At 37.9% G+C, this 72,089-nt stretch overlaps 3 protein-coding genes across 3 annotated transcripts; 2 read left to right on the top strand and 1 right to left on the bottom strand.

Moving 5' to 3' along the window:
• Positions 1 to 1,806: 1,806 nt before the first annotated feature.
• On the top strand, positions 1,807 to 12,220 carry LOC100888910 (GSK3B-interacting protein). Its single transcript, XM_003730457.3, has 2 exons — positions 1,807 to 2,019; positions 11,281 to 12,220. Exons 1-2 carry the CDS (start codon positions 1,807 to 1,809, stop codon positions 11,461 to 11,463), a joined length of 396 nt encoding a protein of 131 aa, XP_003730505.3. The 3' UTR covers positions 11,464 to 12,220.
• Positions 12,221 to 18,090: 5,870 nt separating this feature from the next.
• On the bottom strand, positions 18,091 to 29,186 carry LOC115918721. The gene is made up of 8 exons (XM_030987932.1): positions 29,121 to 29,186; positions 27,570 to 27,712; positions 26,697 to 26,862; positions 25,899 to 26,119; positions 25,066 to 25,176; positions 23,637 to 23,763; positions 21,910 to 22,018; positions 18,091 to 19,364 (listed from the first exon to the last, which is right to left on the bottom strand). The coding sequence occupies exons 2-8, from the start codon at positions 27,689 to 27,691 to the stop codon at positions 19,225 to 19,227; spliced, it is 996 nt and encodes a 331-aa protein (XP_030843792.1). The 5' UTR covers positions 27,692 to 27,712; positions 29,121 to 29,186; the 3' UTR covers positions 18,091 to 19,224.
• Positions 29,187 to 29,248: 62 nt separating this feature from the next.
• LOC575432 (glutamine-dependent NAD(+) synthetase) lies at positions 29,249 to 70,490 on the top strand. The gene is made up of 19 exons (XM_030987931.1): positions 29,249 to 29,449; positions 32,866 to 32,926; positions 33,868 to 33,984; positions 34,608 to 34,661; positions 39,833 to 39,974; positions 40,798 to 40,886; positions 41,686 to 41,803; positions 42,564 to 42,695; positions 45,623 to 45,697; positions 46,458 to 46,631; positions 48,709 to 48,811; positions 52,839 to 53,007; positions 55,144 to 55,279; positions 56,572 to 56,678; positions 57,832 to 57,963; positions 59,635 to 59,704; positions 61,033 to 61,161; positions 64,325 to 64,501; positions 69,966 to 70,490. The coding sequence occupies exons 1-19, from the start codon at positions 29,365 to 29,367 to the stop codon at positions 70,326 to 70,328; spliced, it is 2,433 nt and encodes an 810-aa protein (XP_030843791.1). The 5' UTR covers positions 29,249 to 29,364; the 3' UTR covers positions 70,329 to 70,490.
• The last annotated feature ends 1,599 nt before the right edge of the window (positions 70,491 to 72,089 follow it).

The following is a 72,089-nucleotide window of genomic DNA, read 5'->3' as shown; positions in this document are numbered from 1 at the left end:
TTTTTTCCTTCTCTTTTCTACTCTCTTTTTCTCCCTCTCTTTTTCTCCCTCTCTTTTTCTCCCTCTCTTTTTTTCCCTCTCTTTTTCTCCCTCTCTTTTTCCTTCTCTTTTTTCCCCACTCTTTTTCTCCCTCTCTTTTTCTCCCTCTCTTTTTCTCCCTCTCTTTTTTCCCTCTCTTTTTCTCCCTCTCTTTTTCTCCCTCTCTTTTTTTCCCTCTCTTTTTCTCCCTCTCTTTTTTTCCCTCTCTTTTTCTCCCTCTCTTTTCTCCCTCTCTTTTTCTCCCTCTCTTTTTTTCCCTCTCTTTTTTTCCCTCTCTTTTTTTCCCTCTCTTTTCTCCCTCTCTTTTTTCCCTCTCTTTTTTCCCTCTCTTTTTCTCCCTCTCTTTTTTCCTTCTCTTTTTTCCCACTCTTTTTCTCCCTCTCTTTTTCTCCCTCTCTTTTTCTCCCTCTCTTTTTCTCCCTCTCTTTTTTCCCTCTCTTTTTTTCCTTCTCTTTTTTCCCTCTCTTTTTCTCCCTCTCTTTTTCTCCCTCTCTTTTTCTCCCTCTCTTTTTCTCCCTCTCTTTTTCTCCCTCTCTTTTTCTCCCTCTCCTTTTTTCCCTCTCTTTTTCTCCCTCTCTTTTCTCCCTCTCTTTTCTCCCTCTCTTTTTCTCCCTCTCTTTTTTCCCTCTCTTTTTTTCCCTATCTTTTTTCCTTCTCTTTTTTTTTCCCACTCTTTTTCTCCCTCTCTTTTTTTCCCTCCCCCTTTTCCGACGGCAGCGCAATTTTACCGACAATATCCTGACACCCCCACACCCTTTGGCGACGCCCCTGGGTACATTTCAAAGCATTTTCTCACCAGCTTATCTCAGTTTTATCTGTGTTTTATGTTTTCTCTTCATTTTTTCATTTACCTCTTTTTAAATTGTTTATTCTTCTTGCATTTCCCTTCTTTTTTTGGGGTGGGGGGGGGGGGGGGGGGTGGGGTGGAACAGGGGCGGATCTAGCTTTTTGCTAAGGGGGGGGTTTGACCAAAATAATGACGATGCAGAGCATCGTCCACGAGCCGCGTAGCGGCGAGCCGATTTTTTTTGGGGTGTTTATTTGAACCCCGTAAGTGATGTTTTCCTGGCATCTATTAACACAATGGAGACCATAAAAAGCAGTGCATGATAACGTCTTTTTAAATCAAGTAACAGCTTAATACACAGTTATATCCAGCCTTTTTATCATGTGTTTGGTTAAGTTACCAGATGAGTTGAATATCTTCTCACAATATTTGCACTTGAAAGGGTTTCTCTCCAGCGTGCGTTCTTTTTTCTTTCTTTCTTTCTTTCTTTCTTTTTTTTTTTTGTTTTGTTTTGTTTTTGGGCCGCCCAAGGGGGGGGGGGGGGGTTTGAACCCCCTAAACCCCCCCCCCCCCCCCGTAGATCCGCGCCTGTGGAAGGGCGCATCGACTGCGCTTATCATTGCTTACTCGAGTATTGTTGTTGTTGTTTGGTATTATCGGCGTTTCATTCTTTTTAACAATATTTATGCCTTTCACTTTAAAAAAAAAATATTTGTAAATTCGTACTCTTCTAAAATCATAGTTTTAAAAAAATAATATTTGCTCGGTGTTTGTGTTTATACCTTCTGAATTTGCACAACGTGCATTCTATAGAAAATAAGCCCACGGTAATAGCTGACGATGTAGGGATCGATTAATATATCAATATGTGTATAATCAATGTTCATAAGTTTCCATTCTAAAAGACGCAGCTGCATGAGTCTAGCCTTTTATTTTGCACATGCCCTATTTGGCTTACCATAATGCATTAGTATTGCAAGATGGCATCTGACACGGACAGTAGTCTGCTTAATGAAAGTGATATAAAACTGATGAAAATTGAGGCTGATGCAGCCGTTCAGGAAGTAGCATTTGCCGTAAAACATGTGGAAATATCTTCCAAGTTACCTGCATCAGACGATGTCGTGTATCTCAACATAGTTACCAAGGAAAATGATACTTTTTGCATCGAACTCACAGTACAAGGCTTTCGGGTGAGTGGAATCGAGTGGTCGCGGGGTCGTAGCGGGGTAGTAAAAGGCAAGCATCTGTATACAGAGTTCTGCAGCAGTGCAGTGCACGGTGTGCAGGCCTACACTTTGTGTACGTGTGTTTCATGACTCATGATGATGATGTGTGTGTAAATGCGGTTGGATCAATGAATGGGAAACTTGGCAGTGAATCCTGATGTTCAAATTAGAAGAAAAAACTCCAGGAGAAATCTGAATCAAATGATTTGAATAAGTTTAAGGTCTAGACTCCTCCTAGACCCCTAGACCTCTAGATCTAGATCTAGATTCTATATAATTTATTAAATATTTGGCTGCCTAATTTCCATTTTCAATTTTAGTGGGGGGGGGGGGGCATGAAGAACTTTGTACATTGACCGCTGTACAGTGAGTTTATGCGCTCTCAATGGCCAATCCGCTCGAGTGGCTTCAAATTTAAGTGAGAGAGGACCTACTCAACTTGAGCGCAACTTATTAAAGGTCGATGGCAAAGTCAATACGTATAAGTTATAACGTCACACCACAGAGATTTTGACACGTCCTGCTTTAAACAGGTGATACATGTAAATGGCGCACGCACGGCATCGCAAACGCATGAAATAGAAAAATCAATGAACACCTCAGAATAAATTTCCAGTTTGTATATTACATTTAAATTATATGACGCAAAATGAGAATAATTCGAATTTAAAAAATAGTTAAGTAAAACTTAAACTTAAAGGGGTCGTTTAACAATGTTAAATCTGAGATGCATGGCCCTACGTGTGATCATTGTTTGTGATATGGTGTTATATTGTTGTTATTATTATCATTATTATTGTTATTATTATCAGTATTATTATTACTATAATTATTATTGTTAGTAGTATTATTATCATTATTATTCATTATTATTATTATTATTATTATTATTATTATAATTTATTTTAATTATTATTCTTGTTATTAATTACTATTACTATTATTATTATTACCTTCGCTATGGGATTCATGATTTCTTCATAGTTTTGAGCTGCCATGTCATTTGTTCTCCATGTTTATTTATTATGTTCAATATACCCAAAGCATCACATGGACATACGTCCATGTACACTGTACATGTAGCAGTCATTTCACCCTCATTTGATGGGGTGAGTAATGGTGATCTATGTGCTTGAGAATTGGTGATGACTAATACACTTGTAGTGATCAATGAGATCATTGTATAGAGTACCGAAGCTGTGACGTCATAAAAATCTGTTTTTAGAATTTCTCAATTTTTTCTTCATTTCCGAAAGAGCATCAAAAATAATGTCCAAATGTTGAAAACCACTTTAATATGTTAAGTATTGGCTGAGATATGACCATCTGAATAAATATATTCCCCATAGGAACTCGGTGTTATATATGCTCTGGCTCCTAACCATTATGAGCCAGAGCATAACACTGAGTTCCCATAGGACATATATTTATTCAGATGGTCATATCTCAGCCAATACTTAACATATTTAATTGGTTTTCGACAATTGTACATTATTTTTGATACCATTTCGGAAAATGAAGAAAAAATTGCGAAATTCTAAAATTAGATTTTTGATGACGTCACACTTCACCACTCTATTGGTTGACATTGTCATAGTCAGCCTGAGAAATGAGATCATGACACCACTAGACCGTCTGCTGGGAGCTAGAAGTACATTTCATGTACATGTACATCCCTTTTGCAGCCAACATCAAATTCTGTAGAACTGTGCAGGAATTATATGTCATGTACACTGTACATGTAAAGTATGTCCTACATGTACATTGCATAAGATCTGTGAAATTTAAATATTAGCAGTGTCCTACAGTGTATGACCGACTGACTTCTTTTTTCCTTTGGCAGTAACAAAAATGAGCTGTAACAGTACTGTACATGAGCATTTGTTCTAAGAAGTTCTAAGTTTAGTATTGTTTTTCAAATGCTGTTGGAATTGAACCTTTTCATTTTTTGGGCCTGCAAATGGGACATACTGTACATGTTAAGGGAAATCCAGCCCCAAAAGACAACTACTCTGAAAGAAAGTAGAAAAATCAGAGAAGCAAACTGATGAAATTTTCAATTAAATCTGACTAAATATAGTATGTCTTAACATGTATACAAAAGTTATGAATTTTTGAAAGTTGTAATTACATGTACATGTATGTACAGTGTATGGGCTCTTCACATTGGCTGAAGTGGTAATGTCAATGTGATGTAGTGCCGGACTACTTTCCCATCTGTTCCAACATATAAAATGACTAAAATTTACATTTTTCAAAAATTCATTGCTCAGGAGGGTACATTCTTTTGAGGACCTACATGTATCTATAATATATTTTGAGTAGTGCCCCAAGGGAGAAGAAAATTACAAGAAAAACAGAAATTAATGATATTTTTGTATACGGCAAATGAGAGAGTTATCCACAATCCACCGACCAAACTACCAATTTGAGATTCGAATATACATGTAGACTTTAATAGTGATCTCATATTTGAAACAATCATAACTTCCTTTCTATTGCTCCGATTCATTTCACATTTTTACTATTCTGTTTCTGTTATTTTTCTGTTTTCATACAAATCAACTTATTACAAGGGTTGGATTGCCCATGAATAAAGTAAAGTTCTGATCATGCGATTGCAGTGTGAAAGAAACGGTGTGGAATCGATCAGAAAGAGTTGATCATGTACACTGTATGTATTGGTGTGTACTGCAAGGTTCTGGAATCATCAAAATGATAAGAAATTTGGCCCAGTCTTAAAGGTAACAAGCACTGTACACAGAAAGATGTTCATGTATGGGCATACACAAACATGTGGCATAAAAATGAGGCCCACATAAAGCTGTTTTAATGTTACATCATAACATATGTCATATTTAGAATATGAAGGCATTTAAAGAGCCATGATTTTCAGGGAACATTTTTTCTCTGATCTTCCACATTTGCATATTATTTTTCACCTCTCCCCAGAACTCAGCCTTCTCTTTAACATTGCAAAGCTTTAGGAAGTTCTTTCTCTGATATTCGTTATGGTCTTTACAGAGGCCAATGATGTGGCTCTTTAAGTTTAGCATGATATAGTTCTACATGGAAACATGGAGAGTCTAATAAGATTTATAGAGACATATCACAAGCTATAACGCTCTCCTGCTACATAAATGTACCTATGGCAAAAGATGAAGTATGTAAAAAAGATAATCAATCAAGCGTTGGGTTTATAAATAAGGGACAGCAAACTCTTGTAGGGTTTCGGATTCCACTTTGACCTACTGAATAAAATTATATTCAATTCAATTCAATTCAATTATTTTTATTCATCCAAATTCACAAGAATACATGGAAATTTGTTTTGGTCACACATTGTACAAATACGTACCGGTACATACAGGATATCGTTGTGTTTATAATCATAGAAGAATCATCAAAATAAAAAATAAGACAAGATACAATGTAGAAATATTCTCATATTCTAGTACATGTAAATACACATTGGAAATGATGTAAAGGATAGAACATCAGTGTAAAGGAGAGAAGGAAGGAAAACTATGGCAAGCCAATACCTGGGCCCGGCCACACACATGCTCCTCACTCCATTTGAAACTACAAACGGAGTATGGAACATACTGTATGAAACCAAATACATGCTCTGACTTCGGTGTCACATGCATTTTCCACAGTCCTCAAAGTGAAAGTAGTACATCACGTTTATCATTGTCAATGGTTGCATGAGAAATTTAGTCACCGTATCGATGTTCATGTATAATGCATGCTATTTTGGTAGCCTAATTGAAAGGGCAGGCATCTCTGTAATTAAGTGGTAGATGGTAATGGTTGTTTTTAATGAGATCACCCATAGCAATCAAGAAATAAATCATTATCTCAGTAAGATACATACATGTACAACTGTACATGTACTTTCATACTGTACACTGAGGCAGACTTCGCTGAGAGGAGAAGGGGAGGGAAAGATGCAGGAAGACAGAGCTTTACGAGATAGAGAGGAGAAAGAATGAGAGAGAGAGAGAGAGAGAGAGAGAGAGAGAGAGGGGGAGAGAATGAGAGAGAGAGAGAGAAAGAGAGAGAGAGGGGGAGAGAATGAGAGAGAGAGAGAGAGAGAGAGAGGGGGGGGGGAGAGATGGAGAGAGAGAGAGAGAGGGGAGAGATGGAGAGAGAGAGAGAGAGAGAGAGAGAGGGGGAGAGATGGAGAGAGAGAGAGAGAGAGAGAGGGGGAGAGATGGAGAGAGAGAGAGAGAGCGGGAGGGGAGAGATGGAGAGAGAGAGAGAGAGGGGAGAGATGGAGAGAGAGAGAGAGAGAGAGAGAGGGAGAGATGAGAGAGAGAGAGAGAGAGAGAGAGAGAGGGGGAGAGAATGAGAGAGAGAGAGAGAGAGAGAGAGGGGGAGAGATGGAGAGAGAGAGAGAGAGAGAGAGAGAGGGGGAGAGATGGAGAGAGAGAGAGAGAGAGAGAGAGGGGGAGAGATGGAGAGAGAGAGAGAGAGAGAGAGAGAGCGGGAGGGGAGAGATGGAGAGAGAGAGAGAGAGAGAGGGGGAGAGATGGAGAGAGAGAGAGAGAGAGAGAGAGGGGGAGAGAGGGAGAGATGGAGAGAGAGAGAGAGAGAGAGAGAGGGGGGGGGGGGTTGGTGTGAGAATGAGAGGAGAAGGAGGAGGAAAAAAGATATGAAGTTGGACAATTTGAGAGGTGTATTCATATTGAATTTGTGCATGCAATGAAGAATATACAGTGTATTGGGATAAAGACAGGGAATATGCTATGTAATGTCAACAAATATAACAAAACTTTACAGAAGTTAAAAGTAACTACACTGTAGAAATTAGGTTAATGAAAACCTCAGTAAAACATTATTAAGAAATGTATGAAAAATGTATAACACACACAGTAATGACCAAGAGTTTTCTGTTTGGTTCACCTTCTAATATTCTTCACCTTTCGAAAAACCAACCACCCTTTGTATTATTGTAATTTAAAGTGAACCTTCCCTGTGAAGGGTTTTCACACAATTCAGTAATGAGTCACATGCTATCAAGCCTCCATTTAACATGCATCACATTTTTAATTGGAATAGTGCATTCCACTCATTCCGATAACTGACAACAATAGATGCCTATGCGTTCATGTAAATGTGTACTGTATGCATACAGTACATGTAATGTTGTTCTTGCTTGTACATTTTGTAACACCAAGATCATTCATATTTATATGAAGGGGGCACATGCTTCCTATCACTTAATGTCTGTATCTTATTAGTTATATTACTCTGCAGTTTGTATCTAAACATAAAGCACTCCCTGTCCAACTTTTGTATATTAAGAGGGCACATGACTCCAATCACTCGTCCCTATCTCATTATTAGATTCACACTGCAGTTTGAATCTATGAATAAAGTATAAAGCAATCCTTGTCCAACTTTTTATATGAAGAGGGCACACGCCTCCAATCATTCGTCACCTGTACATGTTCATCATGTATCTCGTTATTAAAGATAAAGACCAGTTCTGGTCATGGGATTGCATTGTGAAAGAAACGTTGTGGAATCGATCAGAAAAGGTTGATCATCCAGCATATAAGTATTGGTGTGTACTGCAAGGTTCTGGAATCATCAAAATGATAAGAAATTTGGCCCAGTTTTGGAAAAGTTACAAAGCACTGTACACAGAAAGATGTTTATGGAACTACGCGACACGTGCACGACACGTGCGTTATATCTATCAGGTCCAAATAGATATAATAATTTACCAAATATATCAATTAGTAGGCGGGTTTTCTGCAAAATTTGTATGCTCACGTATTAGTCAAAACATATTCTTTCACATGATTGGTAATGGTATTATAAGAGCTTCCATTTCATTTTTTGAGAGGGGGGCATTTCCAAAACTCAAATTCACCCTGCAGTTTGTATCAAAATATAAAGCGCCCTTTGATCAACTTTTTTATATGAAGAGGGCGATGACTCCAATCCCTCATCACCTGTATCTCGTTATTACTGTAGCTCCACACTGCAGTGTACATACCAAGCCTAGCTACACTGTGTCATGTGATATCTAAGGTAGATTGGAAACTACACACTGTACATGTTCACACTGGTTAGTAATGAAAGATGATCGGATGTCAAAAGAATTTAATGATTTCCTTTTCTCTGCCTTTCTTCATCTTGTAACATGAACAGCCATCCAGTTTATTGCCTGCACCATAATTTATCATCTAGAGTTACATTTTTAAAGTTGTACATATTTTTTATGGTTTTAAAGGTATAGACCAGTTTTGGAAATGCTCCCCCCCCCCCTCTCAAAAAAAGAAATGGAAGCTCTTATTTAATACCAATCATGTGAAAGAATATGTTCTGACTAATACGAAATGATACAAATTTTGCCGGGAAACCGTCTACTAATTGATATAATTGGTAAATTATTATACTGTATACACATGTACATGTACATGTACATCTTCCTGTGTACATTGCTTGTAACCTTACCAAGACCGGGTCAAATTTCTTATCATTTTGATGATTCCAGAACCTTGCAGTACACACCAATACTTATATGTACATGTACATGCTAGATGATCAACCTTTTCTGATCGATTCCACAACGTTTCTTTTACTATGCAATCGCATGACCAGAACTTGTCTACACCTTTATATACAAGCTTGTTTTTTTATTCACTCTAGTAGAAGTGTTGCAGTGATTTCTAAATTTATTTTTGCCACTAGATCTAATATCAGTTGTCCATTTTTTCAGAGCATTTTGGAGCGTTTTAAAGGTACAAGTCATTACTTGTAGATATGCCATGCGGATGCATTAAAATTTGAGGTTACCCCACCTTATATTAAAAATTAATGATTGCCCAGCTTGTAGTTTTAAACGTGGAATAAAATATGTACATGTAGTTATTTTGGTCCCGTACATGTATGAACTATGAACCCTTGTCATTGTCTGGGTAAAAATTGTTTATTTAACTTTGAGGTTTCAAAAGCTTTAATTTGATGATCCGGTGTAAACATAGCCATTGTATAAAGGTAATGTCTGTGAAAGCTATCTGTACTAGAACCCAAAATCACAAAATCCCCTCTAGCGCCAACTCAGGTCAGCTGTATGCAGTATGGTCCTGTAACTCGCTGTTTCCCTAGCTGCTCTGGTGGTTCTCGCATTAAGTCCGCTTTCTGCTAAGTAGAAATTAAGTATTTGGTATTAAAGCACTGTTCAAGTTGACCATGAGATAGCACTGTGCAATAAACAGTACGCTATGGGCCTAAAGTTCATCAGTACGGTATCGCTTTAAAGGTAAAGGCCAGTTTTGGAAACGCCCCCCTCTCAAAAAATGAAATGGAAGCTCAGATTTTGACTAATCATGTGAGAGAATATGTTTTGACTACCGTAATACGTCATGATAACAATTTTGCATTTGGTAAATTATCTATCCAGACCGGGTAGATATCGCGCACGTGTCGCGTAGTCCAATATACATCTTTCTGTGTACAGTGCTTGTAACTTTACCAAGACTGGGCCAAATTTCCTATTATTTTAATGATTCCAGAACCTTGCAGTTCACATAAATACTTGTATGCTAAATGATCAACCTTTTCTGATCGATTCCACAAGGTTTCTTTCGCAATGCAATCGCATGACCAGAATTGGTCTACTGGTATACCTTATAACATGAGTTATACTCTTGTCATAAGAGGGCACAGTGTCATACTATGACAATCATTTGAACACCATTCTTCAAATTCTATGTCAGCAGTATCGAATGACAGCTGACAAGGAGTTGACTGTACTGTAATGCACCCTAGAGACTAGATAGAAAGTTGGCAGTGAGAAAGAAAGAGAGAAAGAGATGAGAGAAAAACAGGTTTAGAAAGGAGAGAGATATAGCAAGTGAGAAGAGAGAAAGAGAGTGAGAGAGAGAGAGAGAGAGAGAGGGATATAGAAAGAGAGAAAGAGAGTGAGAGAGAAAGAGAGGGAGAAAGAGAGGGAGAGAGAGAGAGGGAGAGAGATAGATAGATAAGGAAGGGATATTGGGGTAATGTTAACATGAACCTTTTGCAGCTTGTTTAATGATGACCTTTTTCACGGCAAGAAACTTTCACAAGTTGCAAGAATTTAATTTGACAGTGTACATCAATTATATCACGGCATGAAGCTTGTGAATCTCACAAAATTGTTGAAAAGTTCATGCACACAAAAATTACTTGTTGTACATGTATATAATTCTGTATATATCTCTTCAAAATTGAATGTTTTTGGTAAGATGTTAATCCACATTTGCCTCTCCCCACCCAGGTGTTGATGGGTACCCATATAGTATGCTAGTGCACTACATTTTTGGCCGCTTGGCTAGGAGCACCAAGAGCATTGTGGAGTGATAGACACATGAGGGTTATAGAAGCCGTCATTACTATGTGCTTGTTGTTGATTAAAGACATCGTTTAACAATGTTAACCTTGAGATGCATGGCCCTACATGTTATCAGTGTCTGTGATATGGTGTTCTTTTGAAGCCCTAAAAAAATTGCGATTCAAAATGATCATGAAGTGTCTCAAAAAATCTTGAGTGAACGGTTTTTCCACACTCATTTTCTCCAATAGACCTTAGTGTTATAAAAACCGTGAGGAAAACAAAAAAAATGAAATTTCGATTTCCAATCAGAAATATCTTGATAATCAGACAGGCGATCGGCTTGTAAAAGTCATAAGATTCCTGACTGACCTAAAGGTTAATAATTGTGATTGTAAATCCAAGATTTTGTTTCAGAATCTGAGGCAATGTTTAATACAGAGTCATTCGATTGCATTGGGAAATAAATGTTGTGGAATCGATCAGAACACGTTGATCATCTACATGTACATGTAGCATATAAGTATTTGTGTGTACTGCAAGGTTCTGGAATCATCAAAATGATAAGAAATTTGGCCCAGTCTTGGTTTAGTTACAAGCTCTGTACACAGAAAGATGTATATGGGACTACGTGATATCTATCCAGTCCGGATAGATTATGATAATTTACCAATTATATCAGCTAGTAGGCAGTTTCCTGGCAACATTTTTATCATCACGTATTAGACAAAACATATTCTTTCACATGATTGGTAATAAGAGCTAGCTTCAATTTCATTTTTTGAGAGTGGGGCATTTCCAAAACTGGTCTTTACCTTTAATACAATCATATGATATCTGTTTTCCTCCTCCATATTGTTTTCTAACATTTTTTGTCTGATCTTCCCTTTCAGGTTATCGGACATGAATACGATACCATCACCAAGGACATCTCTACACCCTACTTCGAAACCATTTACTCCCTCCTTGATCATTACAGCCCTAAGTATAGGCTGACATTTGGCCAGGCTCTCGCTGATAAACTGCAGGAACTCCAAGAGACTGAGATAGGAAACAGCGAGGATGAGGAAAAGTAGGGGGGGAAAGTGCTCTACAACTCGCGAGACTGAAAAATAGCTTTACGTTTAGAACATGGAGAGCTGTAGGTGATAAGTAGAATCTGCACCCTTGAGGAAAAGGAACAGAATTAATTCCAGTGTCGGCCAGGCTCTCGCGGATAAACTGCAATTTACTCCAAGAGACGGAGATAAAAAAAACAGTGACAATGAGGAGAAGTAGGCGGGGAAGTGCTCTACAACTCTTGAGACTGAAAAATAGCTTTACACTTAGAACATGGGGAGATGTAGGTGATAAGTAGAATCTGCATCCTTGAGGAAAAGGAGCAGAGGCAGTTTCGTCGTCTCTTCATCAAGTTTCCCACCGAAGAGAAGAATACTGAAGAGAGAGGAGAGAGCGGATGAATGAAAGGCACATTCTGCAAACCCCAGCAAGGAATGAAAATAGCGAGATGGAAAAATAAGAGGGGAAGTTATCTTTCATTCTCCTGATTTCTATTGGAGAAGAGTCTTGAAAATTAGAAAGTGATTGTCAAACCCTGCAACCTTCAGGTGACAGAGGTAGCAAAAATTAGATGAGGATGAGGATTACTGGAGAGAGAAATGCCTGCTTCTTCAGCATCCGATTGAACAAAAGAATACTTAAAGGAATAATGAGACGGTTTTATAGGACTTTGGAACTTTCCATGATTGTGGCAAAATGTGATCGAGAAGTTATTGCTTGAGGAAAAGAGGAAGGGTGACAGACGGAAGATATTATGGAGAAGGAGGACAGTTGGAAGGAAAGGAAGGGAACGGGGGCGTTTCACAAAGCCTTTTTTCAATGACAAATAACAAAAATCAGTGACAAATCTGCTGAAAACCAATCAGAAGCAAGGATTTCAGTAGCTTATAACACAAATTGTCATTTGTCACTGATGACAAGTTTTGTGAAACGTCCCCCTGATTTGTCCTCGTCATCTGTGGATGCTGGAGGACCTAAAAATGAATATCCAGAGATGTGTTCTTCTCAAAATCAGTTTACCATGAGTCTGCCTTCCCAAGTACTATCAGTCTTTGTATTATGAAGTTAATAATCAGTTATTGCTGTGAGTACTGAAGATGAGAATGATGATGATGATGGATGATGGACGATGATGATGATGATGATGATGACGATGATGATGATGATGATGATGATGGATGATGGACGATGATGATGATGATGGATGATGGACGATGATGATGATGATGATGATGATGATGATGATGATGATGATGATGATGATGATGATGATGATGATGGTGATGATGATGATGATGATAATGGATGATGATAATGGATGTTGATGATGGCATTGATGTAACAATGAAAAAATAAATTTAATATCAGTTTTCACAAGTTTAAACTGATATATACTAACATTATAATGGTATAATTTACAAGTGGAGATGAAGGAAATTAAATCTACAACTGAACAAATGCTGTGGTGAATGAGGAGTAAGCGTGTTTTACCTACCTATAAATCTATTATAGTTGACATTCTACTAAGCCTTTAAATTAAAACGACTCGTCGTAATATTTCATGCAAGATCATGTCTTGAATTGTCTTCTGTAACTACATCTCTATGCTGCATTGATATTGAAACATTTCATAAAAGATTGTAGTGATTAATAATATTGATGTATTTATGTAGTCGGTTTTGTCTAAATGTATTGATCTTCCATGACTAGCAACACATACTCATTGAGTAATTGTACAAATTATGCAATTTCTTTTTCAGTATTGGCCAATTTATATACAAGAAATAGTTTGGTGGTCTACTGTTTGTGTATGATTTTGCTTCATATTAAAATTCTAGTGACATACATGTATGGGCTCGTGGTATAAAACTTACATTGATGGTATCAAACTCTGCCATCAATGGCAACTTCAATGGTAACAGGGCTCAACAGCCAATCAAAATCAAGGTTTCCATGGTAGTTACCATTGATAGCAAAGTTACCCTAAAATTTGTATTGTTTTTGTGCAACGGGGCCTGGTATTGAAAAGTGTATTTTGATTTTAGTTCACGTTTTAACAAACTTTTCAACCAAGCTTTCAGCATGTTCACAATGCTACTAAGCATTCATTCAAACTGTACTATACTATACTGGAAGAAGAAGAAGAAGAAAAAGAAACTCTTTCGATGGATTGAGACACTTTTGTACTTGTTTAAATAAGAATCATCCACATATAGTGAGAAGAAAAGAGAGAATTCCAGTTCATGAATTACCTTTTCATTAATTCAGATTTTTTTTTTTATTGTTTCAGAGAAATTTGAGGGGGATATTGTTGAATGTAAAAAGTAAGTAAATATTAACACGTTCTGCATTGTAAAGCTTGTTTTGAAGTGAGAATTGGGCTAGTTTTCTAAAAGGTGGTTCATATTACAGTACATAGTGAGGAGATCATATACAGAGAAAAAAATACACGGGGGCCCCGGGGCGAATTTGACCCCGAAATGCCCCAAAAAGCCCCCCAAAATCAGAAAAGAGCCACCGTAACTTTGCATAGAGTTCAATGCAAAACAAATTTTAGAGTGTCATTTTTATGCAGGCAAGCTTGAAAAGTAGCCCCTGAAAAATAATTATTAATTTTTCCCTGTGAATGTAAAACATGGTCACTTATGAGCAAAATCAGTTTTCTTGTGAATAGAGGTTATACAAGATCTTCCTAAAATTGTTGAATCTGTGAGTTACATACACATGGACATGGGGTCATGTACAGTGTATGTGGCTAAAGACATACATGTATAGGCTGAATATGCTTTTTTTCCTTTTCAAACCCATTTCTTGCCTGCAAACGTTGTTTTGGCCTTTTGGAAACAGAAAAAAAAAATGCTTTGGCAGTGCAAGGTACAGGATGTTTGTTTCAATTATTTATATTTTGCTAAATATATCTGTAGATTGTATTTACAATGTAGTTTGAAATGTATACTTTGTAGACAACAAATTTTCTATTTGTTGATTTTCTTCCTGTTTTTTTTCCTGAATTTTTGATTTTTTAAAAATAATTTTCAGCTTGTGTACATGCAAATATCAAAGGGAATGTACCGCACTGATAGGATTTAGGAGAAAGTACAGAACATCTATTTTTAAAGTGTACTAGAGAGGTATAGCAGTACAAGTAAAATATATAGGGGGTGTAGAAAGAGAGAGAAAGAGAGAGAGAGAGAGAGAGAGAGAGAGAGAGTAGAGGGAGGGAGAAAGAGAGATAGGGGAGGGGGTGTAGGAGTTAGAGGAGGGAGCGAGAGAGAGGGATGTATGAGGGAGAGAGAGAGAGAGAGAGGGAGAGAGAGGGGGGGGGGGGGGGAGGAAGGGAGGGGAGAAAGATGAAGAGTACTTATTCTAGATAGCAACCAGAATATGCTCTGGTTGGCAAGTGTCTTTATGATTCCACCTACCAGTATCTCAAAAGCATTGTAATAAAAAGTGTCAAATATTACTGTACTGTATCTTATTGTGAGACGATCAATAATATTTACTCTGGAGAGAAATCCATCTACATATACTTTAAGATTTCAAATAACCAATTTCTAAAGATGACAATTTCACTTTCTGACATGTGGACAAAATTACTCAAACAATCATGTGATATTCCATTTCAATTTAACATATCAATACATTAGTGTACACGTGTCAGCTGTGTCAGGTTAAGTTCAACACACACTATATGATCCTTCTGCAATTCATAATTAAATCAATTGCAGTGGAATTGGATTTGGAAATTTAAACATAAAATATCTTCCTGATTGGAGTTCCGATATGATAACCAACAATCAATGTTTTAGTCGCCGTAAAAATGCCAGATCGGCTTAAAACGTAGACACTCAAACGACTGAAATAATGTCCCTGCAATTCTGAGCCGACATGAATTTTACTTACCTCAAGGAAGCTTGTAGTCCCCTGCAATAATTATTTCATTATTCCTTTAAGAATTTTGAACCTCAATTATTAAATATGTCATGTTTGAATGTTCATGTCAAAAACTATTGCAAATTTGTACCAAGATTATCTTATTTTAATGTGATGGCAAAGGGATGAAAATGTAAAAGGACAGAAAAAATGGATGAAATGTGTCTTCTTTTGTCTTCATATCTTGTAAAAGAAAGCTCAGTACTCTGATGAACATATGAACAGGGAATATTATCATACATGCACTCGTTTTCACTTCCGGTACAGGAACATTCAATAAAAAAGTACTCTTTCAAGCAAAATTGACATTGGTCTACAAAATGCCTAATTTGTATAGGAGTGAATTACTGGTAGACTGAACGTGAGATGGAGAGAGAGAGAGAGAGAGACAGGGAGAGAGATAAGAGAGAGAGAGAGAGAGAGAAGGAAATAGAGAGAGGAGGGAGAGAGAGAGAGAAAAGAAGGAAAAAGAAGAAAATAGAGAGGGAGAGAGAGAGAGAGAGAGAAGAGAAGAGAGTGTGAGAGAAGAGAGTGAGAGAGAGAGAGATAGAAGGAAATAGAGAGAGAAGGAAGAACGAGAAGAGAGAGAGAGAGAGAAATAGAGAGAGAGAGAAAAGAAGGAAAAAGAAGAAAATAGAGAGAGAGAGAGAGAGAGAGAGAGAGAAGAGAAGAGAGTGTGAGAGAGAGTGAGAGAAGAGAAGAGAGTGAAAGAAAGAGAGAGAGAGAGAGAGAAGAGAGAGAGAAGAGAGAGAGATAGAAGGAAATAGAGAGAGAAGGAAGAACGAGAAGAGAGAGAGAGAGAAGGAAATAGACGGAAATAGAGAAAGAGAGAGGAAGAGAGAGAGAGGTAGAGATTGTATTCATATTGAAAACCGATTTTATAAATTGAATAATTTATGATTTGAAGCTTTTGCATTATAGTGACATGCATTGCACTCGGTTAACTCAAAAGCCGGATAATGAACTCCACAAGACTTCATTTTCTGATTGTGATTTAACCTGTGTGAAATGCACATTCACTTATGCACTTGATCGCAAACATGAATTATTTTTATAGTAAATAGTTAATACTTTCCCTATGAAATGTGAAAGAATACAGTACACTTGATAAAATGTCCTCTTTATACATACAGTATTTATTTTATTTCCTTTTGAAACGAACGAATATGCACTTAAAACTGTACATGTAATTGCATATTATAAGTATATACAATTCATTATTCATAAAATATTTTTACTTTACATTTTCCCTTTTCTTACAATGCATTTTAATCTATGTCAATTAAGACTATAAATAGTTATAATATATTTGTTGAGATAATTATGATTCACATGACAAAATAATTGCTTAAAATGGACTAAAATACGCAAAATAAAATAATCATTTTTTCTTGAATATATCCTAATTGGGCTATGTTGAAGTATATGGCAGTGGCCATGAATGTGATTCTGCGGACAGCACTCAATATTTTAACTATGTTCTTGAGTTCTGATATTGACCAGTGTTTATTATGAAGTAAAAATCATTAATAGAACCCAAAATAACTTTCCCATAATATTTCATGCCAAATAATGACAAATAGTGACTGCTGAGCATTATTAAACACTTTGTTTGCTTTCTGCGTCTCTCTACACGGTTTCTCGTTCGCCACATTGTTCGCACAAACATGTGCAACAACTGACAGAAGGATTGCTTCATGCAACACAATGGCCTTGAAAAATTATCCATTTCCTGTCTTGATCATTAAACTCCAAGGCTAATAATAATAATAGCTAGTTCTTATTATAGCGCTTTTCAGGACCGAAGGCCCTCTGAAAGCGCTTTACAGATAGTTATATTATTACCCCGGTCATAGGATTCAGGCTTACCCGCACACAATGTATGCACATTCTCCACTCCCTGGGGAGCATTCCAGCCAGGCTTCTTTTTTTACAAGCGCACACTTGCTAATCTAACCACATTAGCTTTCGCATCCTACCGGGTACCCAATTAACACCTGGGTGGAGAGTGGCAAATGTAGATCAATGTCTTGCCAAAGGACATTAGTGCCGCGGTGGGACTTGAACCGCGAACCTTGTGATCCACAGTCCGGTGACATATCCACTCGTCCACGACACCTCTCCAAGGCAACCCATTTACCACCGTTATAGAAACTGTTAAATCATCTTGAAGCCAATAGTGTATCTATCTCTTGATAAATACAATGTGGTAAAACAAAGTGGTACAGGGAGATTCCTCATGGTGCATAAAAGAGTTAAAAACATTTCCATGTAATCACGACACTGGGAAACATCCAACATTGGGAGAAGAAAATATTTGGAAAAACATGTGCATTCTGACTCACAAAAATACAGTGAAACCTGTCTATAAGGCATTAAAAAAAAGGTGTTGTATTGCCCTTTGTGACCAGCCCCAAAATTCTTGAATTCTACAGTCAGATTAAAAAAAAGATTTCTTTTTTAAAACAGTTTTTTTTCTAAAAAAAAAAGTTGAATTAATAACAAAATATGTATTAAAGCATTTAAAACTGAGAAATATCAGCCCAAAGAGGGAGGGGAAAAAAAAGAGAGTAAAAAAAAATAGAAGAAAAGATTTCTGACCGACCGACCGACCCATGTTTTGGCACCTAAAGGTCAATACAACATTTTTTTTAAAGGCCTAAAGACCACCCAAGGGATACAAGAAAAGTGGTCTTTATAGGTACAGTACAAGAAAAAAAATGTTGAATTAATAACAAAACATGTATTAAAGCATTCAAAACTGAGAAATATCAGCCCAAAGAGGGAAGGGATGACATGATTAACTTGCTAGTACAGCCTTTGTATTAAATAAACATGTCCTATTACTCAGTGGAAGATGTTGCAATGATGCTCTCATTTTGACATTGTTCTGAACAATATGAAACATGCACTACTTTTCTATGCAGAATCCCACTAAAGACATCATAAGGATTACGCACTTGTAACATTATCACGTACGGTAGACCCCATAGGACGGAAATGGACAGGTGGTTTTGGGCCGTTTAGTTGCTAAGGGGTTAAACTGATGTGAAGCTATCACTATTGCATAAATGTCAATCATGAGTTGCTGTATCAAACTGCTCTATTTCACAAGCACCAAATGAAAACATACCGGTACACACTGTTGGTGGTGGTGAGTTTTCATGAAACGTATTAAGCATACATGTAGTTTTTAATACCAAATTATACTTAAATGTTAACAAATTCATCATGTGTCAATTCAGATATCTGCTTTATAGACAGTGTCCTTTTGCTATCCTAATAATATGCACAGGGTCATATGAAATAAAAAAACAATAACAACAAATTATTTTAAAAATCTTACTATAAAGACCTATTTTGGGACTATATTTCAATTGTGACACCTAAACCCAGGTATTGGAACAATAATATATTAAACATCTTTAGTATTCAAACACATAAGATATATTACAACCCCTTCCAGCCAGTTAATATCTGTTATATTGGATAACCTTCATTACTCTTTGTTAAACAAAATATTTGTTAACTGCGATCTTATGCCTTGTTTTTTGCTTGAGCCGTCCAGCCTTCCACGTCAAATGCCCATTGCTAAGACAATGCAAACAACGTGCGCGTGGTACTATGGACACAGTTGTGTGGATACCGTGTGATGCAAAAATAAACTCTTTTGACAAGTAGTGAAAACACAGCCTTGGAAAAAATGACCGGGAGTGAAATATGTCAATTCTGATCTTCGCCATCTCTATCACGTGACAAGCTATGGACCAATCATATCTGTGTACCTTTTCTAAATATTGCATGACAAGTACAGGCCTAGATATTAAATACAAATTGAGATGGTGTCATTGAAGAAAGTCCACCACCTCATCCAGCTCTCTCCTCCTTGCCTCCTGGTGTGCCCATCTATCCTCAGCGACCTTTGGGGTGATGTTCCATTTGTCATGATAGATCCTCTTCTGGCACGATGGACACTTCTTGCCTCCTGTTTAATACGGACAAAAAGAGGGGAAAACATGATACAGTCAAACCTGTTTTAGCAACCACCTGTCTACAAAGACCACCTGTCTTCAAAGACCACCTGTCTACAAAGACCACCTGTCTTCAAAGACCACCTGTCTATGAAGACCACTTTTTTTTGTTTCCCCTGTTGAAAGACGTACTAAAGGAACCTGTCTGCAAAGACAACTTTTCTTGTCTCCCTTGGGTGGTCTTTATAGACAGGTTTCACTGTAATAATAATAATAAATAAACGTTTTGTGTATAGCGCATAACACATACCGTAATAAATTGCCCTGGTGTATGAACCACACCCTCCTTTTTCACCGGGGGAAAAAAACAAAACAAGGGAAACGCTCTCGGCGGTCTCGCCTGCATAACGCAATTCAATACGGTAAACCAGAACGTCAATGACGTAGCGCTCATCCGCATCTCGCAACAACAAATATCGTAAATTTTATGTGGTACACTTTTGAACTGGTCAAAAAATAAAAATTTGATGCCCTGGAAAGGACATAATTTCATTTCATTTGCATAAAGTACCATAAATAATCAATGGAGCAAAATCTCACAATTCTGTGTAGAAGTTTAGTGTTCCAAATTTAGCTCTACCAGATAAGGCAAACCAAATCAAAATCAGTCAAGAAATGAGGGAAAAGAAGCAATTTTTTTTATTTTTGGAATAAATTTGCATAAATTGCCATAATCAATTAATGGAGAACAATTTCAAAATTCTGTGTAAAAGTTTAGTGTACCCAAGTTAGCTCTACCATATAAAGCAAACCAAATCAAAATCGGTCGAGAAATGAAGGAGAAGAAGCCTTTTTTGTGATTTTGAATAAATTTGCATAAATTAGCATAGATAATGAATTTCACGATTTTGTGTAGAAATTTTAAATCCCCCTCCTAGCCCTATCATATGAAACAATCAGAATCAAAATCGGTTGAAAAATAACGAAGAAGAAGCATTTTGAAAATTTCGATGTTGATGCCACAACAAAGTCTAAGTTTTTTTACCTTAAATGACCTTTGACCTTAACTTAGTGACCTGAAATTCTACTCACATGATTGGGAAGACTTGATAACCCTATATTCCAAGTTTCATTGACTAAGAACTTATACATTCAAAATTATATCAAAAATTTAAAAACTTAACCTTAGGTTAAGTTTTCGATGATGATGCTACAACATAGTCCAAGTCTGTTGACCTGAAATGACCTTTGACCTTGACTTTGTGATCTGAAATTCTACTCACATGATTGGGAATACTTGATTACCCTATAGTCAAAGTTTCATTGACTAAGAACTTATCCTTTAAAAATTATATCAAAAATTCAAAACTTAACCTTAGGTTAAGTTTTTGATGTTGCCGTCGCCGTCGCCGCCGCCTCCGCCTCCGCCTCCGCCGTCGTCGCCGTCACCGGAAAAGCGGCGCCTATGTCTCGCTTTTTGCTATGCAGGCGAGGAAATTTTTTTTTAGAATTGTTGGCGTTCCAGGTTTTTATGACAAAAAGTATTAAAGCCAACGGAAAGAAAGAAATGAATGAAGAAAAAGAATACCGAATTCACCGGCATTTGAGGAAAAAAAAAGAGAAGGGAAATTCTAGATTAGTTCTTTCAAATGTTGTTGGAACTAAACCTTTTCATTTTTTGGGCCTGCAAATGGGACATAGTACCTAGGACAAGTCCACTTGGAAAATTACTTACTTTCAATAAAAGCAGAAAAATCAGACAAACCAATCAAAAAAAGTTTAACCAAAATCGGATAACTAATAAGAAAGTTATGAATTTTTGGAAAAGTATGTAAAACTATGGAACAATGAGAATCACAACACAAATTGCCAAGATGGTTATCAGTTTGTGACGTCATGTCCTCACTATTTATCAATTGCTCTACCGGTATATGGTTTAATCCCATTAATTCCCCTTTTTACTCCCCAAAACTTGAATTCCCCATGCCTTTGATTTGTATCATATTGCGTGCATGACATTTTACAAAATCTTTTATGAACTTTGAAGAATTATACTATTTTCTGAATATTGTATATTCATAATTATTGACTTTTATATTAAATAGTTTATCAAAATTCACATTTTTCATGATTTAACTGGAAAAAAATTACTCTATATAATAGTGAATCCACACAAAAACATATTACTTTTAATCTAACTTGGATGCTGGTGTGAAGAAATAAGATTCCTAAGGAGAAAATAGGAAATTTATATCATCAATTTAAAGAAAATAATTAGTGGATAGTGAGGACATGACGTCACAGACTCATGAGTGAGATGCCAATTTGTCTAGTGATTTTCAAAGTTTTTAATGTCATTAAAAATTCATAACTTTCTTTACAGTTGTCCAATTTTGCTCAGACTTTTTTTGATTGGTTAGTCTGATTTTTCTGCTTCTATTGAAAGTAAGTTATTTTTGGAGTGGACTTGGGCTTTAACGTCTAAATAGATAAATTTTTATCTGGGAGGGTGATCACCACGGAATACGTAGGCACATCTTCTTTTATTTTAAAACTTACCTGTAAAGGGCGGTGTTTTGAAGAATTCATCTAGACAACCTTTATGGAATAAATGTCCACAGTAGACCCACACTACGTATCGACCATGTGTATCATCTTTGACAGTGTGCTGTGAAAAGAAGAAGAAGAAGCATATGAAAACTAGATGGAATTTTGACTGCGCGCAGTCGAAAATGATGCCTCCGCCATAGAGCAATTTAAACAAGTTTGGAGTTTAAATCTCCAGTGGTTCTTGAGATATCATGATAACAATCTCAATGTATGGAATTTCATAAGTTGACCTCTGTGACCCTTGACCTTTGACCTACGTGCTCCAAAATCTAATCAGATTGTCTTCCTATGGTGATACACACTATCATTAAGTTTGAAGTTTAAATCTCCAGTGGTTCTTGAGATATTATGATATGGTAATACATACTATCATTAAGTTTGAAGTGAAAATTCTCCAGTGGTTCTTGAGATATCGCGATAACGATCTCAATGTATGGAATTTCATAAGTTGACCTCTGTGACCCTTGACCTTTGACCTACGTGCTCCAAAATCTAATCAGATTGTCTTCCTATGGTGATACACACTATCATTAAGTTTGAAGTTTAAATCTCCAGTGGTTCTTGAGATATTATGATAACAATCTCAATGTATGGAATTTCATATGTTGACCTCTGTGACCCTTGACCTTTGACCTACGTGCTCCAAAATCTAATCAGATCGTCTTCCTATGGTGATACATACTATCCTTAAGTTTGAAGTTTTTACATCTCCAGTGGTTCTTGAGATATCATGATAACAATCTCAATGTATGGAATTTCATAAGTTGACCTCTATGACTCTTGACCTTTGACCTACGTGCTCCAAAATGTAATCAGATTGTTTTCCTATAGTGATACACACTATCACTAAGTTTGAAGTTTAAATCTCCAGTGGTTCTTGAGATATCATGATAACAATCTCAATGTATGGAATTTCATAAGTTGACCTCTGTGACCCTTGACCTTTGACATACGTGTTCCAAAATCTAATCAGATCGTCTTCCTATGGTGATACATACTATCCTTAAGTTTGAAGTTTAAATCTCAAATGGTTCTTTAGATATCGCGCTAACAAACTCAATACAAGGAATTTCATAAGTTGACCTCTGTGACCTGTGACCTTTGACCTACGTACTCCAAAATCTAATCAGATCGTCTTCCTATGGTGATAAATACTATTCCCGAGTCTTAAGTTTAAATCTTAAATGGTTCTTGAGATATTGTGATAACGGTCAAACGGGACGGACGTACGGACGTACGGACGGACAACCTGAAAACATGATGCCTCCGGCACCACCTTCGGTGGCGGAGGCATAAAAAGTAAAAAGTCTAGAAGGTAAATAGGTTTCCTTGCATAATTTGAAAACTAGGACACTGCTTATATTTAAATTCCACAGGTAGGACATACAGTACATGACATATTCATAATTCCTGCAAAGTTCTACAGAATATGATGTTGGCTGCAAAAGGGACATAGTACCTTTTTATAAGAAATGGTTATCATTATTAAGTAGTAATATTGTTCCTATTATTCTTATTATTCTATTCTTGTTCTTGTTCTTCTTCTTATCATTATAATCACTATCATTATGTTTTATTATTGTTATTACTATTATTATCATTTAGTAGTAGTAGTAGTAGTAGTAGTAGTAGTAGTAGTAGTATTAGTGTTTGTAAAGAGGTATAAATCAACTAACTTCCGGATTAGGCGTGAAAGCTCTCTCTCTACAGACTGGACAGATCGATCCTGGGTAGTTGCGTAAACAATCTATCAGATAACTTGCTACTTTCTTCAGGGATGGAGCAGGCTCAAACGGAGGATCTCTGCAACGACAAAAATATAACACACATTATGAATCTTAGTGTCTTCAGGTTTCATGTGAAAAACAATAATGATAACTATATCAGGTATTACATTTTCACATATTCCACAATTACACAAATGTTTTTGGCCAGCCACACAGAATTGATGAGGAAATCCTGAACTACCATATCAGGGGGGTGTGCTGCTAGTATGAGTGAGTGAATGTTGGTGACTATAATATGAACAGTAGGGGCGCTGGTCCGAGAATGAGGATCATCGGCATAAACGAGGAGAGACGCATTCGAAAAAAGAAGGATCGTCTGTACTTTCATTGACTATTCCGATTTCTGATCCTTGTGTTGGCGATGCGAGTTGGCTCAGTCGGTAAAGCGTCTGCCTGTCGAACCAAAGATCCCGGGTTCGACTCCCATCCAGGCGGATGACTGAAGTCTGCGTTGTGTGTTAACGTGCCCCTTCCCTTGTTCATAGACGCAGGTTATGTCAAGTGGAAAACACTCCGTCCCTCGGATAGGACGTTAAATGGAGGCCCCGTGTACAGGAGAGTCACTACCTTTGCACGTTAAGAACCCACTGCACTATTCGTATAAGAGAAGGGGGAAACCCCGGTGTAATGATCCACCTGCACACCCCAATCTGGCCGAGTATACGGCATCTGCAAGAATCTTCAGTATTGAAGGAGGCAGATTATCTTGAAGAAGAAGAAGAGAAGTTGGATTTAAGTATGGCAGGCTGGTTGTTTACTATTTAAATCAGGTAAGTATCAGGCCCGATTCATGCCTGAGTGAATCTATAAATCATACTGGTTGGCATCTCTGCTCTATTGTTCAATATCTTCAATAATGATTATCTCATATGCAGAGATGCCAACTTCTTGACACAAAAAAACAGACTGAGTATCCTAAACAAAAAAAACACAAAAAAACAAAAAAAACAAAATCATATTTTGGAGAGAAAAATCAGATTTTCACGAAAACTTGACACTACCACACTGGCCCCACCCGTAAAATGTTTTACTGGTAAGTACGGTGAAGTAAAATGTTTGTTCTTCCATTAAAATTTAATGAGAAAATTGTAAAGCAAAGTTTTTTTTGGGGTTGTGGGGGGTTACTTGTATATGTTTCTATGTTTATATGGGTAAAAAAAAAAAAAAAAAAAAAAAAAAAAAAAAGTGTTTTTGTTTTTGTTGTTGTTGTTGAAAAAATTGTATTTTAAAAGGTGATATCGTATTATCGTATTTCACTCTTATTATCGAACTAAATACGATTTAATCATACTGGTTGGCATCTCTGAATATGTCTTACTTTGGTTTCTTTCTGAGTGGTGGTTGAACACATCGTCTGGCCATCTCTTCCGTCTGAGCCAAGAACATCTTGTGAAATAAATCAGGAAAGTTGTTTTCTACATTCTCTATCCTAGAAATCAAAATTATAATAAAGATTTACGGTAATAAGAAACCAATTACAAAGAAAAGAGAAAAAGGGGGCGAGCTGGGGGAAGACGATGGGGAGAAGAGAGAGGAAGAGGAAGGTTTAGTTGAGAAAAGGAACAAATACAAGAGTTGCATTCAATGTGCACATTTAAGTTGTCCAACAACAGCATAATTTATGTTAACAAGAGAGGAGGGATGCATCAAGCATTGTGCCAAGTTTCTGAGAATTGTTTGAGAATTGAGTCAACTTGCTTTTAAACTGTCCATACTGTTGTAAAATGTTTTGGTTATTCTTTGTGTTTTAAGTGTTTTATTTATTCATTTATTTATTTCGGTTTAAAAAGACATATAAATATACATGATTCAAAGGTCCAAGGACCAAAACTGTTCATGTTTACAAATTATACAATACAGTTATAAATACAGTAAATATACAATAGTGAGCCAAACGAAAGGTATGACAAGTACAATACGAAATAAAGATGACAAAAATAATACAATTCCATCAATACAATACCAAAATAAACTAAGAGAAAGTAGAGTCAAGATCATCAAATTACTAAACTGATATATGGTAATGGTAGCGTGTTGCACGTGGCACTATTATTGACTACTTGTATATGACTGAAAGGGGAATCAAAGTTGTATGATAAGAAAAGAGAAATATTTATTAATGTGAACAAAATAAAAAAAATATAAACTCACACTATTTGTTGCTCTGGATAGAGATCGGGGACCTTTAACCTGAATTTCATGAAGTATTCTGTTTCCCGTATCGTGATCACGATGACTCCTGACTTCTGCTTCATCTTAATCTCATCTTTCTCCGTGATCAGCTCACGTTTAATGAAAGACACCTCTTCACTGCATACACTGAATGGGTTGTCTGCCAAGAACTGCTGAACAAACTTTGCAATGTGAAGGATCTGTTTTTTTAATAGTGCAGAAAGAAAAAAAACATTATAAGTAGTGTAAGAGTTACAGTTAAATTCATTTCATACTTGTATTTTGCGCCATGATGACACTCCCTCCCTCCTCTCAGAAAATCCTTAATCGTGCACTTGCTTTTATAAACTCAATTTCAGGAGATAGCGTGTTTGGATATCTAGGTACAGGGTGTAAGGAAATTATTCATCCTCTTCCTATCAAACAGAAATACAGGGTGTCCAAGGAAAGCTCAACTTTCCACTCATTTGGGGAGAAATCTAGCATATTTTTTATTTTACTTGCTATTTGGCATAAGAGTATCAATTGAAAGAGAAATCATGAATTTTCATGTTTTCTTTTTTTTAAAGCAATTATGTCTACTTTTGTAATTACCCTAAAAACTCATTGCTTGAATATAGTCATGCATGAATTATGAATAATACTTGGGCATCAAATGAAAGAAGAGAAGCAGGAAATCCTCAAGGAAATTATTTGTTATGATAGAAAATTTCTGCCGTGATTTTGTTTCAGAATCTGATGCAATGTTACTGAGTTACTTTTTAACGTCCTGTTTACCTGTGGTTTTCCCAGTAGAGTCTTGGCTTGTTCATCACAGATCTTGGTCAAGCCTTCCTTCAGTTTGTCTGGGACAGTCTTACTCTTTATCTCAATGATAATCGGTTCATCAGGGTACTTGTTTTGAAACTGCATGCAAACTTCCAACCTCTTGTATTTGGTTCTCCTAAACCACAGTAAAAAGCAAACATACAGTTAACAAATATATTATTTATACGTACGGTATACCCATACCGCCATACCAAGTTTTTTTTTCTTTTTACAAGGAGGTGAAAAATTGTTTTGTCTCTATTTATGTTTCTTGAGAATGTGACATATACATAGAAAAGTATTCAACAATAGCCCTCATTCTTGAGTTGCGAAAAACACAAAAAAACATAACATTTTCAGGGAGTGTGAATAATTAAGTTGTCAACTGTATGTAAATAAAAGGAATACTATTTCCTATAATGATTAGAGCACAAGGAAAATCAGCTCTAAAACTTCATGGATTCCCCGGTTACCATTTTAGAACAATCACCTTCCTGGAAAATTACCCCCCAAAGACAACCATCCCCCTGTGGACAATTTCCCCGACCCTGAAAATTACCCTCTAAGACAATTACCCCCCCCTCTAAACTTGTACTGGCCTACATATGTACATAACTATAGCTAGCAGATATAGCTAACATAGATACTGGGAGAACAATGAGGCTATTTGAGTGTCAAACAGGCCTATCACATACAACATCAAGAATTGCAATGACAACAACGACAATGAAAACAACAACAACAATGAATGACAACAACAGTGATAATCTCAACAGCAAAATTACAATGAATGACACAATGAGAATGGCAACAACGGAAACAACAACACCATCATCAACTTACACAATCCTTATTCTGACAGCAGCAGGGTGACAAGCCACAATCTCAGACCCAGGAATGTCATCAACGCATCGTTTTCTAACATCCTCCAATTCCTTGTTTATGAAATCCATATTTGACAGCATAGTCACTGTGAGTGAAAGAAACTGAAAAGCAAAAAAAAAAAAAAAAAAAGCCTCGGTTTTGTTATCCATATTTGAAGTAAGATTACTGAAAGATAAAGAAAAGAAAGTAAAGAAAGAAAAGAAAAAAAACCACCCTTGTTTACCCCAGGCCCAGAGACTAAAGTTTCTTTGGAATTAGTTTAGAAATTAGGAAAATAGTGACGATTAAAAGATCAGCAAATTTTGCTGTCTTTACTCGTCCGTTTAGAATATTTTAAACTTACCGATAAGGGTTTAGGAATTTTTATATCGAGAGAAGATGTCATCAAAATTCTGAATAAAAAGTGATTGGGTGTTTTTTTGCCTTGCAAATTATGCAATTATCTTTTATTTCTTGGATATCGCTATATTTGATAAATCAGTCGTACACTTCAGTAGTACCGGCCTTGGTTATTTCACCAGTTGCAGCGCATGCCGATCCGACATCAAATCTTCAGATCGCAATCTCTGGAATTCTTTGAAGTTTGAGTTGACTTTGACCCCGTCGATTCAATTTTTATGCTAGATCTAGGGGGTCTAGGGTCTATATTATATATAAATTATTAAGTCTATACATTTTCTAGTTGCACCCAATTTGTTCGTAGTAAAAAACTTTGCCATCCATTTGTTTATAACTGAACTAACAAAATTTGTGTAGAGTAAGGGATATCTCTCTGTTGTTGTCCCTCTGCTTTTCGGAGATCAGCGAGTTCATCGCGTTCAAAGTAGTAGGCTGCTGTAAATATGCTATAATCCTTAGTTGAAGGGAATGGAGTGCAGGTGATGGGCATGAATTTTGTAAAGATTGTGAAGTGTCATAAGTCATAGTGTTTAAAATAAAATCATTGACAGTGTAGGGAAGGGATGGATCATATGGCAAGAGAATAGAGCAAGTCAGATGTAACTCCAGGAAGCTCCAACACCGGCGCCGGTTAGTTAGAGTTAGTCAGATGGGCAGGGTCCTGGCTGTTGAGCAGTGGTGTATTTGGTTCAGAGTCGAGGACATGCTGGAGTCTGCTAACTCTGTCGATAAGGTCTTCCAATAGGTTAACAGTAGCAATACGACATTTCCTAATATTTTCAAAAATCTCTGTGAACTTTGGTCACCCCATCACGATCATACCTCTTCTCTACGGCTACGCGTATGTTATAAAATAATGCACAGATTACACCAACATTTTACAAACACAAATCAAAACAAATGGGACTGATGCAATCTAGGGTCTATAAAAAAAAAAAAGTAACGTAATCATTTAATACTGATTTTCTGCTCTCACAACGATTACCAGTAAACATTTTTATCTTATACTGTGAGAATGATCATTATAACATTTATTGCGGCAAAATAATAATGCAGATTTCACAAGAATCCTCAGAAAATGTGATTAATTGTCCGAAAATAGAAACATACCTCTTTTTATGCACAAACAGACTGGACTACTTTCTGTAGCAAGAACATATCCAGCATACCGCGCGCTAGCTCATATCGCAATCGTGAATCACCCGAAGTAAACTTTACAAAGAAAGGGCAACAATCTTTTACATCATTATTTAATTTGGTTCTTCCTATGCTTCGCAGCGCAGGTTGTCACAGCTCAGCTCTTTGCTCAGTCGTGTGATTTCGTCTCCGTGAAGTAGGAACAAATATTTTTAAAATGGGAAGAAAAGTTGTTTTAGCGACCTGTACCCTGAACCAGTGGGCAATGGACTTCGAAGGAAACTACGAAAGAATCCTGAAAAGTAAGTGTTTCTATTCATGGATCATTTTCATTTTTTATTTCAACTTGTTCAAGCTGCCTAGCCCCCGGGCCGCCTAGCCTCAGCTCAGCTCAGCCTAAGCCTCGGGCTATCATCATGATCATCGATGAGCAAGCCGCCCGGCGTGTCGGCCTAGCACTTTTGTTATTGACCGGTCGGTAAAATTCCCACGATCCCTTGAACTCGCTTGGAGCTCGATCAGGACAGACAGGGCAGTTCATGACAAATGAATGGAGATTGTGAGGATGATGACGATGACCATGAGGATGACGATGACGACGATGATGATGATGATGTATGATGATTGGTGATGATGATGATGAGGATGATGATGATGATGATGATGATGAACAGATGTGTGAATGTGATGTCGATGACGATGGTAATGATGATGATGATGATGATGATGATGATGATGATGATGTTGATGATTGGTGATGATGATGTGTGATGATGATGTAGACGATGACAATGACTATGATGATGATGGTGATGATGATGACAATGGCGATGATGATGATGATGATGATGATGATGTGTGATGATGATGATTTATGATGATGATGAAGATGATGATGGTGATGATGATGATGGTGATGATGATGATGATGTGTGAAGATGATTGGTGGTGATATGTCGATCACAAGGTTCCGTTCTTCGAATCCCGCCGCGGAACTAATGTCCTTTGGCAAGAATTGATTATTTGCTACACTCAACCCAGGTGATGTCTGACAGACATGAGCGATATACAAGAACCCACTATTATTATTATTATTATTGATGATGATGATGCTTATGATAAGTTTTGTGATATTTGCTTCTTGCATGTTGTTTGTCATCAAAGGTAGGGAGGGAGGGAGGGAGGGGGAGGGAGGGAGGGAGGGAGGGAGGGAGGGAGGGAGGGAGGGGGAGGGAGGGAGGGAGGGAGGGAGGGGGAGGGAGGGAGGGAGGGAGGGAGGGGGGGGGAGGTAGGGAGGGAGGGAGGGAGGGAGGGAGGGGGGGGGGGGGGGGGGAGGGAGGGAGGGAGGGAGACAGAGGAAGAGACTGAGACCGAGAGAAGGGAGTAAGAGAGAGCTGAAGGAGGGGGGGGGGGGGACTGAATTTAAATTAAAATTGTAGATTCCTACCAATAGTACTAGTACTGGAAGGAGAGAATAATCTAAAGGGGAATTTAAACCTCATCGATAAATAAAAGAGAGATCAGCATTTTTTTAAAGGCACTACATTTTTTGTTTGGTTCTTCAAACAAAATCATATGTGTATGGGTAGGAGATAATTGTCTCTGTCACGGGAGGAAAGGACAATGATTATGTAATGGGCCACTTCCTAGCTGTATGACTCATGTACACCTGTACCTTTTGTTCATCAGGTCTGATAGTTTTTGAACTATTTTCTTTCTCTCCACATGTTTTTTGGTTTGCAAGAACATTAAAGATTCATTGGATGGCTGTGTTTTGCACCGTTTTTGTAATTAAATTAGAAGAGGATGTAAGCAGAGCTTGCAGGTGATGGATAAACGCTTTCGATGAAGCAGAGTACAAACTGTACATGTACACAACTAGAAATTAGAACTTCCAGGCGTGTACTATGCGAGAGTTTCCCTGGAATCTGCGTGCCTTGGCTTGAAAACAAGATCTGTGCTTGCTATGCTTGGTCATGTTAAAGGAAATGATGCCATTTTCGCACAGTGCGGTGTGCATGATCCGCCTACATACATGTACATGTACTGTTTGTGTGTGTGTGCAGCACATGTACAAAATACAAGATTTCAATACTGGTACGCTCAAGATGATGTCATCTCCTTTCAACTCCTCCAAAATATAGCAGCACCACTACATAATTGTAAACTAAAATTTGTCCTCCTTATATAGCTCTCATTAATGATCTTCACCAGCTTTGTGTTCATAATCGTATATTACACAAATCTTAAACCTTATTAAAAAAGTCACAATATTCAAGCCCTAGCATACCTAGGTGATCTATTACTAGAACTAGTAAACAAATAGTTCATAGGCTTTTTTAGTTATCGCCCCTAAAACCTGGAACTCCATACCCAAAATTGCCATTCTATGGCAGCTGTCAAGAACTGTCTGAAAACAAATATTAACTATTCAAAAAAGATTATTTCTCATGGGCAATTACTCAATAACATGTGTTGTCAATCATCAAGATTACCCTTCAGTTGCTTATGTTTACTTCCATTCCCCCATATGGTAAATTAATTATCTTACTTCTTCCTCACCTGAAGACTCTATCAGCATGTCCACACACAAAACAATTTATCCCGAAACTCTATAATGAAACGTTGTATAAAGAATCTTGTATAAATTCCAGGGTGTCCACACACACAAGAAAGTAATCCAGAAACTCTACAATGAAAGTCGTATAGGTGCGGTCATGAAATAGAAGCGGAAATGAGAGTTCAGGTCTCCTTTCGCGCGAAGTCACGTTAAGCCCCGCCCAGTTATACCATTCTAGTTCGACTAGTTATGTACGTCCACACACAACACATTCCGTGATTAGGCATGATTCTTTATTGAGTTCTAGTTCGAAACGATGCCCAAACCTGTGTTTCGTTATACGATGTATCGTTAGTAAGCGTCCACACACACAATTTCATTGTATAACTATCCCGAAACTGTATAACTAATCACGCCTAATCACAGAAAATGTTGTGTGTGGACACAGGATTGAGTGATAGGACTATGGGTTAATTGCTGTGTGCTTCACCCATTGATGGTATTTCCACCAAGTCTGGTATTAGTGAATTATGGCCTTTTGGACATGGAAATTGACGACCCTCTCACTTTAAAGATAAACTTGAGTACTGGTAATGCGATTGCATTGTGAAAGAAAAGGTGTGGAATGGATCAGAAAAGTTGATCATAGCATGTAAGTAATGGTGTGTAATGCAAGGTTCTAGAGTCATCAAAATCATCATAAATTTGGCAGAGTCTTGGTAAAGTAACAATCACTTACACAGATAGATGTATATGGGACAACACACATGGTGTCGGGGCTAGTACTACCCTGATTTCCTTATCTTTCTATGCTCATTACTCAGCCAGTAAACATTTTCTTCCAAAATTGTTTGGCACATGACATTTATTTGTAATCTTGAACGTTCAGTGTAAGTTTTGTTAGATTCTGTGAGAATTCATTTTCTTTTTTTACCAGAACTCAAGTTTATCTTTAACATTCTGTACCTTTTTTCTGAAAAGATTGAATAATCTATTGAATGGCTAGAGTGATACCTACATGTACATGTTTGTGCATACTTTCTTTACTGCATGATTGATTGTAAACTTCTATACTCTTTTAAAATAGTGATTTTAAGGTTGATATTTAAGAAAATGAAGGTTCTGAACTTGTGATGTTTATTTCTTGTCTTCCTTCAGGTATGGCTATTGCCAAGGAAAAGGGAGCCAGATACAGATTAGGTCCTGAGCTAGAAATCACGTAAGTAAAATATTAAAAAACAAAACAAAACACAGAACAGAAATGTGTTACAGTTGCAGCACAATCATCACATAAAACAGATTAGAAGACTTTGATGTATAATTTTTTTGACATTATTAAGATGAATTTGGATTATTATTTTATGACAATATCTTCCTTTTTTTAATGCATTTCCCTCTTCTCTTTATTCTTACATAATAATGATATTAACTTGGGTTCTTGTATGATGCTTTAGATGTCAGTACGTAAATGCTGATTTTAAAAAATGATGATGATGAATATATGGTGTGTATTCCTCTGCCCACAGTACATTATTATTTAGTGAATTTGTTTTGATTCAGAATGGTAGGAATCCCATAGTATACATGAGCAGAAAATGTTTGAATATGAGTGGTTTAATATATGTAACTCACTAATTTCATGTAAAAATTGGCAATTCTTTCACATTGGTTTATTTCATTATTCAAAGTTTGAAAATGCAAATATTTTGTTTTCTCTATACTATGAAGGAGCGGAAAATAAGATGAATACTTGCCATTTTCAGGTCTGATAAAAACCCGATTTAAATCGGTTTCCTGATTTTTAATTTTTTTCACCCAATTTTTTTTAATTTTTCTTTTTTTACCCGATTTTTATTTTTGTTTCTTCTTCCTGATTTTATCCCAATTTTCAAGATTTTTCCTTATTTCTCTATTCTTCCTTATTTCTCTATTCTTCCCTATTTTCCCCTATTATTTCCCAATTTGTCTTACTCAAAAGGGGGGGGGGGGGAATGTTGTAAGATGCCATTTCCCCCCCCCCCCCCCCCCCCCGAATCCTCTTCTTTTTTTTTACTTAACGGTGGCATGGTTGAGGGAAAAAAAAAATAATTTAGAAAATTTAGAAAATTTAAAAACTTAGAACTGCTATTTTAAATCAGACTGTTTGCTTGTGTTTTACAGAGGTTATGGATGTAATGATCATTTCTATGAATCAGACACAAACCTACATTCATGGCAGGTCTTGGCTAAGCTACTGGAAGCACCGGAGACTCAGGATATGATCTGTGATGTAGGAATGTAAGTATACTGTAAATTATGAGGCCTAAAAAAAAAGAAAGATGTTGTATTGCCCTCTTGGTGCCAAAACATGGGTCGGTTGGTCGGATATCTTTTCTTTTTTTTTTACTTTAAAAAAATAAAACTCCCTCTTTGGGCTGACATTTCTCAGTTTTGAATACTTTAACACAATTGTTTTTCTGAAAAACGGTAAAAAAAAAAGAAAAAAAAAGAGGAAAATCCGGCCGTAGATTTCAAGATTTTGGGGTAGGTCGCAAAGGGCAATAGAACATTTTTTTTTAGGCCTGATGGGGTGACCAAAGTTTGCGCAGAGTTGAAAAAAGGAATTAGGAATGTGATATTTGATCCACGATTTCTCATATTCTACACAAATTTCTTCAGTTCAATTACTACCAAATAGACAGCAAAGTTTTAGACTGAAAATGATCCAACTAAAAATTTATCATGTAAAATAGAACAATGACTGGGTAAAGGTAAAGGTAGGTTAAAAAATATACACAAACAATTTGTTGTCATCATTATTTCATAAGATGTGTTGTTCCACAAGGATCAGTATTAGGGCCAACTCTGTTTTTAAGATATAAGTACGCTGATGTTTTATGACATGTTTCTGTCTATTACAGGCCGGTGATGCACAAGAATGTCCGCTATAATTGCAGAGTCATCTTCCTCAACAGGTAAGATCTCATAACTTATGTCTTCATCAGCTCGAGATTGCCAACTAGCCCGCTATTCCTGATTTGGGAAATAAGCCCAAAGTTAAAAGTTGCTTCTTGATCAGCTCGAAACTCGAGCTCGAGAAATTAGTTTGAGATATTTTGCTCAGCCTATGCGCATAGTGCAAGTCTTTGGGCTGGTGAAGACGCACCAGACAAATAGCTGGATATTTTGCAAACTAGCCCAAGATATCTTGGGATGATTACCTCGACCAAATATCTCGCTAATTGCAACTGCGATCTGATGAACATGCAAATTAGCTGGATAATTTGCGATCGGGATGGTTAAAATAGTGGGTTATTTGGCAATCATCGAGCTGATGAAGACGGGCTTATCACAATTTATAGATCTATCAATTTATCTTCTCCTAGCTCGGTGGTTGATTACAACAATTTTCCCACAAATCTCTCTGTTTCCTGCCACCCTAGCACACTATTGTAGTATCATATTCCACTCCATGTTTCCTCTCCCAGTTAGTTCTTGGTTTGCTGCTTGATCTACTTTTCCTTCCGATAAATCTTTCAAGAGACTCTGATGTCTTTTAATCATGTGGTCAATGTTTTTTGCCATTCTTTTGTTAAAGCTCAACTGCACTAGTTTGACAGAGATGCCAACCCAAAAATTCACCCCAACTCCCGACCTTACGATCACCATAGTACAGCGGATAAGCTCCCAATATAATGAAAATTGTGCACTTTTTGAGAAAAGCATGAAACTTCTAGCATAGTTAGTTTAGACGATAAGATTTATTTTCAGATGTGGAGGGAAGTCAGATTTGACCTCTGATGACCCTGAGAGGTCAAATCCAAAATGGCCGCTATTCCTCATGGTCTAATGTACAAACACACTTAACTTTTGAACCAAATAGTCCAGAAAAACATTTAAGGTGTCATTTCCAACTAACTTGGGGATGCCAATTCATTTGGTAATACTTTTGAGATCGCTTGAACTTAGGGTTTTGCATTTAGGTCAAGGTTATGGTCAAAATTGACTAAAAAATAGCAAGTTTTGAATGGTTACAAAAAGTTTTCCCATTTATTTGTCATTTGTTCTCTCCTATGTTCTCAAATTTCTTTAGGAATTTACGCTCCTTAATCCCTTTCAGTGAGTTTATGTCACATTTTGATTTGACCTCTGATGACCCTGAGAGGTCAAATAAAAAATGGCCGCCAGTCCGCCGCATGGTCTAATAATTGTACAAACACGCTTAACTCATGAACCAAATAGTCCAGAAAAGCGTTTAAGGTGTCATTTTCAACTAACCTGGGGATGCCAATTCATTTTGGTAATAATTTTTGAGATCGCCAGAACTCGGGGCTTTGCATTTAGGTCAAGGTCAAGGTCAAAATTGATTAAAACATAGCAAGTTTTGAATAGTTACAAAATGTTTTCCCATTTTTTTGTCCCCTTATGTTCTCAAATTTCTTTAGGAGTGGTTCCCCTGCATAGTCACCCACCTTAATCCCTTTCAGTTAGTTTATTTCACATTTCGATTTGACCTCTGATGACCCTAAGAGGTCAAATAAGAAATGGCGCCAGTCCGCAGCATGGTCTAATAATTGTACAAACACGCTTAACTCTTGAACCAAATAGTCCAGCAAAACGTTTAAGGTGTCATTTCCCACTAACTTTGGGATGCCAATTCAATTGGTAATACTTTTTAGTACACCAGAACTCAGGGCTTTTGCATTAAGTCAAGGTAAAAGTTTTGAATGTTTACAAAAAGTTTTCCCATTTTTTTGTCCCCTTATGTTCTCAAATTTCTTTAGGAGTGGTTCCCCTGCATAGTCTCCATCGTAATCAGTTAGTTTATTTCACTAATTATAGCACCAAACCATTATTTGTCTTGTAACTGACCATTTGCATATAGCATGGTCAGTGGGCAGCTACTGCAGCGCTCAAAATACACGGGGGCGGTGGGCGATTCGCCCCTGTGAGCTACATAATCGCCCCCGTCAGGTTGCTCATGGGGGCGATTGCAAAATTAAAAATCGCCCCGGTGGAATTATAAAATAAAGATTATCTTTTCTGTTATAACTTTAACACAATATTGAGTTTCAATTTTCAAACCTTAAACCAATGAAATGGAACTAAGATTAGCGTGCAAGATTTCTCGTTTTATGAGTAGGCCTATTATTACCGATTCAGCTCGCAGTGCAGTGCCGCCGTCAGCAGTGGTTATAGGCCTACTGCGCCTTTAGTAGCGGTGCGTGTGCACGCTGCCGCGCCATGTCTGCTGAAGCTGGAGGCGATCGCGCAAGGGCAGAAACATGGTCGTGGCCTGGAGAAGTTTTTCGTTGTCAGCAAATAATGAACCTCGACCAGTAAATCAATAGGGACTTTTAGATTTGCACGATGAGAACGTGGACTGCAACGTGTGACCTCCTTTTAAGGCACGGTCAGTGCTTAAAAGGACGTCACATAATGTGACTGCCAGTGCCTTAAAAGGACGTAACACGTCCACGTCCACGTCCACGCAAATCTAAAAGTCCCTTTTGAGGAGAAGAGGAAGACCAAAATGTCGTGGAATGATATGGTAACATGGGCAGATCTACGGGGGGGGGGGGGGGGGGGGGGGTTAGGGGGTTTAACCCCCTCCTCCCACCCCCGGCCCCCTTGTGCTGCCAAGTGAAAATGTGATATTAAAGCGGGGGGGGGGGGGGGGGGGGGGAGGGGGATGCTGGAGACGAGGACTACTAATCTATTTAATTTTTTTCAGGGGGCGGGGGGAAGTGAAGCGCCGTTTTAGCATGACTTTCTTTTTAACTCTTACTTTCACCTATCTCAGATAATCCTAAGTTTTTGGTTGCTGCTTTATATGTAGTTGATAATGGATGATTAAAATAAAGAGAGAGAGAGAGAGAACCACCATCATTTTGCAATGGTTCAGGGTTCGTGTAATGTACATTTGAAACCATTTCTTAGCGTCTCAACCATAAAAAAATAGCAAAACTATTTTTGAGGAAAAGCATTATACTGAATTAAATAAAGAATAATAGCTTTATATTGGATCATACTAATACTGATACGGGCTAAAGACAATGTGGTATTTGTATAGAGGTATTCCAAAATGACATTCTGATAATCAACATTTGTTCTGGTATCATAATGTATATACGCATAATACAACTGATCTTTATGATTTCTTAACGTGACATAGCTTCTTCTCCCTCTGCAAACAAAACAGAAAACAAGGTTATTTAATAAAAGGACCATGCGTCAAATAATCATTGTGGTTCAAATTGATGCAAGGATTTTTTTGAATAAGCAATGCTTTTCACCAGAATCTTCTTTGTAAAAACGACTTTTACAAATCTCAGCCATGCAATTCTGCCACTGTGCTGTAAGATCACTTTGAGATTAGGAGAAGTGTATTATGTAATGGGTATTTCAAATTGAATGGAACGTCTCAACTCAGTGAGCATGGCTGAGATTTGTAAAAGTTGTTTTTACAAAGAAGATTCGGGTGAATAGCAGTGCTTATTCAAACAAATATTCGCATCAATTTGAATCACAATCATTATTTGTCGCTTAATCCCTTTTAATGACCTTGTTTTCTTTTTCGTTTGCAAGGGGAGAAGAAGATATGTCACGTTAAAGACATCATAAAGATCAGTGTTGTATGCGTATATATTATATACACAGGCCAGTAACAGCTATGTAGCTTGTAAATTTGTAAGAGGGAAAATGCTGATTGAAATGATAATGAAAAAATAGCAAATAATTGAGGAGTATCATAGGCACCAATTCAATGGATATTTGTATAAAAAAAGAGCCCCCGTCAGTAATAAAAGAGCCCCCGTGAGCCTTCTCACGGGGGCTCTTTGTTCTGGCGATCTCTTAGTATTACGTAATGAATTGGCATCCCCAAGTTAGTTGGAAATGACACCTTAAACGTTTTTCTAGATTATTTGGTTCAAGTTCACGTTTATACATTAGACCATGCGGACTGGCTGCCATTTTGGATTTGACCTCTCAGGGTCATCAGAGGTCACATCAAACTGTGAAATAAACTAACTGAAAAGGATTAAGGTGGAGGACTCGGCAGGTGAACCATTCCTAAATAAATTTGAGAACAAAGGACAAATAAATGAGATTTAACCTTTTGTAACTATTCAAAACTTGCTATTTTTAGTCAATTTTGACCTTGACCTTGACCTAAATGCAAAACCCTGAGTTCAGGTGATCTCAAAAGTATTACCAAATGAATTGGCATCCCCAAGTTAGTTGGAAATGACACCTTAAACGTTTTTCTGGTGTATTTGGTTCAAAAGTTAAGCGTGTTTGTACATTAGACCATGCGGACAAGCGGCCATTTTGGATTTGACCTCTCAGGGTCATCAGAGGTCAAATCTGACTTCCCTCCACATCTGAAAATAAATCTTATGGTGAAAGCAAACTATGCTGGAAGTTTCATGCTTTTCTCAAAAAGTGCACAATTTTCTTGCTAAGCCGCTGCACTATATATATATCTGTGAATTGAATGAGAAATATCGTCTGTTAACTTTAGCATGTAGTAATTCCACTATGTTTAAAGACAAATTAAAAGTAGCGAAAGATTGTTTCAGCATATGAATCGCCATAACCAATGCGTGGATATTGACACCCAAATGGCGGAAAATCAGTAAAAGAAGACCAAGAAATGGTCTCAAAAGTATAAGACCGAATTCGGAAGTCTGAAAGGTATTCATCATGCATTTTGTACAATTTGTATGTTACCTTATAAAAAAGTGGGAATTATTTAACTAAATACACATGTAAAATGCTGCAAAATAAGGCTCTGATTGCACCAGAGGGTCTGGCGCTATGCGCTCGAGATGTGCGCTATGCCACATTATTTGGTGTTGGTTACAAATCCTCCCTACAGTGTATTTCTGTTTTCCAAAAGTTGGCATCTCTGGTTTGACCAGGAGAGATTAGACCTCCCTGCACGGTCACTGACAGGTGGTTATCTCATCAAACCAGCTCTCAATTAACATAAGACAAAGGTTATCATGGGGGACCAATGGGTACCGCTTTGGCATTGTTTGCTGTATAGAGGGCGCAAGTAGCTGTAAGTAGTGCAGTGGGGCTTTAATGGCTGGATGTCAGCGAGTTCTCCACTTAATACAAATCCTTTCATTTTTTAAAGGAAAATTATCTTGATCAAGCCCAAGACTGACATGGCTAATAATGGCAACTACAGAGAGCTGAGATGGTTTACTGGTTGGGCTAAGCTAAGGACTGTGGAGCAGCACTTCTTACCAAGGATGATCTCAGATATCACAGACCAGGTACGGACTAGTGCGATCATCATTCAACATTTTGTGGTTTGATTCAATAGCCTCTGTTTTAGAGCCCTAAATTTGATATACCAGGGGGGTGTTTCACAAAGACTAATATCGACTTTAAGTTGGACTTAACTATGGCAGGCCATTCATGCCACTGTTTGCTCTCATCGTTTACTGGCATTGGTCTCTCAAGGGACGTACAAATCATGGTCACAAATCTACAGAATTTATATTTGTTGATAATTCATTATTGAAGGAATAAATATTATATAAAGATCATAATGGTGAGAACAACCAGTGGCATGAAAGGCCTGCCATAGTTAAGTCCAACTTAAAGTCGATCTTAGTCTTTGTAAAACACCCCCCCCCCCCCCCCGGGCCCTGTTGAAAACTATGAAAATTATGATTATCTTGTTTTGTCTGTTTTTTTTTTTTTTTCCCTCTTTGAAATGTCAAAGTTGGGGGTGCGGCCTATGCGGCGGTGCGGCCTTATCGCCGGCAAATACGGTAAGACATATCAAGTCTTCACTGGCAACTCATTTTTTCCAAACTTCATTTGCTTGATTTGATGGCAATGTCCATATTGTTTTTATACCATACATGGATATTTCTATAGTGCATTTTTCTCTAAAATTCTTGTTTGCTGATTTTATTGTAAGTATTACACTTATAAGATCGTATCCTTCATGTATTCTGTATTTAATATACCACATGACTTTGTTCATTTATTATTTCCAGTGCATTTGGCATTTTGCTAATTAAAATGGAACAACGCTTTATAAATTCTCATTTGATCTCCGTCTTCCGCTTGTTTTGTATGCATTAGATAACGGTTCCCATAGGAGATGCTGTGATAGCAACACGTGATACATGTATTGGGACTGAGGTGTGTGAGGGGTTATGGACTGCAAACAGGTAAGACGATGTGAAGAAGACAATCTTGTTTACAACCGGTCTGCTTTTTTAAAATTTAAATGTTTAATTTATCTATTTATTTATTTTTTATTTATTTTTTATTTTTAAAAATTATTTATTATTTTTTTAATTCATTTATTAATTAATTAATTAATTAATTAATTAATTAATTAATTAATTTGTTTATTTATTTATTTATTTATTTATTTATTTATTTATTTTATTTTATTTTATTTATTTAAAAAAAAATTATTATTTGGGGGGGGGGGGCAATAATAATAGTAAGAAAAATATGAACAACCACTACTACTTCTCGTCATTTTCTTCTTCTTCCTCCTCCTTGTACTACTTTTCACTATGAACATGACGGACAAAGAAAACGAACAAAATATACAGTTCCTCAGGTAGACAAAGAAACATCCCTTCACTGCTATTATGTAAAAAATGTGTAGAACAGGTGTCACATGCATATTCACCTGTTCTGCACATTTTTACATAATAGCAGTGAAGGGATGTTCCTTTGTGTACCTGAGGAACTGTATATTTTGTCCGCTTTCTTTGTCAGTCATATTCATAGTGTTACCCACCTCCACCACCACCACTCCCACTCCTACTACTTCACTGCTACTACTACTAATTACTACTACCGCTACTACTACTACTACTACTACTACTACTACTTCTACTAATACTACCACTAATACTGCTTCTACTACTACTACTACTGCTATTACTCAAAATGCTGATGATATAGATGATAATGACCTGATTTATTGTTTTCCTTCTCCCACCCACCTAGCCCTCATATAGCGATGAGTCTGGATGGCGTAGAGATCGTTACTAACGGCAGCGGCAGCTTACATCACCTCAGGAAAGGGCATCGCCTTGTCGATCTCATTAAGAATGCTACCTTGAAGGTGAGAGATAACACATTCACATTTTTTGTGAAATATTCAGAGGTTGTGAAATACATATTGATTTTTGTAATTTAAACAATTATTGATTACACAATGGGGGTTCCAGAGCTGCCAACCACTTTGTTTTTCTGGGAATTATTCCGTTTTTTTTCTCCAAACTACGGTAGTACGTTTTTTCTTCATAAAATCCTTTTTCCCCCTTTTTTTTTGTTGCACATCAACCAAATACCCTAAAATGTTGATCATTGCTTCAATAGAAAACTTCAGTAGAGATTTATGAAAAGTACTAATTTGCAAAAAAGAAAAAAAAAAGTAAAGAGAAAGGCGTAAATACATGTATTCTCAAAAAGAATGAAACGCTGATAATACCAACAAAAAAACAAAGGAAACCACCTACTTGTAAATTAAGTATAGGTCCTAACATGAAAATAACAGCATGAGGTATGGATATTTCTGCATTGGAAGTGTGTCGCACGTGGTTGTGACAATTCCTTTTTTTTTCTTGAAGTTCCTTTTTTTCGCCATCATGGTTCCTTCTTTTGGTTACACAAGGTTGGCATCTCTGGGGTTCTATGATCCCTGTTTTATCCACTTTTCTTAGTATGTTTTTTCTTTTCTTAACAATATGGTTGCATCTGCAGTTATACCAAGCTGCAAAGGTATTACAGAAATGGAATTTAGTACAAATCTACCTTCTATCGTTATCGCCTTTAAAACCTTCCAATTATCATTTAATTACTATCTATTTTCCTCTTGACAGTGTGGTGGTATCTACATGTATTCCAACCTGCGGGGCTGTGACGGAGAAAGAGTCTACTACTACGGGGGTTCTATGATAGCTGTAAACGGAGACGTGGTCGTCAGGGGGGAGGAGTTTGCACTCGCTGATGTTGTATGTTGACCTTTTTAATGTATGCATGCAAGGGCACTCATGCATATTCATGTTTATTTCCCTGTTGTGGGCGTGTCTCCCATACTACACTTTAAAAGCATTGTTTAACAATGTTAAATCTGAGATGCATGGCCCTATGTGTTATCAGTGTCTGTGATATGGTGTAATGTTGAAGCCCTAACAAAATCTTGAAGTGCCTCAAAAAAGTAAAAATCTTTGAGTGACGGGCTTTACCATACCGTATTTGCCTGCATAACGGCCGCAGTATTTTTGGAAGAGAAAATATCAAAAATTTGGGGTGCGGCCTATGCGGCAAAAGAGTAAAAAAAATTTATAAAAGTAAGTCAAAACCAACACGAATTTGCACATATGGGACTAGATCTACGAACGGTACAATAACTATACATTTCCACACATCTTACCAACAATTTTATCTTGCATTGTTGACATGAAGACGAAAATAAACTTCCAAAAACAACATCTGCCGATAGATCTTGATCTAAGTTCGTGCCAATGCATTGCAAAAGTAAAAGAAGGGCCCATTTAACGGAGCTGCCGCGAAGCATCTAGCACGCGAAGTCGCTATTTTGAATCCATTTCAATACACAAGAGAGAGGCGCAATGTATACATCACAGAAAACTCCATATGCTATCATTAGTGCGGCATGGCCGAGTGGTCTAAGGCGCTGATTTTAGTCACATCAACATTTGTACGCAAGAGATCAAATCCCGACTTCGACTATTTTTTTTTTTTTTTTTTTTTTTAAATGTCGAAATCGGGGGTGCGGCCTATACGGCGCTGTGGCCTTATCGCCGGCAAATACAGTACTCATTTTCCCCAGTAGACTGTAGTATTATAAAAACTGTTGGGAAAACGAAAAATGAAATTTTGATTTCCAATCATAAATATCTTGATAATCAGACAGGCCAATCGGTTTGTAAAAGTCATGGGAATTCTGACTGACCTAAAAGTTTATAATTATGATTGCAGCATGAGCTAAATCCAGGATTTTGTTTCAGAATCTGAGGCAATGTCACAGAGTCACTTAAAAAAAAAACCCACGTTGTAAGGAGACCAGACCACACCAAAATAAGGGGCAAAGGCGAAACGATCATGAATATGCATGAGCGCCCTCCCTGTTGTGGGCGTGTCTTCCATACTACAGTTTAAACAAACCCACGTCGAAAGGAGACACGACCCCACCAAAATTAGGGGCTAAGGCGAAATGTTCATGAATATGCATGAGCTCCCTTTCTGTTGTGGGCGTTTATCGAATTAAAAAAAAAAAAAATCCAATCATAAAATTCTTGATAATCAGACCCTATGGGATTCCTGACTGACCTAAAGGTTTATAATTACGATTTCAGCATGAGCTGACTCCAGGAATATGAGGCAATGTTACCGAGTCCCTTTAAAACAAACCCACCTCGTAAGGAGGAGACACGACCACACCAGAATTCATGTTTGTCATGCAGGCCAAGGCGAGACAAACATGAATATGCATGAGCACCTGTTGTTGGCTTGTCTTCTATACTACATTTTACCTATCTATTTTTGAATAGGAGATACTCAAGATTTCTCTAAAACTAAAAATGTTGGCGTTCATGAAATCGTCCTTGTTTTCACGAAGTGACGGTAGTGAGGAAAATCGTAACGCAAAGTGAATGCAATTTTTTTTCACTACCGTCACTTCGTGAAAACAGCGATGAAATGTCTTGCAAAATGTTTTAAAGTCATGAAGTCTCAATTCAAAGAAATTATTTAAAATTAGTGAAAATGTAATGTTATGGACATTTCTGGTTTTGCAGTAACTCTTATGTTTATGTAAATTTGCATAAGTTATATAATGTATATATAATGATCTGTAATACACCAGTTTACGGATCCATCAGTGCGCATGCACAGACATGGGTGCCATTTTAATTGGCGAGTAAACAAAGCCAATGACCTAGAGGTCAGTGGTATTTATGCGTAAATTAAGATTGCGCCCATGCAAATGATGATGTGCGCACACAACGCAGCGCGCAGGCAGTGATGTCATCATAATTTGCATGGGCGCAATCTTAATTTACGCATAAATACCACTGACCTCTAGGTCATTGGCTTTGTTTACTGGCCAATTAAAATGGCGCCCCTAACCGTAAACTGGTGTATTCTTGTTGAGTATATTGCACACAAGATTTTGTCTCAAAACTCTCTTTCTCTAAAAAAAGACCCCCCCAAAAAAAACAAAAAACAAAACAACAACAACAACAAAATAGCCACCCACCCCAGAAGATTCAATAGATGTGAGGCAACCAGAAAATGAAAAAAACAGTTTACAGTAATTATAATTATAGTGTAAAAGAGGTTTCAAAATGCCCTTAAATTGTTCTAATGTTAATGCTTCTTATTTAAAGTCTGTGCATGCTAGAATGCACAAACTTCTCAGAACTAAGAGATTTCTAGTTGAGGAACAAAGATTTCATGTAAATTGGTATAATAATAATGATAAATTGTTTCTTTTATTGTGCTATATCCAATTTAGAACTGATCAAAGCGCTTTACAAAACAAATAAATCAATGAATTAAAACTCATCAATAATATGATAGAAAATTTAATGCAGTTGATTACAATGTATTAAATAGGTGTGTTTTGAGATGCTTCTTAAATAATTCAACTGACATACTACAGTGTAATTCACAATTTAACCTATTCCGTGTAACCGGACCTCTGTAATGGAAATTTAGCTCACCTATCTTCGATTTTATTCTAGGCACATGGAGAGCCCGTTGTGTCTGTAGTTGAGCGAAGATTATATGTGGAGTGATGGGAAGATTGTATCAAGGAAGACAAATAATCGAGGGGTATGCCTAAATGAGCTCTTGTAGCTACTTAGGGATGTACACATGTAGGTCTGAACAAATGTTATTATTTTACATACAGGAAGTGACGACAGCGACCCTTGACCTCGAAGATGTAAGGTCGTACAGAGCGCAGGCATCCAGTTCGTCCATGGCCGTGAGTCTATTTGATTGAATTGTTGCAAGCACAGTCGAACCTGCTTTGCAGACCACCTGTATAGAAAGACCACCTGTCTATAAACACCACACTTTTTGGTTTCCCTTGAAGGTGGTTTCTCATGGAAACATATACTAAAGTAACCTGAGAATTGCACTTCCTTTAGATTCTCATTGCACTTTAAGGATTGCGAGATGGTGTTACGAGTGGCTATAATGGGTATAATACCATTGATCTACTAGATGTACTGTACATGTGTTTCAAAATGAAAGTGCTGTGTAACATTTAGAAAAACTTTCCCATGCAATAATTTAATGACAACAACACTTTCTTTGGTGCTTATATATCTTAAGATGGATCCGGGCTAACTTGGACCAGGGGACAACTCGCCCCAGCTGCAAAAATTATCATTTTTTGTCATTTTACCCTAACCCTAACTCTAACCCTCACCCTCACCCTAACCCTAAACCAAACTTACTCCTAACCCTAAACATGCAAAAGCTGACAGTTTTTGCAGTTGGGCAGAGTTGTCCCCTGGTATGAGTTAGCCCAACTCCTGTTAGATACATGTCAAAAGAAACATACTGTATTCTTGTATTGTTGTTAGGCAATCACTTATTTAATAAAACAAAAAAAATTATGCAGTTAATTTATCATCTTCTCTGATAATATTAAAATGATTATTTATTCTAAGTATTAATCATCATTCTTGTTATTTACTTTGAAAAGTTGTGATGATGTTTTTATTCTACAAATGCAGGCTACACGGTCGGAGGCTTTCCCTCGTATTCAAGTCGACTTTTCGATCTCCAACGACCGAGACGCTGAAGCGACTCCTCCAGTCCGGGACACTCTCAAGATGTATACAGCGGAAGAGGAGATAGCCTTGTCTCCAGCCTGCTGGTTATGGGATTACCTTAGAAGAAGTAGGCAGGTGAGGCCATTCATTGTATGACTTTGTCTGTGACTGAGATTGAAGATTTTTAGTTTTTTAGTTTTTTATTTATTTATTTCGGTTTAAAAAGACATCTAAATATACATGAGTCAAAGGTCCAAGGACCAAAACTGATCATGTTTACAAATTATACCATACAGTTATAAATACAGTAAATATACAACAGTGAGCCAAACGGACAGGTATGACAAGTACAAGATGGTAATAAAGATGACAAAAATAATACATTTCCATCAATACAATACCAAAATAAACTAAGAGAAAGTAGTGGTCAAGATCGTCAAATTACTAAAATAATATATGGTAATATTAGCAGATAAACAGACAATAATAATGTTGAGTAACCAAACAATCAAAGAAAATAGGGGGCAAATATATTTTGAATAGATGTACCCTCCTGTCACCTGCGGAAGAGGTGATTAGATCATTGGTACACCTTTGCTGTTCTGTGGTCATAAAAACATGAACCGGGCAAAACTTTTCATTGCACCATGTTAAAATAATTCCTCTGAAATGTGACAATGTGACAATGTGACAAGGAGGCGAGTTGGCTCAGTCGGTAAAGCCTCTGCCTGTCGAACCCCGGTGGAGTGGTCCACCTGCACACCCTAATCAGGCCGAGTATATACGGCATCTGCAAGAATCTTCAGTATTGAATGAGGCAGATTATCTTGAAGAAGAAGAAGATGAAGGTAACCCCTTGATTGTCAAGGTGTGATGTCATTCCACGAAGTTGGGGCAATTTTTGTGGCATATCAGAAGTGAGAAACTATGTCTCCTATCAACTGTAGCAATGTTTGCTCAAATTGAGTTTTGCATCAAAAGTATAGGCGACTATCTTCAGAAGTACTCAAGCCTCATGGTGAATCAATATTCTGGACCCAAAGTTTATGTAACGTTATATGAAATATGTTGTCCATGTAACGCTGGTAAAAAGAGAAATGTTTATAAAGCAAAGATTTTGATGAAAATCAACTGAAACAGGAATGATTCTGGCAGGGCACTACTATGTATATTCATTGCATAAAAGTCTTCAACAGATTATTTCATCTTCCATGTGTAGTAGAAGATCTCATACTATGTTACATGGAAATCATCATTTTTTTTGCCCTAACTTTATGGAATGGCCGCACATGTACTTTTCATAACAAAAGACCATCCCCCCTGAAAAAAAAATCTTTAAAGTAGAAATATAGTGATAATAATATAGCGCTTAATACATCGCGATGTCTCTTAGAAGCACTTTACAGATATATTATTATCCTGGTCATTGGATTTAGGTTTTTCTCCGCATCATGTATGCACATTTTTATTCCCTGGGTGCATTCCAGTCAGGCACCGTTTTACGAATGCTCACAATGCTGAACAAACTACATTAAAGGTAAAGACCAGTATTGGAAATGCCCCAATTTCAAAAAATGAAATGGAAGCTCTCATTACCAATCATGTGAAAGAATATGTTTTGACTAATACATGATGATACAAAATTTGCCGGGAAACCGCCTACTAATTCATATATTTGGTAAATTTGTTTCTCTCATGGTCTGTGAGAGATATAGGGTAGTCCCATATACCTCTTTCTGTGTATAGTGCTTGTAACTTTACAAAGCATGGGCCAAATTTCTTATCATTTTGATGATTCCAGAACCTTGCAGATGCTAGATGCTAGATGATCAACCTTTTCTGATTGATTCCACAACGTTTCTTTCACAATGCAATCGCATGACCATAACTGGTCTTTACCTTTAATGTTTCGCGTACTACCAGGTACCCATTTTTACACCTGGGTGGAGAGTGGCAAATGTAGATTAACCTCTCGCCAAAGAATGTTAGTGCCAGGCTGGCTGGGGATTTGAACCATATACTTTGTGATCTACAGTCCTGTGACTTATATACTACACAAACACCTCTACAATATTTCATAACACTAGACCATCCCGTAACTAATTATTTGATTTAAATTCCTTCAACTTTGGTAAACTATGTATTTCCTTTAAAAAAAAACAAGATCAAAATTTTTTTGTCTTACATTCATGTACCTTTTTTCTGTTGACAGGGCGGTTTCTTCATTCCTCTGAGTGGTGGTATAGACAGCTCATCCGTTGCTTGCATCGTTCATTCTATGTGTAGACTCGTTTGCCAGGCTGTTTTGGAAGGAGGTAAGAACAGTCAATTCCAGATTCTTTTTTGTTTTTCCCCTGATTATTATTTTTTAGGGTTGTGCGCGCCTGGTGGTTGCCCGCCCACAGAGCTCTGCACTTTACTGTAAATTTTTCTTGTTTAATCTGTTATTCAATTACTGTATCTATATCATCTGATTCTGTATGTGTCCAGGAGGCTACTAGACTATTTTGGCCATATTTCATGTGATATTTGTCATACATTTTACATCTACTGGTTTTGCATTCACCACTGCCTTACTTGTGTTGTAAGTAGCCATATTCACTTGCCTGTCATACCTTTACTCCACATGTTAGTGCACAGTCTGCACGGTTGTGCGAGTTTACACAATGAAGGTGGCTATCCTAATAGCCTTTGTATCTATTGTATGCATTGTATGTTACACTACTGATTCTTGTACTGTACTTGTGCATTATACCACTGATTCATGTAATGTAGCTGTACATCATAAGGGGAAGTACAAGTACATTGGTACTCCCATTCAGCGGTATGCTAATTCTGTTTCAAGATTCCGCATTTTACTACTGATCTCGGGAGACATCAGCCCCAACCCTGGGCCTTCCTCTCAAGGACCTAACTGTTCTGATGATTCCTTGACTATAGATCATACCTATGATAGTCAGACTCTTCATGCCCTTAATATTTGGGATGGTAGTTCCTCTGGAAAATGGCGAGAGGAGAATCACTTTGTTTGGGATCGGCTGGTGTCTCTCGGGATCAGTAGATCGTGTCGAAGGCGGAGGACACATCGGGGTAAGAGGGGTGGGCGTGATCGCTTTAAGGACCATCTTAAATTTTGTACTCTCAACTCCCGCTCTCTGCGCAATAAATCAACCATATTTCAAGACTTTGTCGTTGATCACAAATTAGATTTTGTCTGTATTTGTGAAACATGGCTATCATCCGATGATGATGCAGTCGTGGCTGACCTTTGCCCAGGCTCTTACATTTTCAAACACTGTCCACGAGTCTCTGGGCGGGGTGGTGGGGTGGCTTTTCTTTATAAAGACAGCCTCCAGGTTATTATGTCATCAGAAAACTACAACAGTTTTGAATGTATGTCTGCAACTATCTCCAGTGACTCAAGCTGTATGGACATCTCGGTAATCTACAGGCCGCCTTGTGGACATAGCTTCTCCAAATTTCTGGAAGAGTTCTCTGACTTTCTTGATGGTAGAATGTACAGAACTCCACCTTTTGTCATCACCGGCGACTTGAACATTCACTTCGACAATAACTCTGCACCGAACACACAAAAGTTTAATGATCTTCTCACTAGTCACGGCATCTCCCAGCTAGTCAAATCTCCTACCCATGACAAGGGTCACATCCTGGACGTTGTCATGGTGCGGAACGCTGATGATCAAATCCTGTGTTCGAAACCTCAGGTCATACCTGGCATCTCCGACCATTCTGCGATCTTATGGAAGCTAAACTTCGCTAAGCCTAGTCGGACCCACTCTACATATGTCAGTCGCAACATCAGAGATATTGACAGAGAGACCTTCGCGAACAGCATTACTGACTGCAACATCACTGCTCCTGCTACATGTAGTGTTGAAGAAGCTGTTCATCAATACAAGTTAGAACTCGGGAGGGTTCTAGATGCTCATGCCCCTCAGAGATCACGGAAAGTGAGGAATCATGCAGACTGTCCGTGGTATACCAATGACATTCGTACTCAGAAGAGGTTACGTAGACAACTGGAGAGGAAATGGAGGGCCAATGGCCGACTTCAGACTGACAAATAACTGTACTGTGCCCAGCGTGACCTCGTAAATTCACTTGTGAAAAAGGCGAAGCGCTCATACTTTGTAGATCTTATTGAAGACTGTCGGAATGATTCAAGAAAGCTCTTCTCAGTAGCAAACCGACTTCTGAATCGTCGACAGTTACCACCACTTCCAGCCCACACGGATAGCCAGCAAATGGCCTCTACATTCATCCACTTCTTCCAGACGAAAGTCAAGACCATCTGCGACAGTTTATCACCTGACAAAACACCACACCATCCCCTTACTTCCTCTTCCTTTGAAGTAATACAACCTACTACCCCAATGAGATTATGTCACTCTTACGTAAACTACCCCCCAAATCATGTCAGTTAGACCCTGTTCCCACTAAATTATTAATGGACTGTTCCTCCACATTCGCTCCCATCCTTTCTTACTTGATTAACTTGAGTTTAGAGCAGGCACATGTTCCTTCCTCATTGAAAATAGCTCATGTTACTCCGTTGTTGAAGAAACCTTCTCTGGACCGAAATTCCCTCCAAAATTATCGACCAGTTTCAAACCTACCGTTTTTGTTCAAAATTCTTGAAAGGGTTGTGTTTTCTCGTCTTTCGGATTATTTTCTGGACAATGATTTGTTCGACCCTTTCCAGTCAGGTTACAGAACCCATCATAGTGTGGAAACACTGCTTGTGAATGTGTCCAACTATATCCTGCAAGGGATGGATAGGGGTAACTCAACTGCTCTCCTGCTGCTAGACTTGTCCTCCGCCTTCGACACCGTTAATCACACTATCCTTTTGAACACACTTAGTTCACTTGGTGTCAAGGGTGAGGCATACAAATGGTTCGAGTCTTATCTGTCATACCACTCTCAGATCGTTTGTATTAATGGTTGCAAATCAGTTGCTTTGCCTCTCTCTTGTGGAGTACCACAAGGTTCTGTGGGCGGGCCCACTCTTTTCTCAATTTATTTAATTGGATTGCGACAAGTTTTGTTACAACATGGCATAGATTATCATATTTATGCAGACGATATTCAACTTATGATTTCCTTCAATTCAGATCAAGCCGCTGCAGAACGAGCCGTTCATCGCCTTGAATCTTGCATGGCTGATGTTCTTGATTGGTTGCTCGCACATTCCTTGAAATTAAATTTAGACAAATGTGAATTCCTTATATTTGGTTCCAAAGTACAGCTTAGTAAAGTTAATATCAATTGCATTTCATTTTCTGGCCACATAATTCACTTGTCACAAACGTGTCGCAATCTCGGTGTTATGTTTGACTCACATATGACAATGTCTAACCAAGTTCTTAATATTTGTAGATCTGTATGGTACATGTACCACTTGCGTAATATCGGTTTTATTCGTAAATATTTGTCCAAGTCTGCCACCGAAAAATTAGTTCATGCTCTGATTTCCTCCCGTCTTGATTTTGCCAATGCCCTCCTAATCAATCTACCCCAGAATCTAGTGTCCAAGCTTCAGAAGCTTCAAAACGCTGCAGCTCGTATTGTTTCTCTGACCACCAAGCGTACCCACATTTCCCCAGTTTTGCAGTAAAAGATCGCATTGTTTTCAAAATTTTGTTGCTCACCTTTCATTGCGTTCACGGCTCTGCTCCTCAATACCTTATCTCTCTAATCCAAAACTACACTCCTGCAAGACCTCTACGCTCATCCACTTCCAATTTTCTTGTAACCCCCAAAATTACCAAAACGTGGGGGGAAAGATCTTTTGCATACTCTAGTCCTCAATTATGGAATGGCCTTCCTGAAGACATCAAAAAATGTTTATCCTCTGATTCTTTCAAAACTCATCTCAAAACATTTCTTTTCAAGTCTTGATCTTTTTTCCTGTTTACACGCGCCTTGAGCACTCCACAGAGTGGATTTGGCGCGATATAAGTTACATTATTATTATTATTTTTTCCTAATTTTTTTATTTATTCTTAAATTATTATTTTATATATTTTATTTTTTATCATAATTTTTTCTTTCTCCTAAAAAAGACAGTCCCTGAAATTGATGTCAATCCATTTTTTAGATTGGGGGGGGGGGGGGGGGGGGTTGGGTTGAGGTGCCGTCTTTCCATGACTTGCTTGAAGCTTGAAAATCTAAAACCTTCTTTTTTCACGAAATCTTCGATTTATACAGTATCCTAGCATTGCCAAGTGCATGGAGCTGCCATTCAAAATCAGGCAGCATTATTTGAGACGGAAAATATTCTAGCAGATTGAAAATCATAACCAAATAATATTTTGACAGATGAAAAGGTGCTTGCAGATGTGAGGTCATTGACCCGTGACCCTGAGTACACGCCCTCTGACCCTAGGGAGCTATGCGGTCGAGTCCTGGTGACCTGTTACATGGGAACGGTCAACTCCTCGACCGAGACGCGACAGAGGGCCGAAGACCTTGCCCGTCAGATCGGAAGGTAATAATAATAGAAATATTGGATTCTTATATATCGCACGTATCGACCTTGCAAGGTCCTCAAGGCGCTCCAACATTACCCGGCTCTGCTAGGCTGCCAATTTCGACGCTCACAGCATTTAAAGGAATTCCTACCTACCGGTAACCATTTAACAACTGGGTGGAGAGTGGCAAATGTAGATCAATGTCAAGCACCTCCACTCAATATATAAAGTTTGCCAGTTTGGAAAAACATTATGGATTTTTATGAAAAACAGGTTCTAGCATGGAGGCAATCGAATTGGTCAAATGGCACCATGTGACCATGCATTATTCTTTCCTTCCGCGCCTGCAGTGCAAACAAAGTCCCATCAAAAGAAGGATAAAGCAATGCTAAGATGTGCATACGCGTATCTCTGGAAAGTAACAAATTAGGAGGCGATGGCGATTTCAAATGGCATGGACTTGAATATTCGCATTGAAACATGCATTGCACTGTGAGGCTGCTTTACTGTGGTGTTGTTCAAATGATAGCCCCCACTGGCAATGACTGCTATTCTTGGCATGTTGATGAGGGTTTTTGCTTGTTTCTTGACTTTATATTAAATTTAGAGACCCATTTTGTAAAATGAATAATTCTTGCTTTGAAACTTGTGCACTGCACTCTGTCCAGTCACAATGAGCCGGATAATAAATCCGACAAGTCTCATTTATTATCTCATTGTGTCTCATTGACAAACAATGTACATACTGTAGATGATTTACTTGATGTAATAACAGATATTGATTTTGCTTTCCACCTTTATAGCCACCATAAGTCTTATCAACATTTGTGATGTACATGAATTAAGATATAACAAAAATAATTTTTGCTTTTTACCTTTTTGGCCACTATACCGGTAAGTATTATTCCCATAGATGATAATATGTGTACTTTGTCTCGCCTGCGTAGCAAAAAGCGAGACATAGGCGCTGCTTTTCTGGTGACGGCGACAGCGGCGACGGCGGCGGCGGCGTCAACATCAAAAACTTAACCTGAGGTTAAGTTTTTGAATTTTTGATATAATTTTTAAAGTATAAGTTCTTAGTCAATGAAACTTTGACTATAGGGTAATCAAGTATCCCCAATCATGTGAGCAGAATTTCAGATCTCAAAGTCAAGGTCAAAGGTCATTTAAGGTCAACAAACTTAGACTTTGTTGTGGCATCAACATCAAGATTTTCAAAATGCTTCTTCTTCGTTATTTTTCAACCGATTTCGATTCTGATTGTTTCATATGATAGGGCTAGGAGGGGGATTTAAAATTTCTACACAGAATTGTGAAATTCATTATCTATGCCAATTTATGCAAATTTATTCGAAATCACAAAAAAGGCTTCTTCTCCTTCATTTCTCGACCGATTTTGATTTGGTTATCGTAGAGCTAACTTTGGTACACGAAACTTCTACACAGAATTTTGAAATTGTTCTCCATCAACTAATTATGGTAATTTATGCAAATTTATTCCGAAAATACCCCAAATTGCTTCTTTTCCTTCATTTCTTGACCGATTTTGATTTGGTTTGCCTTATCTGGTCAAGCTAAATTTGGAACACTAAACTTCTACACAGAATTGTGAGATTTTGCTCCATTGATCATTTATGGTACTATATGCAAATGAAATGAAATTCCAGGGCATCAAATTTTTATTATTTGACCAGTTCAAAAGTGTACCACATAATTTACGATATTTGTTGTTGTGAGAAGCGGATGAGCGCTACGGCATTGACGTTCTGGTTTATCATATTGAATTGCGTTATGCAGGCGAGACCGCCGAGAGCGTTTCCCTTGTTTGCATTTTGCCTTTGTTGCCACCAGAAGTCTATCACCATAGATACTATACAGTTAACAACTCAATTATTCATACCCCTCATATTTTTTTTTTGTAAATCAAGAATTAAAGGTGGACTGGTTGAATTAGGTCCTTTATTGAATACTTTTAGAAGTAAGCTTTTATATGTCATATTCACAAGAAACATACATCAGGACAAAGCAATGTTTTACAAACTTCAATAATCACAAAACCTGATAAGGGTATTAGTATTTAAGTATATATTAAGTATAACTATTACTGTATATGTATTTAAGAGATATTGTTTTGCATTTTACATTTGTAGCCACCATAAGTCTATCAACATAGACGATGCTGTTACAGCCTCCGTAGGTATCTTTGAGAAGGCATCTGGTACCCAACCTAAATTCAAAGCTTCGGGAGGCTCTCAACGAGAAAACCTTGCTTTACAGAACATTCAGGTAATCATACACAGTAGGCTTGCGGGTGCACCATGTGAGAGAGAGAGAGAGAAAGTTGAGGAGTCCTGAAAAGGACTCTGACTCGGTAATCTTTTCTGGGGGTGATCACCGAGTCAGAGTCCTTTTTAAGACTCCTCAACCCTTCTCTCTCTCTCACATGGTGCACCCGCAAGCCTACTGTATATCTACATCACCATGCAAGCCAACACTCACAAGCAGCATTCAGGTAATCGTGTTGCATGGATCTTTTCTCAATATTTTCATAATTTCACACCCAATTGTAAAGAAAACTTTCACTTTTGGTAATCTTCAGTTCCTTTGTCTACTAGTGTTATCAGATTTTTCAAAATCTTACATTGTTTTTGGAGATATGGAACTGTGCTCAAATTTAGGTCATGCACAAACTGTAGTCACTCTACCACATATGGAACTTCCAGTTCCTGGGAGGAGGTGAGTTGGCTCAGTCGGGAAAGCGTCTGCCTGTCGAACCAAAGATCCCGGGTTCGAATCCCACCCAGACAGATGACTAAAGCCTGCGTTGTGTGTTAACGTGCCCCTCCCCATCCTCATAGACGCAGGCTATGTTAAGTGGAAAACACTCTGCCCCTCGGATAGGACGTTAAATGGAGGCCCCTTGTAGAGAAGAGTCACTACCTTTGCACATTTAGAACCCACTGCACTATTCGTATAAGAGTAGGGGTCCACTTACACACACCCCAGTATTATACAAATAATGCACTGCAGTGAGGGCGTAGTAAGAATTACCCACACAAGGTACCTTTGGAACAGTCTAACACACCCGAGGCAATAGCCGAGGGTGTTTAGACTGTATAATTTATATTATATTTGTTTTATAAAATTATGACGTGGATCCCTTGTTAATTTATAAATCACTGCATCATCTCAAAGTCTGTACGTTAATAATTCTAGGTCTACATCGTTGATTGATCTACATGTAAATGCGTTTTAAATTCTGCGGCAGCCATTTTCGGGAGTAAAAGTAAAACAATAAGTCTCAATGGTTCGATCGCAAAACATGATCGCCAGTGACCGGTCATTATCCCGGTAGTTATCCAAATTTCGTGTTAGGCTAAATAAATGCATGGTCACGTGTACGCTTTCAACCAATCATTTGATTAGGATCTGCATGTATGTCATCATTTTATTAAGTACGATAATACTCTGTAAAGAGGTATGTACTCAAAATGGAAGAAGAAGAAGAGGAAATGATTTAATTTGATTTCGCATGAAGTGATTTCCATTCTGGTACTTCCCTTTTTCCAACATGACAGGCCAGAACTCGGATGGTCCTGTCCTACCTGTTTGCTCAGCTCTCACTTTGGAGCCTGGATAGACCCGGTGGCTTGCTGGTCCTGGCTTCAGCTAATGTAGATGAGAGGTAGGTCCAAATATCACTGTATGGGTCTAGGACTACCGGTAAGACATACATGTACATGTAGGTGAGTTGGAATGGATGGCGTAGTCTATGAGTCCTATGCAGAATTGGTGGCTTGCTGGTCCTGGGATCAGCTAATGTTGATGAGAGGTAGGTCCAAATATCACTGTATGGGTCTAGGACTACCGGTAAGACCTGCATGTACATGTAGATGAGTTGGAATGGATGGCATAGTCTATGAGTCCTATGCATAATTGGTGGCTTGCTGGTCCTGGGATCAGCTAATGTAGATGAGAGGTACATGTAGGTCCAAATATCATTGTATGGGTCTAGGACTACCGGTAAGACCTACATGTAAATGTAGATGAGTTGGAATGGATGGCGTAGTCTATGAGTCCTATGTAGAATCAGTGGTTTGCCGGACCTGGGAACAGCTAATGTTGATGAGAGGTAGATCCAAATATCACTGTATGGGTCTAGGACTACCGGTAAAACCTACATGTACATGTAGATGAGTTGGAATGGATGGCGTAGTCTATGAGTCCTATGTGGAATCGGTGGTTTGCCGGACCTGGGAACAGCTAATGTTGATGAGAGGTAGATCCATCTATACATTACTCATTTTTTATGAAAGAGGGAACTAAGGCCTAATAGATGATGGGAATGTAATGGTGGATATTGCCATGAAGGTTTAGAATAGACCTGGGACTTGTTGGTCTTGTGAACAGCTTATCTTACGAGAGGTACAAACTAGTTCCAAAAATAGGTCTAAAGCCTAATAGATGAGGGGCTTGAGTGGTGGATATGTACATGTAGGTCCAAGATGGAGATCTCTATTGCTTGAGAACACATTGGGAAATATTGTATTGTGAGAAATTTGTTAGTTGTTACAGTTGTTTTGACTATATTGTTTTAGTTATGTTCTTGAATCATTAAATGTATTCATAAATTAATATACAGCTATATTACATACAGTTGTATGGGTTGTCAGTAGGGATAGTTGATATGACTTTCATTTTAAACACTACATGTAGTTGGGAAGTGTCTGATTGGTTTCAAACTCCATATAAAACATAATTACCAAAATATGAATGAATATAGAAATGGCTCTGTTGCCGTTGGTTACAATTATTTCATTTTATCTTCCTTTTTGCAGTCTGAGAGGGTACTTCACAAAATACGACTGTTCCAGTGCTGACCTCAACCCCATAGGTGGTATAAGCAAGACTGATCTGAGAAGTTTCATCATCTATGCCATGAAGAAATTCAACTTGCCTGCACTGCAAGGGTAATTATGATGAGATTGCCAGATCAAAGTTGAACTTAAAATTATGGAGAGCCATTGGTAGCCTTGAAATGAAATTTATTTAAAAGCAAAAATTGAAGTATTTTAGACTTTTCATAAATTCCACATCAAGAATATGAAATCTCCTTGATGAAAGAAAATATGAATGATTTGAATCAACATTTTTTATAAAATATTTTCATAGATCCGAACGGCTTTCCATAATTGTTAAGTCCAACTTAGAGATAAGTTCAACTTAGGATCTTTGTGAAACACCCCCCAGATATTGTTTATTTACTATTAAAGCCTAGTTCCTTCAGAAATTGAGGACAACCAGGAGTGGATGTGTGTGATGGGTGCAAATTGAACCTTCCCCTGCCCATTTTTTAGTAATAGAGAAGTAGCAGAAGAATGCCTTTTGTACATCAAATTTCATGTTTTTCCTTCTTTCTTGTGATTGAGATAATCTATTCCCCTTAAAGCAAGGTATAGAATGCAAAATGATATTCTACTTCACATGTCATGAAGTCGGATCAAGAACACAAGTAAATACAAAGAAAACAAAGGAATTGTGAAATTTGATGTACAAAAAGCATGGAGAGTTGTCCACAAATGATGTCATCAAATTGAATATTGCCCTCTAGTGACTAGTCATTTCAAAAAGCTTTAACTTCCATATTCCTTGCCCGATTTTGTTCATATTTTGACTGATTTTATTCAAATATCTTAAACTTTACAATAAAAGTAACTTAGTATGAAGGTTTTGGTTCCCTTTAAATGCGTATTGCGTTCTCACTCACATTGCAAGATGCAAACGAGACAACTTTTGTCGTTTGCCTTGTTTTAAATGAAGACAGGGAATGTATAACAGAATAATAATAATAATTACAGTGCTTATATAGCGCCTAACACTTACTTTGTCAGAAGTCTCTAAGCGCTCTACAATAATGCAGCATAATTACCCCGGCTTTAGCAGTGCAGCTGTTACGAATCATCCAGTTCTATTGTGTGTTATATCATAATCTGATGCCTTATGGGTTGGTATTGTTATACTAATTGACAGAACTGTGAATGACAAACCACGTTTAGAAATGACGTGCATTGCCATTATAAAGTTCACATCTGCATTATTCATACCCCTTTAAATTTGATTTTTTTGTGTGTGTTTTTCGTAACTCAAGAATGAAAGAAGGGGTGGTTGAAGTAGGGCGTTTGTTGAATACTTTTACATGCAAGCTTCAATATGTGGCATCTCAAGAAACATGAATCAGGAAAAATCATTTTTGTACATACCAATACAATTACCAGACTTGGTAATGGTGTGAATAATTTAGTTGTCAACTGTATATCGACTCAAGCATTCATGCTTATGATAGTTGGCCTCTGCATTAATCTTGATCCTTTTACTTACCTCCATACTTTCAAGTTTTCAATAATATATATATATATATATATATATATTTATAAATATGCATTTTTTTATGTTTGTGTATTTCAGTTGTCACTCTTTATGTAAATCAATTATATTATATACTATTATTGTTAATTGAATGTTTTATATTTGATTTATCAATGAATGCAGAAACATCTAAAAAATGAAAAAGAATATGAAAGGTTGCATCTTGTTATTTGTTATATAAATGAGCCTCTTTATTTCAATTCATTTATCTACAGGATAATGGATGCTCCACCCACTGCGGAACTGGAGCCATTGGAGGCCGGCAAAGTGTCACAAACAGACGAGGTCAGATTCTTTTAAAGCCCCACTGCACTACTTATAGCTTCTTGCGCCCTCTATATAGAAAACAATCCCTACTCGGTGGCTGTTGGTCCCCCATGATCCTCTTTTTCTTATGTTAATTGAGAGCTGAGTTGATGAGATAGCCACTTGTCAGTGACCTCGCTGGGTGGTCTAATCCTTCCTGTCCACACTTGTACAGATGGCCTTTAAGATGATTTTGAATTCTGATTTTGCTATTGCGAGATCGAGAGCGAGAGCGAGAGAGGGAGAGAACCCTCCCCCCGACAAAACAGAGTAGACCATGTGTACATTAAAGGTAATCTGTTCAATTTGCTGGCTGGAAATATTAAATTATGGAAATCTTATGGTAAATAAGATATAATATCAACTAAAAACTCCTCTTAAAAGATTAGAACAGGCAATTGCCTCTATGTGGAATTGTATCGACCGTTAACAATTTTCAAAACGCGTTGTAAAAAATATGCCTAGAAGGTAGTCTTCAAATGATGCAAATGGCAGATAATGACTTTACCTTTATATAGGGAAAAGGCATGGAATTACATAAAACTAACGGCTAATTCTGGTGATTGACAACACCTGTTAGCTATTTGGTAATCACCCCAATGGTGTTGAATTCCCCATGAGAGCCCACTTCTGTGTGTCTTTAAAGGTATAGACCAGTTCTAGTCATGCGATTGCATTGTGATAGAAACGTTGTGGAATCGATTAGAAAAGGTTGATCATCTAGCATATAAGTATTGGTGTGTACTGCAAGATTCTGGAACCATCGAAATGATAAGAAATTTGGCCCAGTCTTGGTAAAGTTACAAGCACTGTACACAGAAAGCTGTATATGGGACTACACAATATCTATCCAGGCCAGATCGATATGATAATTTACCAGATATATCAATTAGTAGGCGGTTTGCGGGCAAAATTTGTATCATCACATATTCGTCAAAACATATATTCCTTTACACGATTGGTAATAATATCAAAAATAATAATCTAGGCTTCTATAGCGCATTTCATCTTCAAAGAAAATAACAATGCGCTTTACAATATGAAAACAACAAAATTACATTTAAGTACAGTGTACTAATTCATGAACTAAAGAAATATCAAAATAAAGACAAGATTAATAATAATCAATCATAAACCTCAATTACAGAGAAATGAAGGCAAATTATGTAAAAGTACAGTAATCTAATTAAATTTTGATGACTACACTAATACAGGTTAAATAATAAGAGCTTCCATTTCTTTTTTTAAAAGGGGGGCATTTCAAAACCTAGTCTAAACGTTTAATACATTTATTACAACATTTTCAGGTTGACATGGGAATGACGTACAGCGAGTTATCCATCTTTGGACGTCTGAGGAAGATCAGTCTCTGTGGACCGTACAGCATGTTCATGAAGCTAGTCAACGAATGGAAGGAGTCTTGTTCCCCTACACAGGTAAGTTGATATTTATGATAATGGAATTATTCTATTTGTGATTATCACTATGAACGTGACGGACAAAGAAAGCGGACAAAATATACAGACATAAGTAGCACAGGTGAATATGCATGTGACACCTGTTCTACACATTTTTACATAATAGCAGTGAAGGGATGATCCTTTGTCTACCACAGCAATTGTTGAGGGTAGAATGAGGAACTGTATATTTTGTCCGCTTTCTTTGTCCGTCATGTTCATGGTGTATATTACCTTAAATCCTGCTCCAGATTAGGCGGTGTCAGACAGAGGCCAATTATCTAGATAATTCGCTTTCTGTCATCAATTATCCTGCTTAAAATCCCGCCGAAAAAACCCCGGAAAATCCTACAACGAACCAAGAAAATTCTCCCTTATCACATGATTTTTCGCAGGAAAATTTCTGTCTGTCACCTGTCTGTCGGCTACGTAAGTGAATTATCTACGTGATTGAAGATGGATCAGGAAAATTGTGTTTGAGACTACCTACTTTCTCGTTTTTAGAACTCAATTAAAAGGCTACATTTCTAAAACGATGTCATCTTTGATTGAGTAGACCCTTTCTTCTCTTTCTCATTATCACCTCTCCTCTTTCTTTGTATTGCTCTTGTGCGTTTGTGTGTGATTGTGTATATGTTCATATAGGCGGTTGATACCTTCTGTAGTTAATGGTCAGTCTTTTTCTTCCTTCTAAACATTTATTTATATATACTTTGTAAGGTTAATTTCTTTTGCAATTTAACTTAAAGATATAGACCGGTATTGGTAATATTGCGAGTTTTGGGTGCAAAATGTCCATTCAATATTGTTTAAATATTGCCTTCAGAGGTTTAGATGGCAATATTTCAACCTAAATTCGCAACAACAAAAAAGCAGAAATATATGCCCAAATCTTCAATGTTGAAGTGCATCGCGATATCTATCCAAGCCGGATCGATATGATAATTTACCATATATATCAATTAGTAGGCGGTTTCCCTGCAAAATTTGTATCATCACGTATTATTCAAATCATATTCTTTCACATGATTGGTAATAAGAGGGGGGGGGGGGGGCGTTTCCAAAACTGGTCTATACCCTTTATTATCCCCTCGCCGACGAAGTCGGAGGGGATATAGTAACGCTGCCGTCCGTCCTTCCGTGCGTGCGTAACAAATTTGGTTTCTGATCGATAACTTCAGTAATGTTGGACGGATTTTATTGAAATTTGATATGAAGGTACATGACATCAAAATACAGGCTAAGTTCGATGTTGGAGTACATCAGTCAATTGTCAAAGGTCATAGCTCATTTAATATGCGAAAAAATACACAATCTGGTTTCCTATTGATAACTTTAGTAATGTTTGACGGATTTTAATGAAATTTGATATGAAGGTTCATGGTATCGAAACACAACCTAAGTTTGATTGCGGAGTATGTAGGTCAAAGGTCATAGCTCATTAAATATGCAAATCTGGTTTCCATTCGATAACTTGAGTAACATTTGACAAAATTTTAATATGAAGGTGCCTGGTATCAAAAATACATGTACAGTCTAAGTTCGATTTCTGAGTATGTAGATCAAAGGTGAAAGGTCATAGCTCATTAAATATTAAAAAACATCTTATTATATATGTGAAAATGTGGTTAACTTCCTTGCCTAGTAATATAATAGTATAGTCCAATGGAGGTAACTTGTTCTGACATATATAGGCCATTTGTACCTTGCAAAAGGGGATGCTACTCTTCTCGTTGACTTGTATTGTGTTTACCTTATTAGGGTCCTCATTTACAAGCACAAGTTGTTTCTTATGCCTCAGTCACACGTTTGCGTATATTGCTGCGTATTGTTATGGTATGCGGGGTATATCAATAGGCAGCTGTACCCAGCAGTACGCAACAAATTTGAAGGTAGCAGTCACACTATTGCATATCATAGGAGCAGTATTGTCATAGTAATGGTCATTGTGATTATTATTAGCAATAATCGTTTTAAATTGTTGATCATTTGTAGGGTTAGAATTGTCATTAGTAATAATTATTATAATAATAATAATATTAATATTTAAGATTTGTCTGGCGCCAAATCCACTTGAAAATCAAATGCTCAAGGCGGAGCTTGTGCGAAAGATGCAATGCATCATAAATATATATACAAAAGTGCAATACAAAAAGGTGCGGACATGAAAGGTAATGGTAATCAATTATAGGTTAAATTAAACAGATATTTCTGCAGATTATTTTTTAACACTTCACCAGAACTGCTATTTTTAATCCATTGAGGGAGTGTATTCCATAATGAAGGCTCAGCATCAGCGAAGAATTGCTCTCCCCACTTTGTTTTAACCCTAGGAGTAACAAGTAAGCCAGAGTTTTGAGAGCGTAGCTGTCTAGAGGGAATGTAATGCTTGATCAAGCCAATGTTGTATTGCGGAGCAGAGCCATGTAAACAGTGAAATAATAACAAAATGATCATCAAATTTGTTGTTAGGTTGCTGACAGAGTGAAGCACTTCTTCCGTTCCTACTCTATCAACCGCTCAATTTAGAACTATTTAAAATCAATAATTACAAATGACAATAATTATGACAATAAAACTCCTATAATTGAACACATTACAATAATTTCATCTAAATCTATTACTGTAATTCAACTTCTAATTGTTGATCATTTGTAGGGTTAGAATTGTCAATATTATCAATAAGCAAATATTAATCGTTGCGGCGAGGGATGATGGTAGCCCGAGATCACTGAGGCGATGATAGTTTGTATCCATTGCCGGAGTAAAGGAGGTTAATATTTAAGTTAGATCCCACATCGGCAATAAGATCTATTTAAAGTGAATTTTACATAATTAAAGGAACTGATTCTGCAGACAGTTTAGCTTAAGCTAGAATTTACAAAGCACAAGATGCATACCGGTACATGTAATAAAGTCGATGCACGCTCATTTGACATTGACATTGACATTTCGCGTAACCTACGTTGCTATGCTTATTCAGTGGGCAAGGGTGGGCAAGTGGGGCAGCAGCAAAAAATTACGGTACAAAAGTCCTATCGCAGAGAGTACTGATCATGTGACCTCGTTTAGACCAATCAGATTGCAAGATTCTTATTATGCGGGATGTAATAATTTTCATCAACATGATTGTTTTTGTTAGGTTGCTGACAAAGTTAAGCACTTCTTCCGTTCCTACTCTATCAACCGCCACAAGATGACTACCCTGACACCCTCGTGCCATGCTGAGTCCTACAGCCCAGATGACAATCGCTTTGATCTTAGACAGTTCCTCTACAATGCTAAATGGCCCTGGCAATTCAAGTTCATCGATCAGGAGGTGTGTATTTATTATAATTATTTTGGAGTATTGGCGTCACCTGTGCATGCTCTTATACTTTTAAATGGATGAAGCACAATTTTGTTTTTTACTCAACACCCCCCCCCCCCCCCCTCTAAACTTGGTGTGAACCATCCTTAGGCAAAGGAGATCAAAAGTTGTTCAAGTGGGATACATATCCCCATGCGGGTCTGGGGGCAGCACCACCAAAATTCTTAAGTGGCATTAATTATTCATTTTCTTCTTCTTCCTGAAAACTCATAACTAGATTTTTACCAATTTTTAAAGGAATCACCTGCAGGAAAGGTATACCTAAAGCTCTTCAAATGGGGTATACTTTGAGGGGCCTTAGGGCAGCATTCCCGCAAAGTGCTCCTATAGCAGTAATTATACATTTTTAAAACCTTTTCTTTGAAATTGATGTATAGACTTGGACTAAGCTTGATAGGAAGCATTCCTTAGGCAGGGGGATATGGAATTGTTCTGACCCCTCCAGGGGTAGGGGGCTTGGGAGTAGCACACCCCATCCCCAAGAAAAAAAAAGCCATCTGGTTTACATTGATGACTTCTTCTTAAAAATGCATGGCCAGATTTTAACCAAACTTTGTAGGAATCATCTTTAGTCAAAGGAGATCTAAAATTGTTTAAATGAGGTATCTACAAAGAAAAAGAATTTGTTCCATTTGAATTAAGGATACCTTTTCAAAACGCCTGGTCATCCTCATTTTTAATTTCAATTATAGATCATTAACCCTATTTAGCCGGGGGGGGGGGGGGGGCTTTAGAAGCCCCCCTCGACATTTTTCGCGATAATTTTTTAACGCAAGAAAATCTTGCACTGAAATTTTGTGACTTTTTTCTGTCGAGTCTTGCGCATCTTTTAAAAGAAATTTTTCGAAAATCGGACCTACCATTACAGAGTCACGTGTCCTTTTGTCTTTGCATGTCAGCCCGAAAATCGCTCAATTTGTGATTTGTGTACAAAACATATGGAAATCTCATTTTTCAAATAAAGAGATAAAACATTGGTTATTTGGTCTTGTTAATAGTTTAGGTGTTTATTTTGGAGGTCAAAATAGTTGAATTATAGTTGGAAATGAAATAAAACAACAAAAACAATAAAATACATAAGTTTAAAAAACAACGAAATACATAAGAAATTATCAAAACAATAGATAACATAAGGAATAACCCTGGTTTTTCAATTTTTTTGTTGTATTATTATTCCAAATGGTCTAACAAATATATGTAGTGAGAAAGAATGCTTAAATATGAATAATGTCTGATTTATGGGCAAAAATGTGAATTTTATGACCTTATTTGCATAAATTACCATAAATATTTTTTTCAAAAAATTGAAATTATCATAGCATTCTATACACTTCACTTGACATGTATGCAAAATTTCGCGGCGATCAGGCTTTTCACGGCCGAGATCATAGGGGTGGGGGGGGGGGGGGGCCTTAGAAGCCATGTTGATAATGCCATGTAATGAATCGGGTCGAAATAAATAAATATTATTTCGTTCGTTCGTGCAAAGAATATCAGGGAGTACATCATCTAGATAGGAAGATCCTTATTAAGCCAACATATTGTCTCATCATCGAGCTCGCGAAGTCCGGAAGCGCCGTGGGGGGATTTGTAGATCGGACAAACATCAATGACATGGTCCATAGTTTGGATCTCTCCACATGCGCAGTTTGGTGATGATTCAGCTCCAATTTTGTGTAGGAAATGTTGTGTACGGCCAACTCCAGTTCTGATACGGTTTAGGTTGACCCAGGCTTTTCTTGGGAGGTCGCAGCCACTGGGTTTGGCACAGGGCTTTGGGATGAACTCCTTCAGGTTGGTAGTGGACGAATTCCACTGGTCTGACCAGCGTTTTGCTATCCAAGTGGCTAAGGTGGAGGGAGGCTTCTCAGGCAGCAGCTCAGCAGCCTGTGTTGCAAAGTGTCGTCTAGGGAGACGCTGACCTTCAAAGGCAGAGGGGGCAGGAACAAGGCATTTATCTCTGTCATGCTTTTGGGCAAGCTTAGTGTACTGCGCATCTCGTCTGAACTGAGCTGGTGGTATGCCAGATAATATTGGCAGGTTGCTGACAGGTGTTGCAGTGAGTGTTCCGCTGATTAGTCTCATAGCATCATTGAGGGCAGCATCAACCTTGTGTACATGGGTGCTGTGGCTCCATACAGGTGCAGCATACTCGGCAGTGGAGAAGGCAAGAGCTAGAGTGGAGGTGCGGAGGGTGGTGAAATTGGCTCCCCATCCGGTCCCTGCAAGCTTCTTTAGGAGAGACACTCTGGCTTGGGTCTTTTGAGCTGTGGCTTTGGCATGCTCGTGGAAGGTGAGGCTTCGGTCAAGAGTGACACCTAGGTACTTTGGTGTTGAGACGAAGTTCAGCCTAGACCCATCTAGTGAGATATTCAGCTCTCGGTTGGCGCATCGGTTAGCCAGGTGGAAGACGGAGGATACAGTCTTTGGTATGCTCAGCTTGAGATGCCATCTGTTGAAGAACTCGGCTAGCATCTTCAGGTCCTTGTCCAGTGATGTTTCGATTGCCTCAAAGGAGTGGTTGTTGAACCCCAGTGCGGTGTCATCTGCGTAGGAGTACTGCATGCATTCCCCCTTGGGCATATCAGAGACATAGATGTTGAAAAGTATCGGAGCGAGGACAGAGCCTTGCGGCACACCATTGCGGAGTTTCCTCTTCCTGCTGCATTCGCCGTTTGATGTTTCAAGGACAAATGACCGGTCTTGTACAAGCAGCATGATAAATTTCACAATTCTTACATCTGGAATGGTCTGCAGGGTCTTGAGGTATAGGCCACGGTGCCATACTGTGTCAAATGCCGCAGTAAGGTCAACAAGAACTGCACCAAACTTCTGCTTCTTCTGGAAGGCTGTCTCTATGTCGTTAACAAGCCTGACTACTTGGTCGGTGGTTGATTTTCCTTTCCTGAAGCCTGCCTGTGTAGTAGGTAGCTTCTCTTCGACAGTGTCAACAATTCTGGCAAGTAGCAGCCTTTCAAGTAGCTTGTAGATGTGTGATAACAGGCTGATTGGACGGTAGCTCTTGGGTTCGTCTGCAGGCTTCTTCGGCTTCAGAATGGCAATAACTTTAGCGGTCTTCCATTTTGATGGAATAGTGAATGTTATCATGCAGGTAGAGAGAAAGGCTTGTAGCCAGGAAGTAGCTTTGCGACTCATGTTCTTGAGGAACTCTGTGTGGATGTTATCGTTGCCTGGTGCTTTGCCGGACTTTATTGATTTCAGTGCAGTTTCAACCTCATCCAAGGTGAAAGCTTCAGACATGGAGGTTGACTCTGGAGTGGATTTGAGGAGGTTCTTTATCTCAGAGTTCACCGAGCGAGAGTGGACTTTGGCCTCAGTGGTTTTACCTTGCCACTTTCCATTGTTAACTAGGACTGAAGCGATGGAGTTTGCAGTAACAGGACACTGTTTTGGAGCGTTGCTTCGACCTGTGAGTTTGTTGATGGTAGTCCAGGCCTTGCGACTAGAGTGAGTGAAGTTGATCTCAGAGACTTCTTCTTCCCATCTAATCTTCCTCTTTTCTCCTAGTGATATCAGCAGGTCGTTCCCTACAGCTTCTCTTTCTTCAATGGTCTTGGACTTAGTGTAGGATTCGTACAGACGGTCGCATTCTTCATCCCAGCATGGAATATACGGGTGTCTCCTGCCCCTGGGGATGGAGAGTTTTGCCGCCTGATGTAACATGGAGCAGAAAGCAGAGTAGGAGTCATTCACATTGCTGGTGGAGGGGTCTGGCAGCCGAGATGTTAGCTTGTTTGTGAGTTCCTGGAACTTGGGCCAGTCAGCTTTTCTGAAATTCCATCTCTTCTTTGGTAGGTTGGAGAGTTGAAGCTTGATGTCGCTTGAGATGATGATTGGACAGTGGCCAGACCTCGGGAACTTTGGAAGGACAGTTCTTGAGCAGGTGTGTCTGATGTTTGATGAGACCAGTGACAGGTCGGGGCAGGTCCATGATTTGTGGCTCCCTGAGTAGAATGTGGGGTTGTCCTTGCTGTTATACAGTATCACTAGCTCCTGAGATTCAAGCCATTCAAAAATGAGCTTTCCATTCTTGTTTGTGTTAGGGTATCCCCAGGCAGTGCTGCGACTGTTGAAATCTCCGCAGACAAAGGAGTTCCGGGGCATCTTTGGGAAGAGCATGATTTCAACATCTACCGGTGGTGGCTTGTACAAGTTGCAGAAGTGGGTTCCCATAGCTTCAAAGGTGCTCCACTGTAGAGCTGAGTTCGCAGGAGATCGCCCAGTGGTGGATGCTTTAATGCCTTGTTTGACATAGGATGCAATACCATGCTTCTTGTGTGGTATGAAGCAGATCAGGTCAAAACCTTCGATGTGAAGCTGTTCTTCTGTCTCACAGTGTGTTTCTTGGAGACAGATAACATTGACACAATTTTCCTTTGCAATATGGGGAATCAGATCTCGCTTTGAGCGGGTAAGGCCTTCAGCGTTGAGTTGGAGTACGCAGGTCGAGGTGTCAGCCATCATCTTGATGGCTTGTCCTGAAAAGGACACGTGCTTCCAGGAACTGCGTAGGGAGCTCTTCTGATGATAGAGGGCTAGAGATGTACTGGCGATAAGATCGCGATGATAGACTTCAAAGTGTTGCTTTAGTTGACAGATGTCGTTTTAGTTGGCAAGTGTCGTAACAGGGTCGCCATACGTGTAGGCAGCAACATGACCCCAATATATTATTTATATACATTCTAGAGCGATCAAACTTCTGAGAAAGGATAATGGTAATAATCTGGGAAGTTTAATTTTGTCAGCCCTGTGAATGCAATAAAAAACATCACCTAACAAAAGTATGTTATGTGTATATCATGATCGACACCAAGGATAGTGTAGCTTTGAGAATTACCAGATTTTAAGGTATTACAAAGTTTTGGTATGGGGTCATGAATATGGTTCAAATGAACATATTGGAAGCATATGCGATCCTACAATATTCAGTGATCGTTGTCGCGATTGAAATCGAGTGTAAAGTGATAAAATTGTAAATAATAAGGGCTTTATGTTGTATAGCTCCCTCTAAAGGTCAAGATATTGGCCAAGTTTATAAAACAATGTTTCTTGACTAAAATTGACCGATTGGCCATTCCTGTTTGGAATTTATACATGTATATCACAACTACATATTCTGAGATTTTCATGGTCGCAGCTTCCATTGTACGGCCGTAGGTGCTATTTGAAATTAATCAAAAATTTTCTCGAAAGCAGGAGTGTCTAAGAGGCTAAATTTTGTAGTGCTTATAAAACATCTACATGGGCATCCAAATATATATCAAAATTGTAAAGAATCACTATCCAGCCAATTTTCTAAATTTCCTGAAACTTTGCATTACCTTTAATGTAGAATGAAAACATGTTCTTCTCTGGACCTCATCAATATACTGTTTTGTATATTTAACAATAGGCGGCACGTCTTCAAGAGAAACTAGATGCCAAGAATTCATCTCACGATGTCACAACCTCATCAACCAATCAGAGCGCACTCTCTGCCACCCATGTGACCACCATCACCAGTGTCGCAACCCAGCGGCGCTCCAGCGACGACGCCGAGAAACCCATGGACGGCCAATCTTCACCCGACAAGCAGACAGAGGTCAGCCCTCCATTGAGATTGACACGCAAGAGGTCAGGTGAGGTCACGGTTGGGGTCAGCCAGAATAAGCGGGCCAGGTCGCCAAACGCCAACTCAAATAACTCAAATGGGGGTAAACCCTCACCATTGAAACACATTGGAAATTGGATAAGAGAGAGTGTTGGATCTGTGTGAAGCTGATCTACGTCCATTGTGTTAAACAAAGTGTTTAAAATGTATAGAAATTAACAAACTTGTGCATGATATTAAAGATAAAGTTGAGTTCTAGTCATGTGATTGCATTGTGAAAGAAACGGTGTGGAATCTATCAGAAAAGGTTGATCATCTAGTATATAAGTATTCGTGTATATTGCAAGGTTCTGGAATCATCAAAATGATAAGAAATTTTGCCAAATCTTGGCAAAGTTACAAGCACTGTACATAATAACAATGATAACGCTCACCAATTATTTTTTACCTCTTCCCAGAACTCAACCTTCTCTTTAATGAAAGATACACCATGCCTTTTAACAGAATGGAAATGCTTCTCTGTACTCTAACAACATAAGTCTGAATTTTTCCTATATGTTCAAGTTGCTTTCTTATTTTCGGACATATCTAATTGGTGTACCTATACATGTTTAATCCAAACTTGACAATTCTCTCAATTTTCATGCATGATATTGGAAGTTTGCAAGTTACAATCACAAACTGTTGAGTGATTGATTATAAATAATGAAGGACAGTGTTATATCTGCCAATCTTATCAAGTGAAGAGGAAAGTTGAACTGATTTATTGAGATGCAGTATTGCTACAATCATGTACTAACATCAAATGTAAAAGCACCGCTGCACTGAGCCCTCGATCGATATAGCAAACAATGCCTTATTGGTGACCGTTGGTCCGCCATGGTTCCCTTTTTCTTATGTTAATTGAGAGCTGATTTGAGGAGATAAGCACCCGTCAGTGACCAATTCAGGTGCAAAAATACACATAAAATATTTGATGGCTTTGAGTGTGATACAAGAATATATTGCTCGAACTATGACAATATTGGACGAGTCAAAGACGAGTCTAATATTGTCTTAGAGAGAGCAATATATTCTTGAATCACATGAAAACAAAGCCATACAATATTATTATTATCTATATTATCTGACTAGCAAAATAACAAGATTTGACTTACCTCGGTAAATATAGCTTTGTTTTGTTGTTTAATATCGATATAATATCAATATCAATAGTTGAAGTTCTCAGATGACTTAGCAATACTAAACAATATTGGTCGGTCATCCGGGTACTGCGCCAAAGATATTGAATACACCGATTTATTGTTCCACTTGGAAGCCTCATATATATAATAATTGATGTTACTTCTCATCATTGTACTCATTTTTTACAAGAGGAATGGTAGTTTGAGATGGCCTTTACTTTAACCCGTAATATTTTTGTGGAATGCATGAATGGTTTTATTGAAAGGCATGTATAAGGTATGTATAACCTTTCATTGAAAAGTATGTTTAAAGGTGCTTCAATATTTGTTATATTCCAAATGTTGTATCGAGTAGTGATATGTGTAAGACTTTTGTAATTCGTATTTGGAATGTCTTAAAGGGACTTGGTAACATTGTGCAGATGAGAGAAAATGATGCTAAGGTAGTGACTTCAATGCAAGGTTGAGTGAAAACAAACCATTATTAATGATAAAGATTGGGAAAAACTGGATCTGATTGACTCCTCGATTTTCCCAACTATATCATTACAATTTAATTACATTTTAGGTGAATGTAAATCGTCACAAAGCAACGAAATGGCTCTATATAGCATTTTAATCATTTAAAGGGGCACGTTCCCGCCATTGTAGTTATTGCTGCTCTAGTCATCGCCATCGTGGTTCCGAAGATCGACTTCTAATTTGCATACAGCTGTCAATCAAAGTACGCGCGGCCTGGTCT

This window comes from Strongylocentrotus purpuratus, unplaced genomic scaffold, assembly GCF_000002235.5.
Source record: "Strongylocentrotus purpuratus isolate Spur 01 unplaced genomic scaffold, Spur_5.0 spur5_scaffold_17, whole genome shotgun sequence".
Lineage (NCBI taxonomy): Eukaryota > Metazoa > Echinodermata > Echinoidea > Camarodonta > Strongylocentrotidae > Strongylocentrotus > Strongylocentrotus purpuratus.
This window is presented reverse-complemented; position numbering and strand designations above follow the sequence as displayed.

Coding starts and splice junctions, on each gene's coding strand:
- LOC100888910 (XM_003730457.3), top strand. CDS start 1,807: ATGGCATCTGACACGGACAGTAGTCTGCTTAATGAAAGTGATATAAAA. Junction 2,020..11,280: donor TCACAGTACAAGGCTTTCGG/GTGAGTGGAATC, acceptor CTTCCCTTTCAG/GTTATCGGACATGAATACGA.
- LOC115918721 (XM_030987932.1), bottom strand. CDS start 27,691: ATGCTGTCAAATATGGATTTCATAAACAAGGAATTGGAGGATGTTAGA. Junction 25,177..25,898: donor TATCCAGAGCAACAAATAGT/GTGAGTTTATAT, acceptor TTTGATTTCTAG/GATAGAGAATGTAGAAAACA. Junction 22,019..23,636: donor CTTTCACGCCTAATCCGGAA/GTTAGTTGATTT, acceptor TTCTTTTCACAG/CACACTGTCAAAGATGATAC.
- LOC575432 (XM_030987931.1), top strand. CDS start 29,365: ATGGGAAGAAAAGTTGTTTTAGCGACCTGTACCCTGAACCAGTGGGCA. Junction 40,887..41,685: donor GGGTTATGGACTGCAAACAG/GTAAGACGATGT, acceptor CCACCCACCTAG/CCCTCATATAGCGATGAGTC. Junction 59,705..61,032: donor AAGTGTCACAAACAGACGAG/GTCAGATTCTTT, acceptor CAACATTTTCAG/GTTGACATGGGAATGACGTA.